The 60948-nt window shown below is 40.1% G+C and overlaps 1 non-coding gene across 1 annotated transcript; it reads left to right on the top strand.

Moving 5' to 3' along the window:
* The first annotated feature begins 19727 nt into the window (after positions 1–19727).
* Positions 19728–19800, top strand: TRNAG-UCC. The gene has a single exon. It is a non-coding gene; the product is annotated as a tRNA-Gly (tRNA).
* Positions 19801–60948: the final 41148 nt, after the last annotated feature.

Raw genomic sequence — 60948 nt, 5'->3', positions numbered from 1 at the left:
TGGAAAACTCAGCAGTGGCCACAGGACTGGAAAAGGTCAGTTTTCATTCCAATCCCAAAGAAGGGCAATGCCAAAGAATGGTCAAACTACCATACAATTGTGCTCCTTTCACAAGGTAGCCAAGTAATGCTCAAAATCCTTCAAGCTAGGCTTCAGCAGTATGTCAACCAAGAACTTCCAGATGGACAAGTTTGGATTTAGAATAGGCAAAGAAACCAGAAATCAAATTGCCAACATCTGCTGGATCATAGAAAAAGCAAGGGAATTCAAGAAAAACATCTACTTCTGCTTCATTGTGTGGATCACAACAAACTGTAAAAAACTCTTAAAGAGATGGGACTATCAGACCACCTTATCCTCCTAAGAAATCTCTATGCAGGTCAAGAAGCAACAGTTAGAGCTGGACATTGAACTGGTTCAAAATTGGGAAAGGACTTCGTCAAGGCTGTATATTGTCACCCTGCTTGTTTAACTTATAGGCAGAGTATATCATATGAAATGCCAAGCTGGATGAATCACAAGCTGGACTCAAGATTGCTGGGAGAAATATCAACAACCTCAATGGACATGAGTTTGGGCAAACTCCTGGAGATGGTGAAGCACAGGGAAGCCTGGAGTGCTGCAGTCCATGGGGTCACAAAGAGTCTGACATGACTTAGTGACTGAACAACAGCTGTCTACCTCCAGAGCTTATAACCACTATATGATACTGTCTCCCTGGCTCATTGAAGCTTCACAACCCAGGACCATCCCGTTTACCTGAATCTTAGAACCTTCCATTCTATGGGCAACCCCAGAGTTGATCACCTATTTGGTCTACCCTAGGCTCCTGGAGTTTATTTTTAGAGATAAAGAAATGAATCAAGATTAGAAAAAAAAAGAGAATTCCCAGCATCAGGGCAGTCCAGTGGTTAAGACTCCGAGCTTCCGCTGCTGAAGATCCAGGTTCAATCCCTGGTCAGGGAACTAAGATTCTGTGAGCCACATGGCACAGTCAAAAAAAAAAAAAAAATTAGAAAAAAACCCCAAATCCCAGGAAAGAATCTCAAAAGAAAAAGGACTAGATTAAATGCAATTTTACTGTTTCCTTTTCCACTTTGACATTCCCTAATGATCACTAATGAAGGATTTCACTGCAAAGAAAGGGGAAAGCTGCCATTTTCTTGTAGTTTTCCTTCACATATCCCTGGCTTCTCCTTCTCAGCCTCCTTCTTTGGTTTCTTTTTGTCAATCTGTCCCTTAGATGTAGCTGTTTCCCAGGAATCTGTCATCAGCTACATTTTCTTCATACACTAGACTCCAAGAGTTCATCTTCCACTTGTATGTTGACAAGTCCTAAATCTGAAGTCTTCAATTGCACATCTCTCCTAAGTTCCAAACTTCACTTCTAAAAACCTACATAACTTCTTCACCAGAATATTGTGTCTCACTGGCATTTGACATTCAGCATGTCCCCAACTGAGCATACCAAACTTCTTCTCTATCTTAGCCTGTTCAAGTTGCTATAACAGAATACCATAGATTATGAGGCTTATACAACAAGCATTTCTCCCAGTTTTAACATCTGAGAAGTCCAAGATCAAAGCCAGCCTATCTTTGGGGTCTAGTAAGAGCTTACTTCCTGGCGCACTATGGCTGTCTTCTCTGTCTTCTCACCAAGTCCTCAGATGGTGGAGGGGGAGAGAGAGCCCTCTGGAGTCTCTTTTGTAAGGATGCTGATCAAATTCTTGCAGGCTCCACTTTCATGATCTACTCTCTTCCCAAAACCCATCACATTGAGGATTAGGTTTCAACATATGAATTCTGATGGGACACAAACATTTAGTCTACAGCACTCTCCTCCCACTGTCAGCCAATCTCCATACATCACACACCCATCTACTAATAACGATGATATTCTCAAAACAGATATTTTCAACCTACTCTTGCTCTCCAATCTTTGCCTATCTCTGATCCATTAGCTCTGAGCCTGGTAACCTCAGTTCTTTTGTATATACTGTTTCCTCTGTCTGGAATGCCTTTCCATCTGTCTACGTGGTGAAAAATTTTATAAGTATTCTCTAAGACTCAACATAAATAGCCCCCTTCTCAAAGCCATCCCAAGTCTTGGATTGTATTTCATATGGGACATAATTTGGACCCAGGAGACATACAGATTTTATGTCCAATATAAACTATAAATTCTTTGAAGACCATCTCTGGGCCTTATTCCCCTTGGTCCTATTCATGTTTGTAGTTCTCAGAGCACTTAGTTACAGGACCTCATACCCAGAATCCTCAACATATGTTTGCTAAAATAATCGATCAATGAATGCAGTAAAAAGGAATCATTGTGTTTTAAAGTGGTGAGTTATTTCCTCCTACACTCAATTCTTTGTCTTCAAATTTCCCATTACCTACTATCACTTTTCTGAATTGGTCACCACTCAGAAATTTTAATGTTGTAAACAGTCTACCTTGAAAAACATTTTGGAGTATATTTGGTTTATACGGCCTGACGCTATCTGGCCCCTTACAAGGACATCTATTGTAGAGTAAAAACCAAGCGAATGACTAATGTGAATTCCTTCACTTCAAACACACTATGATAAAAAGAAAAGTTTCCATTTATACCAGGTTTTGCAGGGTTGTGGTTCAGTAGGTGATCTGTATGCTTCCTTTTTACTTCCAAACACATGTGTTCCTTTGTTTCTCAGGAAGTAATCATCGTGTAGCCATGGAAATCAACGAGTGCAGAGGAAATGTTGCAGGGGAATAATGAAGCCAACTAACTCAACTCCACAAAAGCTGGTCACATCCTAAAATAATTAAAGTACAGCCATCCAAATGCTCTTAGAGGAAGTGTTAATCGGTGCTTGGTATTTTGACAATAACCTGTACAGTGTGTGAAAGCATTTCAAAAATTCTAAAGCATTTATAAAATGTAATATATTATCAAGATGAATGAACAAATATTGAGTGACTACTATGAACTAGGCCCTTTCACAATAGTCCTTCATTTACCATCTCAACAGTTCTATGGAATAGCTATTCTGGATATTATTCCATCTGTAGATTAAATAATAATAATAAAATGTAGACTCTGAGAGGTTAAACGACCTGCCCAGAGACTTGTAAGTGAGCGACAGCACTTGAAGCAGCATGCTCTTTCCACCAATCAGAATTTATCTTAGAGATGACCAATCAGAATTCACCTTAGAATGAATACTGTTCACAGCCCATGGCCTGAATCCTAAGATGGATTCAGCATGGAACAAACCACTTCCCAACTGATTTTGCACACTTGTGAGTAATATTCAACTGTTTCTTTCTCGGCTTAACGAGGCCTGGAATTCAGGCCTCAGAGGCCTTGGAGGTGGGTTGTGATTTGGAGCTTTAAGAACTTTCAATAACAGGAAAGAGCAAGACTATAAATTGTTTTCTTTTGAGGCATTTATAAGCCAACCAACATTCAGAGGGCGGCAGAGGGTGAGATGGTTAGATAGCATCACTGACTCAAAGGACATGAATTTGAGCAACCTCCAGGAGATAGTGAAGGACAGAGAAGCCTGGCGTGCTGCAGTCCATGGGGTCACAGAGTCAGACATGACTTAGCGACTGAACAACAACAAGCAGCTCCTCAGCAGTAACATTTCAACACAATGGATGATTAGTACTGCTTTTCTCATAGTAGATTGTGTAATGTCATAATCTTTTTAAAGATCCAAAGCTTGTGTTATACAGAAATTTGTCTTGAAATGATGTTTCAGAGGAAGGCATTGAGAATGCTAACAGTATTTTATTTATTTATTGCTAACAATATTTTAATCTTTATTTAGAGTCTTAAAGTAATGGAACTTATGTTAGGGAAAACTTGTGGACTCAGTCTCATAAGCCATACCTTGTAATTTATGCAAATTATATTATTAATTTAAGCCCTATACTGTATAGTATAAGTCTGTCATATTACTTAGACTTCCTAGGTGGCTCCGTGGTAAAGAATCCACTTGCTAATGCAGGAGACGCAGAAGACTTGGGTTCAGTCCCTGGGTCAGGAAGATTCCCTGGAGAAGGAAATGGCAACCCACTCCAGTATTTTTACCTAGAAAATTCTCACTCATTTTAAGACCAACCTATATAGTTCCCTGGAGAAGGAAATGGCAACCCACTCCAGTACTCTTACTTGGAGATTTCTATGGACAGAGGAGCCTGGCGGGCTATATAGTCCAAGAGATCGCAAAGAATCGGACACGAGTGTGTGACTTTCACTTTTCATATATAGCTCAACACAGAAAAAATTCCCTCAGAAGTGCTAGAGGTACAAACTCGATTCCAAAGCTTTAGTCATGTCGTTACTGATAGTGGTAGGAATGTGTTATTAAAACTTGGAGAAATTTTGCTTTATCATAAGCAGTCAATCACTGTCATTTACTGAGGGCCAGTTTTGTGCTTAGCACTGTGCTAGGTTCTGTAAAAGATACAGAAGAAATATGTGGCTGCCACTTATGACAAGGTGAATTGGTAGAAATTATGTTGTTTCAAGTCACAGAAAAAGAGCCTACAAGTGGCCTTTGTTCTCAGATAAGGACTAGGATAGTCCAGGGCTGGTGTGTGCACTTATCTGCATGAGGTTGGGAAAGACAGAACAAAAGATATTTGCTCACAGTGCCATTTTGAAGGTAGTTATGATTCATTAGAATGGAAAGAAGGAGAATGGAGAGAGAGGAAGTATCTACATTAGCAGCCACCAAAGGCAACCAGGCAGAGGGACAGTAGAGCCCAGGCAAAAAGATCAAGGTCTTCAAAATGAAAGAACAGTTGGGTTTGAATCTCCGCTTTGCTACTTACTAGATACAATAGAAGCTGCAGGGTCAACTAAAAGCTGGTTTGAACCAGCAGAGTAGTAGGGAGATGGGAGAAGTGATCAGATTTTGAATACATCTGAAGGTAGAACACGTGGGATTTGCTAATGGATTAGAATGTGACAGATTAAAAGGGAGTCAAGGGCGATGCCAAGATTATTTTTATTTAAGCATCTAGGAGAATGGAATTGGCACTTACTGAGAAGGGGAACTGGAGAAGGCAACGGCACCCCACTCCAGTACTCTTGCCTGGAAAATCCCATGGATGGAGGAGCCTGGTGGGCCGCAGTCCATGGGGTCATGAAGAGTCAGACACGACTGAACGATTTCCCTTTCACTTTTCACTTTCATGCATTGGAGAAGGAAATGGCAACCCACTCCAGTGTTCTTGCCTGGAGAATCCCAGGGACGGGGGAGCCTGGTGGGCTGCCGTCTATGGGATCACACAGAGTTGGACATGACTGAAGTGACTTAGCAGCAGTAGTAGCAGAGAAGAACACTCTGGGAGGAGCAGTTTCCTGATGGCAGCAGCAGATCAGATGCTCAGATATTTATTAGACATCCTAGTGGAGATGTTAAGCTGGAAGTTGGGCATATGACCTGGAGTACAGGGAAGGATAGTATAGACTGGAGATATAAATTTAGAAGTAATCAATATATGTGAGTGCTAAATTGCTTCAGTTGTGTCTGACTCTTTGCAACCCTGTGGACTGTAGCCCGCCAGGCTCCTCTGTCCTTGGGATTTCCCAGGCAAGAATACTGGAGTGGGTTGCCATGCCATCTTCCAGGGGATCTTCCCGACCGGGGGATCAAACCTGCATCTCCTGCATTAGCAGGCCGGTTCTTTACTGCTAGCTCCACCTAGATATAGGGAGTATTTAAAGCCCTGAGATTAGATGAGATCATCAAGGCAATAAGTGTAGATGGAAAACAGAAGAGATCCTAGGACAGAATGCCCGGGCACTTCAACACAGAATGATCAACACTGGAGATCAAGAGATCTCCAACATTCAGCGATCTAGGAAACGGAAAGAATCGGGCAAAGAGAATGAGAAACAATGAAGTAAATGGGAAACCAGGAGTGTAGTGTGAAACCCTGTGATGGTGGTATTTATTTAAGAAGGGAATGATTGATTGATTAAGATGTCGCTCTAGTTCAGTTAAGATGAGCACTGAAAAGCAACCACTGCATTTGCTGTGCTTGCCTTGTAAGAGTAGGCAGTCCCTTGCATTCATCCGTTTTTAAGGCTAAAAGTCACATGTGTTTGGGTTTAACATTGAGACTGTTACACAAGCAGCAAGGCTGCTCTTTCTTGAGTCCCACTCTTGCCTCGGGTATGGAGTGGAACAATCCATCAGTACCTCTCCAGCCAGGCTGTTTAAACAAGAGCAACGAAGAACCATGGACTGTGCAAGAAATGAAAGGAAAAAAAAAACAAAAAAGCCCCCAATCAAACTTCTCAAGAGATTCATTCTTTCCAAGTGGGATGCCAGGACCCACTTTTTCCAGCCAGTATATGACAGATATATTCCCAAGCATCTTCATATCATTGGCTAACTTCACAAAAGCATTGTAGAATCAAAAGAGCATTTACCCAAGTGCTGCTGAGATTCTCCTTTCTCTTTCCCTGCCAGCCACTGAAAACCCAAGATTTCTCTTAGTATCTAAATTGATGACTCCATAGTTAGGCATCTTCAACTTCCCTTATGCAAGTCTCTTGTCAGGAATTTAGAATTTTTAGACCTTATGCTCACTGAGCAATACAGGCCTGGAAAAGAAGAAATCATTAATCAATAGCCTTTTTTTTTTTTTTTCAATTTCTTAAAAAAAAAACCAAAACCTCCCAGGACCAAATATGGGACCAGGAACAAATATGGGACCAGGAACAGGAGTTCTGGGTAAATGTGAGTTTAGTTGATTATAACAAAACCAGCAAATACTGTGTTTTTCTTTCTTGAAACTTTTTTAAAGTCAACGAAAAAGTTTAATCACCAAATGCTACTCCTTTTCTTTTAAGTCAAATCCTACAATACTTACAACACTTGCCACCCTTCACAAATCTCAGATCCTATAAAAGCTTGAACTTAGATTATAAGGTAAAGATTTGCCATCAGAGAATGGAACTAAAATCAGAATGTCCCACTTCTGTGAGTTTAAGAAAAAGCCTTTAATGGTTCTTTTTAGTGCGGAGTTTGGGGCTGAGGAGTATTTAAAGCACTAAACTGTCTCTCCAGTATTTGAGGGGATTAGGTTTAGAGTTCATTGTGTTGACTGTCTTTTGAAAGATTAGATAGTTTAGTTAGACTCCTACAGACCGTGTAAATGTCTCAGTGTTTATTGACTGTCTGCAGTCATTATCAAAGACTCTGAACACAATCGACACCTTGTAAACAGAAATCCCATTATTTTTGTGGTCCTGATAAGATTTACTGAGGATTTAATTTTTTTTATGATTGACTGACCAGTTAAAGATATTAATACAGTACAGGAGACTATGATAAATGAGTATGAATTCAGTCAACAGGTTTGCCCGTCTGTTTTGTTTGGAAACTACAATCTCCTCTTACTTGTATATCGTAGAAATAGTTTTCTGTATAGTGTTATGTTTAAAACTACTTAGGTAGAAAAACTACTTAGGTAGATTTGAATATGTTATATGTATTTCTACTAGTGCTTCAGTGATCTACAAGTGGATTTATGTTTTTAGAAAGATGACCCAAATCTTCCAGTATGTAGAAGAATTCCATGGATAGTGTATTAATTTAGTTTGGGAACATCATAAGGGCTTATGTGTTGGAAGGTTTGGACCTGCATTTTAAAATGCTTTAATCAGAGACTTCTCTGGTGTTCCAGTGGTTAAGAATCTGCCTTGCAATTAGGGGATATGAGTTTGATTTGAGATCTCACATGCAAGGAAGCAACTAAATCAGTCTGCCGCAACTAGACAGAAGCCCAAGTGCCCCAGTGAAGATCCTGCATGCTACAACTAAGACCCAAGGCAGAGAAAAAAATTTTAGTAAATAAATATTTTTAAAAAGTGTTTTAATCCAACTAAAATGTGAAAAGTCAGGCAATATACATGTTGCATTTGACCACAGGTAAAAATCCATGGGATCAGCATTATTTTGATCTCTGATGGGTGAGGGGAGAACTCCTGTTAAAGCTTCCCTCCCCACCTTCCAGTAAGATATGTGCAAGATGGGAAAGGGTAAGAGAAGTTGGGTCTTCCTGGGGACTCATATGCAAGACTTCAAGAAAAGATGACTTCTACAACATTCAGCATTTAATGAAAGCAAGAAGGAGGCCAGCTGCAGGAAGTATTGGAAGAAGGGTAAAGTTCAAGAAGAAAGCAAAAAGACAACTGTGATTAGACAGTTTTGCCTGGGAGCAGTGGAAAGTGTTCCCCGCCCCCCACCACCTTTGATTACCTCGGAATGAAACATAAATTACTTAACGCAGGACACAAAACCCTTGCAATGAAACCCCAACGCACCTTCACAGCCACAGCCACAGCCTTTGCTTTCACTGCACCCTGCTTCCTCACCTCTTCACCCTGAACACCCAAATGTCAGCTCTCCTGCCCTGCCTTTGCAGACTCCTGCAGACACCTCTCTCACTTGCTCCACTATATTCATGGATTTTTCATTATTCCTTTGTGTGTCCAGCTTCCCCACATCTATAAGCTGCATGGGCAGAACTCACTCTTTCTTTTCAACCCCAGAGTCCAGTGTATATAGTATATGCTTAATACATGTGTAAGGAAGGAAGAAGGAAGACCTCTGTCTATGCCTTTGCTTACACACCCGCCCCATTCTCTCTTCCAGTAGGAAGCTCACCCATCAGTCAAAAACCAACTGCTTTTTGAAGAGCCCCCTAACCAATGATCTCTCACTTCTTTAAACTCCCATAGCACCTACGTGAGAATTACACAATTGACACTTAACAAACTTGTGTCCTCAGCTTAGTTGTGTTTTTATATATACACGCCATTTCCCCAAGCATAATCAAAGAGCTCTTTGCAAGTCTTTAACCGCCTTGCATTATCCACAGCGCCTAGCGGTACTGTGCTTAGGGTCGCTTCCTACTTCGTGTTTGTTGAATAAGGAGGAGAGGGGAAAGGTCTGGAAAGTAACCCAGGAAGGTGATTTTGAGAGGCACAGTGAAGGAGAAGCATACACAGGACAGCCCAGGCCAAGACAGAGGTCAAGCATAAGAAGCAGCAGGCAGACTGCTCCCCAGTCCTCAAGGACCTCAAACAGGAGACAAAGAAAGTCTACCAAGTGTTTAAGAAGGAGTGGGGGAGGGTAGGTATGCACTTAAGCCATGGCACTGCAAATAGGAACAAATGTTCACTATTGATTGCTGGAGACAAACCAGGCAAGGAGAATGTTAGAACAATGAGAACTCATTGAGCACCAATTATGTGCTAAGTGTGTGACATAACATTTTTTTAAAACATCTTTTTTTTTTTTGGCCATCCCTCTAGGTTTGTGGGAACTTAGCTCCCTGACCAGAAATTGAACTCAGGCCACACCACTACAGTGAAATCAACAAGTCCTAAAAACTGGATGGTCAGGGAATTTCCTAAAACGTCTTTATTGAGGTAAAGTTCACATAGCATATAACCCACCAATTTAAAGTGTATGATTTAATGGTTTTTAGTGTATCCACAGAGTTGTGCAACCAACAGCAAAACCAATTTTAGAAAATACACATCACCCCCAAAAGAAACACTGTTCCTATTAGTGGTCACTTCCCATTTCTCTTATACTGTCAGCCCTCACTCCCATCCCACATCCAGCCCTTGGCAACCGCTTATCTACATTCTCTTTCTATAGATTTGTCTGTTCTGGACATTTCATGTATATGGATCATATTACATGTGGTGTTTTAAGACTGACTTCTTTCACTTAGCCTGATGTTTTCAAGGTTCATCCAGGTTGCAGAGAATATGAGAACTTCATTGTTTTTATTGCCAAATAGTATTCCATTGGGTGGATTTATGACATTTTCTTTACCCATTCATTAGTTGATGGGTAGTTCAGTTGGTTCTTGACATACATTCTTTCATTTATTCTTTCCAATGCTCGTGGGAGGTAGGTAGGTATTAATGTCCTCATTTCACAGAGGAATAAACTGAGGCTCAGAAAGGTCAAATACTCTGCCCCTTCATGTAATAATGGCACTGAGATTGACTTGAATCTGCCTGAGTCCAAAGCATCTATGCTTAATCACCACCTCAGTTCAGTTCAGTTCAGTTCAGTCGCTCAGTCGTGTCCAACTCTTTGTGACCCCATGAATCGCAGCACGCCAGGCCTCCCTGTCCATCACCAACTCCCGGAGTTCACTCAGACTCACGTCCATCGAGTCAGTGATGCCATCCAGCCATCTCATCCTCTGTCGGCCCCGTCTCCTCCTGCCCCCAGTCCCTCCCAGCATCAGAGTCTTTTCCAGTGAGTCAACTCTTCACATGAGGTGTTCAAAGTACTGGAGTTTCAGCTTTAGCATCATTCCTTCCAAAGAAATCCCAGACTGATCTCCTTCACCTAGGGCAAACATTGTCAACAGAGGCAAGTAAACCATGCCAAATTCCAAAGACTCATAGAGATCATTGATGTTCCCCACCTTTCAAGCTATATATACATATATATATATATATATATATATATATATATGTAGGTATGTATATATGTATCTAGCTATAAATTTTCAGTGTGTTAATTGGGTGAAACAGCAGAAAGAATATGAGTTCTAGAGCTAGAAAACCTTGATTTTTGAATCCCACATACTAGCTTTGTGATTTGGGACAGATTGTTTAAATTCTCTGAGCCTCAGTTTCCTCACCTCTAAAAATGCAGTTAATTTCTACTTTGTAGGGTAGTTGTGAAGATTAGATGAGCTGACAAATAAAAAGTGCCTGACATGTAGTAGATAATCAAAATATGGTAGCTATTACTATCATTACTGTTTGCAATGGTACCAAGAGCAAGTAAAATACACACCACACCATACTTGTACACACACACACTTCCTTCATAGAGAGGAATCTGAGGAGATTGAGATATTTAGTAGTGAGAAATCTAGGCAGGAGTCTCCAGTGGTAGGCACACAAAGATAAGGGGCAAGAACTCAGGTGAGAGGTCAGGGCTACAGATTTGGGGGTTATCAGCATGACGGTGAGGGTTGAAGCTGTGACAATTATTCAGGTAGAATTAGGCAGAAAATAAAGAAATGAGTCTAGTGTCTGAGACTTGAGATGTCCACAATTATCTCCAGGAAAAGGAATAAGTAGTATAGGGTATAGAAATAAGTGTTTGGAGGGGTTGTGGTTATACCAGAACTGTATTTAATTTTGAGAGCCAAAGGAGAAAATACATTCAAGGAAGAGATAAGAGGTAGAGGGTAGAAAGTTGAGAAGGTTACATTGTAGAAGGATTTGCAGTAATGAGATTAGGCAGTCAGGAGATCAGTGGTGACCTTCAATGCTGAGCATCTGTCCATTTATCCATTCCTTCGTTGAGCGTTCATTGAACACTCATAGTGCACCAGGCACTGTGCTACACCTTTAAGAAACACATGGATACACCACAATCCCTTGCTGCACTGAGTGTGCCACAAACCAGAAGGAAAGTGCAATGTTCTGGGACCCATTTTGTCCATGAGTTGGGCCCAGCAGGGGAAGCTAGGTGGACAGGGGATGAAGGTGATGGCTGGATAGAGAATTAGCAAATCAGGAGGAAACTTAAGGGCATGTTAAAGGCAGGCTGAATGAAGGAGGGGGCTTTTTAATTTTAAAGAAGGAATTTAAGAAGGCTAAAGAAGCAACCTTTGGGTTTACATAATTGACAAAAGTGTTATCTGGAGGCTTCTCCTTCTCTCATTGGCTTATAGTTGAGATATTGCTATACTGAATCATCAATTTTTGAAACTCAGAGTGAATTTTTTTAAATTGACAGCACATTTCCAGTGCATGTATTAACAATTTTCCTCCAAAGATCTTCAAGGATCTAGAATTTTTTTCATCCCTGAATTTTGAATAAAATGAATCCTTCAAAAAAATGCTCCGTGTTTATCATTCAGTTCCAGTACCTTTTATCTGTTACAGAAACTGTAGACTCCTCCCCCTCCACACCCCCCAGCGTCCAGTTCAAGTACCCTCATCTGTGGCCACACTTGTTATTTACCATTAAAACAAATAGACAAAGAACAGTGTATAAAAATCATTTCAAAAGTTATGAATAGGAAACAAAAAGCAAGCATAATAAAAACAGAAATACTCAACTTAAGAAATAGTACCAGAAACCCAAAAATCAAAAGGAGAAAATCATGACATATTTATTATTACAGTAAAACAAGTTAATATGGAAAAAGTTAAATTAAAAAGTTTAAGGGGGAACTTAAATTTTTAAAAATGGAACAAACTGATACCACAAGAGTCAAGAAGCTTAATTACTGACAAGCTAAAGTAACAATAAAACTTAAAACTGGATAAGAAAACATTAGTAACATTAAAACAAAAAGAAAGACAATAGATTTTTTAAAATATATGCAAAGAAAGGAAATAAAATTATAAAAATAAACATAGAAAATGAGTGTAAGTTAAAATAGCAAAGAAGAGAAAAAATTAAGAACCAAAATCTCAGACATAAAATCATATCAAAGGTAAAGTAGGTAAAATTAGTGTAAAGTAAACAGAACTATAAATCAGAATGAAAAAATACACTGTAACTCAAAAATACAAATATTTTTAAGGCTAAGGTGTTAAATGTTTAATAAGAATGAAACACTCTTTTAAAGGAAAAAATTGACAATAGCGTTCAATTCTAATGTAATCCTCTGGGTTAAAGGACCTTCACGCTGGTTCCTGCTGAAGGGTGAAGGCAGAATCAACAGAATAAAAGCACAACAGGGTCTCTGTCCTCCACTGATGGTAACACAAATGCCATGTTCTTGGTTCCAACTCAGCTGGAAGTGGTTAGGTCCACAGGTACTCTCTGTTGTTCAGTCACTAGATCATGTCTGACTCTTTGCAACCCCATGGACCACAGCACACAAGGCTTCCCTGTCCTTCACTATCTCTTGGAATTTGCTCAAACTTATGTCTGTTGAGTGGGTGATGCCATCCAACCATCTCATCTTCCTTTGCTCCTGCTCTCAATCTTTCCCAGCATCAGGGTCTTTTCTAATGAGTCAGATCTTCCAATCAGGTGGTCAAAGCTTCAGCTTCAGATCAGTCCTTCCGATGAATACTCAGGCTTGATTCCCTTTAGGATTGACTGCTTTGATCTCCTTGCTGTCCAAGGGACTCTCAAGAATTTTCTCCAGCACCACAGTTCAAAAGCATCCAATCTTCGATGCTCAGCCTTCCTTACGGTCCAACTCTGGCATCCATACATGACTACTGGAAAAATAATAGCTTTGACTATACAGACCTTTGTTGGCAAAATGATGTCTCTTGACTTTTAATATGCTGTCTAGGTTTGTCATAACTTTTCTTCCAAGGAGCAAGCATCTTTTAATTTCATGGTTTCTGTCACCATCTGAAGTGATTTTGGAGCCCAAGAAAATAAAATCTGTCACTGTTTCCAATTTTTTCCTCATCTATTTGCCATGAAGTGATGGGACTGGATGCCAAGATCTTAGATTTTTGACTGCTAAGCCAGCTTTTTCACTCTCCTCTTGTCACCCTCATCAAGAGGCTATTTAGTCTCTCTTCACTTTCTGCTATTAAAGTGGTATCATGTGCATATCTGAGGTTGTTGATATTCTCCCAAGAATCTTGATTCCAGCTTGTGATTCATCCAGCCCAGCATTTTGCATAATGTACTCTGCATATAAGTTAAATAAGCAGGGTGACAATATACAGCCTTGATATACTCCTTTCCCAATTTTGAACCAATCCACTGTACCATGTCCAGTTCTAATTGTTGTTTCTTGACCTGCATACAGGTTTTAGGTAAGGTGATCGGGTATTCCTTTCTCTTTAAGAAGTTTCCAGTTTGCTGTGATTCACACAGTCAAGGGCTTTGGCATAGTCAATGAATTAGAAGTAGATGTTTCTCTGGAATTCCCTTGCTTTTTCTATGATCCAGCGGATGTTGGCGATTTGATCTCTGGTTCCTTTGTCTTTTCGAAATCCAGCTTGTACATCTGGAAGTTCTCAGTTCACATACTGCTGAAGCCTAGCTTGAAGGATTTTGAGCATAACCTTGCTAGCATGTGAAATGAGCACAATTGTACAGCAGTTTGAACATTCTTTGGCACTGTCTATCTTTGGGATTGGAATGAAAACAGACCTTTTCCAGTCCTGTGGCCACTGCTGAGTTTTCCAAATTTCCTGACATATTGAGGGCAGCACTTTAACAGCATCATCTTTTAGGATTTGAAATAGCTCAGGTGGAATTCTATCACCTCCACTAGCTTTGTTCGTAGTAAAGCTTTCTAAGGCCCACTTTGTCTTCACACTCCAGGATGTCTGGCTCTAGGTGAGTAGCCACACCATCATGGTTATCCAGGTCATTAAGACCTTTTTTGTATAGTACTTCTGTGTATTCTTGCCACCTCTTCTTAATCTCTTCCGATTTTTTAGGTCCTTGCTGTTTCTGTCCGTTATTGTGCCCATCTTTCCATGAAATACTCCCTTAGTATCTTCAATTTTCTTGAAGAGATTTCTAGTCTTTGCCATTGTATTGTTTTCCTCTATTTCTTTGCATTGTTCATTTAAGAAGGTTTTGTTACCTCTCCGTGCTATTGTCTGGAACTCTGCATTCAGTTGGGTATATCTTTCCCTTTCTCCTTTGCCTTTTGCTTCTCTCAGTTATTTGTAAGGCCTCCTTCGATAACCACTTTGCCTTCCTGCATTTCTTTTTCTTTGTGATGGTTTTGGTTACCACCTCCTGTACAATGTTAGGAACCTCCATCCATAGTTTTTCAGGCACTCTATCTACCAGATCTAATCTCTTAAATCTATTTGTCACCTCCACTGTGGATCAAATCAACTCATAAGGGACTTGATTTAGGTGATATCTGAATGGTCTAGCGGTTTTCCCTACTTTCTTCAATTTAAGCCTGAATTTTTTTTTAAGCCTTCAGTTCAGTTCAGTCCAATCGCTCAGTCATGTCCGACTCTTTGTGACCCTGTGAACTGCAGCACTCCAGGCCTCCCTGTCGATCACCAACTCTGGGGGTCCACCCAAACCCATGTTCATTGTGTCGGTGATGCCATCCAACCATCTAATCTTCTGTCGTCCCCTTCTCCTCCTGCCCTCAATCTTTCCCAGCATCAGGGTCTTTTCAAATGAGTGAGCTGTCTGCATCAGGTGGCTAAAGTACTGGAGTTTCAGCTTCAACATCAGGCCCTTCAGTGAACACCCAGGACTGATCTCCTTTAGGATGGATTGGTTGGATCTCCTTGCAGACCAAGGACTCTCAAGAGTCTTCTCCAATTGATGTTCAAATACATCAATTCTTCTGCACTCAGATTTCTCTATAGTCCAACTGTCACATCCATACATGACTACTGGAAAAACCATAGTCTTGACTAGACGGACCTTTGTTGGCAAAGTAATGTCTCTGTTTTTTAATATGCTGTCTAGATTGGTCATAACATTCCTTCCAAGGAGCAAGCATCTTTTAATTTCATGGCTGCAATCACCATCTGCAGTGATTTTGGAGCCCAGAAAAATAAAGTGAGCCACTGTTTCCACTGTTTCCCCATCTATTTGCCATAAAGTGATGGGACCAGATGCCATGACCTTATTTTTTTGAATGTTGAGCTTTAGGCCAACTTTTTCACTCTCCTCTTTCACTTTCATCAAGAGGCTCTTTAGTTCCTCTTCACTTTCTGCCATAAGGGTGGTGTCATCTTTTAAGCCTTAATTTTGTAATAAAGAGTCAATGATCTGAGCCACAGTCAGCATCCGGTCTTGTTTTTGCTGACTCTATAGAGCTTCTCCATCTTTGGCTGCAAAGAATATAATCAATCTGATTTCAGTATTGACCATCTGGGGATGTCCATGTGTACAGTCATCTCTTGTGTTGTTGGAAGAGAGTGTTTGCTATGACCAGTTTTTTCTTTTGGCAAAAGTCTGTTAGCCTTTGCCCTGATTCATTTTGTACTCCATGGCCAAACTTGCCTGTTACTCCAGGTATCTTGACTTCCTTCTTTTACATTCCAATCCTCATATGATGAAAAGGACATCTTCTTTTGGTGTTAGTTCTAGAAGGTCTTGTAGGTCTTCATAGAATCATTCAACTTAATCTTCTTCAGCACTCGTGGTTGGGGCATAAACTTGGATTACTGTGATGTTGAGTGGTTTGCTTTGGAAACAAACTGAGATTATTCTGTTTTTGAGATTACATCCAAGTACTGCATTTTGGACTCTTGTTGACTATGAGGGCTGCTCCATTTCTTCTAAGGGATTCTTGCCCCATAGTAGTAGATATAATGGTCATCTGAATTAAATTGGCCCATTCCCATCCATTTTAGATCACCAATTCCTAAAATGTCAATATTAACTCTTGCCATATTTATGTTGATTATGGACCTTGAGTCATGTATGGATGTGAGAGCTGGACCACACAAAAAAACTGAGCACCAGAGAATTGATTCTTTTGGTGTTGGAGAAGACTCTTGAGAGTTCCTTGGACTGTAAGGAGACAAAACCAGTCAATCCTAAAGGAAATCAGTCCTGAATATTCATTGGAAGGACTAATGCTAAAGTTGAAGCTCCAATACTTTGGCTACCTGATGCAAAGAGCTGACTCATTGGAAAAGACCCTGATCTGGGAAAGATTGAAGGCAGGAGGAGAAGGGGACAACAGAGGGTGAGATGGTTGGCTGGCATCACTGACTTGGTGGACATGAGTTTGAGCAGGCTCTGGGAGTTGGTGATGGACAGGGAGGCCTGGCGTGCTGCAGTCCATGGGGTTGCAAAGAGTCGGACACGACTGAGCGGCTGAACTGAACTGATGCACCTGACATTCCAGGTTCCTATGCAATGTTGTTCTTTACAACATTGGACTTCACTTTCTTTATTTTTCTCTTTTTTTGGACTTCCCTTTCACCACCAGACACATCCTCAACTGAGCATCATTTCCACTTGGCCCAGCCTCTTCATTCTTTCTGAAGCTATCTCTGCTCTTCCCCAGTAGCATATTGGACACCTACCAACCCAGGGAGCTCATCTTCTGGTGTCATATTTTTTTGCCTTTTCATACTGTTCATGGGGTTCTTCTTACTAAATTATCTGTTGTTTTAGAAATATCTTTATTTTTCATGAGATACATATGTTAACATGTAATGGCATTATTATTTTTTAAAATAAATTAATAAATATTTAAATTTTTAAACAAAAAACAATCAGAATCCAAGCCTTTCAAACCTCCCACCCCACCATTACTGCCACCATCTCTACCACCAAGAATATTTCTTGTTGAGTAGGAATGAGGCTATGCCTAGGAGTGTTCATTCTTAATAATTCCCTTGGGATGATTCTGATCCAGGTAGTCCTCAGACTACACTTTGGATGGGAGCTCTCTATAGTCCTTCATACCCCAAAATATAAATAGGAAAGAAGGGAAGAGAAATACATTATTATAGGGTCAAGAAAGAGATTTCCAAATGGCATTTTGATCTCTTCTGAGTAGATTTCAGAGTCAGTTAGGTGACCTCTCCAAAGATAAGTGTTTCAAGTTAATGCCTGAAAGTGTCATGGCTTCCTCACCTGTCCTTAAACCTGCCCCTCTGGCCGGGCATTTAGCTGTGTTTGAACTCAGTGTTTCCTTTGGTAAAGCTTTCCCCCATTACAGTCACTTCTCAGAGGATTTATAACCTTCAAGGTAAAGGTCCCTGAAACAAACCCTGGAGGATGTTCCCCACCATAGACTCATTAAGAGCACTTCAGGTACCTTAATGTCCCCAGTCCCTGGATTTATTACAACATGATAAAGCCTCTTTTTAGAAAGCATACTCTTAGTTCCATTTATCCAGCAGGCTTTTTCAAAAAAGAGATTAGAAGTAAAATGATTTGAGATGGAATCAAAGAATTTTATCTTTTTAATTAGTATGTTAAACACAGGAACACCTAATACAAATATTTGACTCTGTGGTTGAGCATTCGCTCTGAGGTCACCAAGGGAAATTTATAGGGAACTCTAAAGGCCCTCACAATAATTGTCTTGGGTTATGACTTCTCGAATTGCTCTTCATTGCCAATAGCACTGCATTTGGACATAAATAAAATTTGCTGAATTAGGGCACTGTTCTGGTTACAATGTTTAATCTTCACTTGAAATGAGCTGTAGTCATTGAAGCCTTTTGTTTCATGGAAGAGGGTACCTTTACACTGGCTAAGCTCTTTTTATACAGCCTAATGACTCACTAATTCAAAATCCTTTCTGGATCAATGCCAGACTGGTCTGGTCAACATGGGGAGGGGAGGAAGCCGAAAACTTTTAAAAAAATATTTTAGGCTGGGAACTATGCTCAGTATTTTGTAATAACCTATAAGAGAAAAGAATTGAAGAATATATATATGTGTATATATATGAATCACTTTGCTATATAACTGAAACTAATACAACATTGTAAATCGACTATACTTCAATAACAAAATTTCATTTTAAAAATAAAAAACCAAGACAAAACAAAATTTTAGGTTAGTAAAATTCTACAATGCATCATTTATCATTAAACATTATGCAAATGATTCATTAACTGCTTTGGTGGGGAAGAAGAAATTACCAATCCCATACTCAAACAGTATCTGCTTTGCATGGAAATCCATGTCAAAAATGAGATTTAATATTTCATCACATTATGTGTTACACTGTGGGCTCCGGACTGTCTGTCTCTGATGTCCCAAATTTGTTCTTGCCTGAGGTGAGACGCAGCCATGCTGTAGAGAAAGCTCAGGCAAAGGAATCTCCAAAACCAGGATAGGAAAGGGGACAAAAAGGAGAGAGGGAAAATCCTAGGAAGAAGGAGTAGAGTGTATGAGTGTATGGTCCATTTTGGAACACCTTTAAATGAACTTTTGCCTCTCAGTTTTTACTTAGGGCAGTCTTTAAATCCTGAAATGGCTCCCTTTTACAACACACTCCTCCCGTATCATTCCAAAGATTACTGTCCCCCTGCACAGTATGTGAAAGTCTTTAGCTCATCTTTACATCTCCAGGCTAAAACCCAGAGCCTGGTACATGGTCTATATTCATTAAAAGTCTGTTGAATGATGGACAGATGGATGGAGAGAATACAGAATCATCAATTCAACACATATTTAAAGTATATATCTTCTTATGAAGGTATAGAGGACTGTTGGGCAATGTCATTAATGTGTAAGGATTAAGTTAATTAAATTGCTTGGAAGGAATTAACGTGACAAAGAATTTGAGCAGAAAAGAGAGGAAAAGGCAGGCCTGGCTCAGGACATCAAAGAGCAGTCAGAAGCAAAATGAGAATTTCGTACACATGGTGGACTGGAGTGAAGATGTAAAGAATCCCAGTGAATTTTCCTAACTGGAATCACACCACTCTTCTGGCTAGAGGCTTTGTCTCTCTTGAACTTTAGGGAAATAATTTCCTTTCTATTCAGCCTCCGCTCCAGTTTCAAGTCCCTGAAAAGCCTACCTATCCTCAAAGCAAATAGCCTAACTATTGTAGCAAAGAAATGTTTGTCAGACTTATTTTGAACATATGGGGAGGGAGGATATGGGACGGTGTATCTCTGAGAGAGGGATGGAAACAATCAAGACAGGCATCAGCAGTGGCCCGCAGCCGTACAATCTGAACACCTTATTTGATTTCCCAGTTTCTGCTAGACATGCCATCTTCCTCTCTGAAAACGAGGCTACTTCACCACCATAAAGGTGACCGTTGTAGGAATTCCCTGGTGGTCCAGTGGTTAGGACTCTGCATTTCCACTGCAGGGGTCACAGGTTTGATGCCTGGCTGGGGAACTAAGATCCCCATGGGCTTCCCTCAGTGCTCAGCTGGTAAAGAATCTGCCTGCAGTTCAGGAGACCTGGGTTCGATCCCTGGGTTGGGAAGATCCCCTGGAGAAAAGAATGGCTACCCACTCCTGTATTCTGGCCTGGAGAATTTCATGGACTGTCCTTGAATTTCATGGAATTTCATGGAATTCCATGGGGTCGCAAAGACTCAGACACAACTTAGCGACTTTTGCTTTCATACCGGAAGGAGCAGCCAAAAAAAAAAAAGACTTTTGTATTTATTGTTTCTCTAATAAAAACAACAGTAATTTAAAGCCTGCTCATTGATGGAGAAATGGTTAAATACATTATAGACTACTATACAACACTTTAAATGAGGTTGATAGGTCTACCGATATGAAAAGTTCTCAAAGCCATATTGTTAAATGAGAAGAGCTCATCTGGGTGGCCCCCTTACCTGGTTTTCCATTTTCAGCTTCCCTGGTTGTTCAGTTGGTAAAGTATGGGAGACTCGGGTTCAGTCCCTGGGTCAGGAAGATCCCCTGGAGAAGGAAATGGCAACCCATTCCACTAATCTTGCCTGGAGAATTCCATGGACAGAGGAGCCTGGTTGGGCTACAGTCCGTGGGGTCACAAAGAGTTGGACATGACTGAGTGACTAACACTTTCACTTTTCAATTGGGAAAAAGTATGCTGTCTTACCCATTTTTAAAAAACACACATGTCAACAATATATTTTGGATGTGTGCATATTTGTAAAATCATACAAATAGACCTAGCAGCACCTCACTGCTCCTAGTTGATCCTGGAAAGGGGATTAGGACCAATCAGAGGCAAATGGATCAAAGGTGACTTTTGCCTTATCTATATGGGTGCTGGGGGCAAAAGAAAAAAAACTCAAATTATGGCCTTCCCTTACATCTGGTGGGCCTCGCCTACTCCTGGCCTACTGGGTCATTATCTTCAAAGGCTAGAACCGGTGTATTTGCACTTTACAGAGTCTAACTCTCTGTTTTCCAATACAGTTGCTAGATGTGGTTATGAGCACCTGAAATGTGGCTAGTCCCAATTGCAATATGTTATAAGTCTAAAAATACAGGGATTGAACACAGGTCTCTTGCATTGTAGGCAGGTTCTTTACTATCTGAGCTACCAGGGAAGCCAAAAATATACACCAGGATTCAAAGACTTAGTACAGAAAAAAAAGTAAAATATCTCCTTAATAATTTTGTATATTGATTATATGTTGAAATCATATGCTAAATATATTATTTAAATTAATTTTCTTGTTTCTTTTACTTTTAAAAATGTGACTACTTAAATTATACCATATGGCTTAATGTTACATTTCTATTGGACAGTTCTAGTCTAGGTGATGAAAACTTTAAACATGCCAATTACATGAATAAATTTATATTTGAAACATTTTTTTCTATCAAAGAAAACTTAGATCTATACTTCAGCAACTTTGAATCCATTTTGACTAGTTGGCATTCAAAAAGTACAGAGTAGATATCTCCAGAACTTCATACTGAGCTTCAGTTTCTCATTCTGTAAAAGAATCTACTTGTAAGATGATAGAATTAAAAGGAACCCCCGTTTTAAGATCCTTCATCTGACAATGCCTATATGTGAAGTCACCTTTAGGAGGAGGCCTAAACCAAATTATCCTCTTACTCCCCCCAGCTATTCAATGACCCTTGTAAGACCCAATAAATGTGAGTGCTCTTCTCCTCCTTCCTCAATTCAGCACTAAAAAGGCACTCATTCAACTATCAATTGCACCTTGCAGATTTCTTAAATGATTTTTTTTTTCAAGTTAACTCCACTTAATACATGATCTTTTTCAGGTTTTTTTCCTTCTGGATTTGTTTAAGCTTTTTCATCATACTCTTTCAAAATCAGCACCTCATTCTCCAAGCAACCTCCTCCAAGTGCCCCTCTCCTCCCCTCTGCCCACCCACTGTGTTCGCTGCAAATACAGGCTTCCAAGAAAACTACTTTATGCAGCTTTAGCGATTTGGACATAGCTCTTCATATTCGAATCACCACCATTTCCTTATATGTTCCAATTTCACTTTCAAGTTCTTTTTCCTTGGTTATTTGGTTCTCAAATTACAGATCACTTTTTCCAGAACGATGGTAAAAGTAATTTTAGTGCACGCTGTAGCAGTGAAGTATTTTCCGCGTCCTTTATTATACAAGTAAGACTGCCTGCTAAGTCATTTCAGTCGTGTCGGACTCTGCAATCCTATGGACTGTAGCCCTTCTGGCTCCTCGGTCCATTCTCCAGGCAAGAATACTGGAGTGGGTTGCCATTTCCTCCTCCAGAGGATCTTCGTGACCCAGGGACTGAACCCCTGTCTCTTATGCCTCCTGCACTGGCTGCCAGGTTCTTTACCACTAGCTCCAACAGGGAAGCCCAAGTATTTATATACAAGTAGTTGAGCTTAAACTGTACATTCAAGATCTGTTCAATTCCCTTCAGGCAAATTAATCTTTTTTTTTTTTTTTTCCTAAAAAAAGTAATTGAGCCAGACTTTTTTTTTCTTCTCTCTAACATAAACAAAAGTTTCTGCCTAACTCTCAGTTGATAGGGGACCTTAACAAAATAATGAAAAGTAACATTTACTTAGTCCTTATTATAAGCCTCATCCTGTTCCATGCACTTGATATTTAATATTTTTAACAATGATTCCCCAGCCTGTTCAAGAGGAAATCGCTGGGCAAAAGTACTAGTTCATTATCTTGTCTTTCTATTTGTTCTTTTTTCTTTTGTGTACCCAGGCAAAACTCTGTCCCAGGTTTCACAATCCCTGGTTTTGAATATTCACACCCAAAGTCACTAATCTTTCTTGTTAACACCTTATAGTTTGGCCCTTGATTAATTCAATCAGTGATTAGCACTTCTACAATGAGTGTTAATCTCTCTTTTAAAATACCTCAAAGCTGGGCCCTTTGCTGAGGCTTTCTGCCCTAACCACATTATACAGGACAGGATTTCCCTATTGTGAGCGATATCTACAAAGCATTTCCCATGCACACCACCAGCTTGGGAAAGGCCTGCTTCAGAGTCTGCTGGTCCAGCTGAAGCCTGGAATTATAGGCTCAGGTTTGCATCCACCACACGCACTAAACTCCAATTATGTATGACTCTTGCTGCTGCTGCTGCTGCTAAGTCGCTTCAGTCGTGGCCGACTCTATGTGCCCCCATAGACAGCAGCCCTCTAGGCACCGCCTTCCCTGGGATTCTCCAGGCAAGAACACTGGAGTGGGTTGCCATATGACTCTTAAGTCTGTTCAAAGCAGCTGGCCAGATACTTCAACACCAAAAGTGAATAAACCTCCAGAGGGCACCCTCAGGATTCTGGGCCTGACAGAGCTCTCTGTTTCCCAGCTGCCCAGATGCTAAGCTGCTCCAGTGTGAGAAATAGAGCCTTCACAGAAGCAGCCAGCACAGCCCCAACAGCCTCAGCTGGCAGGTGTGAAGGTTTCCAGCTCCCCAAGAGCAGTTCTCTCCCTGAGTGGATGCGAACTAACAAGTAATTTGGGTGATTCACCCTATGCTGTCCTTTCTATTTCACAAGTGAGGATATAGGTTTACCTTAGAAAGTATCTGTCTGGTAAGTAGAAAGGCCTGGGAAGGCACCCCAGGTGAAGAAAGACAAACAGAACGAGCTCACTTCTTCTTTTCCATGCAAAAGACAACAGCTTTGATCTCGGTTTCCTGGTGGGTGGTCACTTTCATTGGAGCGCTGCATTTTCAACACTTCATATGAAGGTCATATGAAGGCAAACTTCTCCATGCTCCCCGCTGCTTATAGACTCGTAGGGCGTTTCTCTCAACTTGAAAGAGTGTTCTAAGAAATCTTTCCAGCTAATTTGAATATTTTCCTTTATAGCACAACAGTATTATAAAGCACAAAGATCAAGTGTAGTCTGGGGGCTTCTCAGGTGGCACAGTGGTAAAGAATCTGCCTGCTACTTCAGGAGACATAAGAGACACAGGATCGATCCCTGGGTCATGAAGATCCCCTGGAGTGGGAAATATCAACCTGCTCCAGTATTCTTGCCTGAAAAATTTGATTAACAGAGGAGACTGGTGGGCTATAGCCCATAGGGTTGCAAAGAGTTAGACACGACTGAAGACGCACCTTTAGCATACATCTGCGCATCGTTAACCCAATCTTCCTGCTCATCAACTCTTTGACATAGGTGAAGCAAATATCTTCATTCCATTTCACAGATAAGGAGGTGGAAGCCCAAAGAGATCCACTGTCTGACCTCAATCACATAGACACATTATTGAGTGGAAGGTGAAAGTGAAAGTCGCTCAGTCGTGTAGGACTCTTTGTGACCCCATGGACCATTACAGTCCAAGGAATTCTCCAGGCCAGAATACTGGAGTGGGTAGCCTTTCCCTTCTCCAGGGAATCTTCCCAACCCAGGGATCAAACCCAGGTCTCCCACATTGCAGGCAGATTCTTTACCAGCTGAGCCACAGGGTGGAGTTGAGACCTAAATGCAGGTCCGCCCAGTTTACATGACAAGAGCATAATCATTGAGTTTTACTGAGTTCTTCCTTAATCTGTGGGATCAGATTTTGGTGCGAGCTAGTTATTAACAGCAGACCAATGGTTAGAGTAAAAAAATAGGTAAGCAGTATAGCTGCTCTGGCATAAAGGGAGCGTGTACTTCTCCATGGTCAAGTCAGGGAATTGCAGGTAGCCTCCAGTAATGCAAAGACCCTTGGAACTGGGGTAGAGAGAGGTGAGAATCCCAAAGGAGCAGCCAAGGGCAATAATGAGTGAGAGTGTGTTCTCATTATGCTTTAGCCTCACATTCTTAGACCACTGAATAGTTCCTGAGCTTTAAATCTGGGGTAGTGAAGGGCTTAATAAAACACAGATTCCTTGTCCTACATATTCCTATGAATCAAAATCCATGAGAGTGAGACCAGGGGATGCACATTTGAATAAGCTTCCAAGGGATGCTGAGCACGCTTGGAGAAGCAAGGGCAGACTGAAGGGCAGATCTGCAGGTGTGTGTGGCTTCCTGCAGCAAAGACAGCTCAGAATTGAATGAGAGCAGATGGGCAATATGAAAGCTTTCTCATGAGCTGAAACAGGAAAAGACAGGAACAAGAAGTATGAAAGTTCAAGGAACAAGTGTCCTGAGTTCTCCCAGAGATGGCTCCAGCACCGCAGAGGTGCAGGCAAGGTCAGAGAGAGGACCTGGCTACCTGGGCATGGTACCAAACTGAGATGGTGGACCAACTAACAGAGTCCTGCTGTGGTGGGCAGAGGAAGTGGACAAGAGAGGGCAACATCAAGGAAGAGAGTTTTTTATATATTTTGTACCAAGCCTTTCATTGGTACTACCTACAAAGACACACAGAACATCAAAAAATATTTTCTTAAACAGGAGCAATAGAAGTCTTTATACTTTAGGAAAAGGCAACTTCAGAAAGGATGTACATATATGATCATTTGTTGAGACAGGAAAGAGATGACAAGGCTCAGTCTTATGCACTAAAGGAAGACATTTGTCAGAGGCAGACTGGAGACCCTGGGGGTTATTTTGGAGGGCTATTAGGAAGACAAGACTACAGTTGATATCTTATATGCCCTTACTAAATCTCAGACCCCTCATCTGTAAAATGGGGATAATACATTACTTTTGACATGGGACTATTGAGAGAATTAAATGAGATAATGTATATAATAATGTGTATGATGAGTTTAACAGGTTAACAGGCATATAGTAAGTGCTACTATTACAGCTCATGTCATAGGATTGTCAAATAAACTAAGTGAAACAATGATTGCAAAACTCTTGACATAGCACCAGCACCTAGTAAATACTCCATTAATGGTAACTAAAAACAGTATTTTAAATTTTAAAATAACATTAGATAGTATAAGACAAAAATAGGAACAAAGAAAAGAGCAAGGACTAGAAAACAGTAACAAAGTAATCCAACTATATCAATAATCACTTTATTTTTTTTTCTTTTCTTATTTTTTTAATCGGTAATTAACATTTTTATAGATCTTTTCTGATTCTTCCAAGTATATGAACACATAATTATTTTGTAAAAATCAGATCAGCAAAATCTACTTCAGTAAAAAAATAAGCTAAATAAATAAAATAAAAATGCCTACCATGTTAAAAAAAAAGTTTATTTGACTTCTGGGCAAATGTTAAAAATGATGGTTTGAAAATATATTTTGCTGATCAATAATCACTTTAAAATGTCATTGGTATAAATACACCAATGAAAGGACAGAGATTGTCAGTGCAGATCAAAAAACAAGACCCAACTATATGCTTGTCTACAAGAAATACACTTTAAAGACACAAATAGAATTAAAGTAAATGGATGGAGGAGGAACATATCACACTAATACTAATCATAAGAAAGAGTAGGTGTATTAATTTCAGACAGAGCAAACTTCAAATTGAATCCGCTGGCAGTGCAGGAGACTTGGGTTTGATCCCTGGGTCAGGAAGATCCTCTAGATAAGGAAATGGCAGTCCACTCCAGTAATCTTGCCTGGAAAATCCCATGGACGGAAGAGCCTGGCAGGCTGCAGGCCACGAGGTCACAAAAGAGTTGGCACAACTGAGCGATTAAACAACAGACTTCAAAGCAAGGACAGTTACGTGAGATAAAGAAAGGTATTACATAATGATAAAGGGGTCAATTCTCCAAGGAAACATAACAATCTTTAATGTGTGTGCACCTAACAATAGAACATCCATCTACAAGAGGCAAAGACTAACAGAACTGCAAGGAGAAATGGATGAATCCACAGTGATAGTTGGAAAGCTGAACGCCTCTATCAGAAATGGACAGATCCAGCAGGCAGAAAATCAATGAGCACATTCTGAACTCAACAATGCCATCAACCAACTGGATATAGTCAACATCTATAGACAACTTCACCCAGCAGTAACAGAACATACATTCTTCTCAAGCTCACATGTAATATTTACCAAGATAGACCACATTCTGGGCCATAAAACAGACTTTAAAAAATTTAAAAGAAGGACTTCCCTGGTGATCCAGTGGCTAAGACTCCACACTCTCCATGCAGAGGGCCCAGGTTTGATCCCTGGTCAGGGAACTAGATCCCACATGCCAAAACTTAGATCCTGCATGTGGCAACATAGATTGAAGGGTCTGTGTGCCACAACGGAGACTTGGCAGTTGTGAGTCTTTATTTTAAAAAATAAATGTTTTATTTTTAATTTAAAAGGAGAAAAATCATACAATGTCTGCTCTTAGACACAACGGAAAGGAATTAAATTAAAAATAAAATAACAAAAAGATAACTGGAAAATCCCCAAATACCTGCAGATTAAACAACACAATTATAAATTACACATGGGTCAAGGAAGAAATCTTAGTTAGAAGAAATTAATTTTTGAACTGAAAATTAAAATACAACTTATCACAATTTGTGAGACGCAGTGAAAGCAGTGCTTAGTGGGAAACTTATTGCATTAAATATACTAGAAAAGAAAATCTAAAATCAATAATCTAAGCTACCACCTTACAAAACTAGAAAAAGAAGAGCAAATTAAATCCAAATTAACTAGAAGAATAAGAATAAGAGAAGAAATCAATTAAATTGAAAATAGGAAATCAATAGAGAAAATCAATAAACCCCAAAGCTAGTTCTTTAAAAAGATCAATAAAATCCATAAATCATTAGCCAGGCTAAAAAAAAAAAAAGACACAAATTGTTAATCTAGAAATGAAATCGAGGATGTCAATACAAATCTCATGGGCATTAAAAGGATAATAAATGAATATTATGAACAACTCTTTGCCCACAAATTTTAGCCCATGTGCCACAACTAAGACCCAACACACCCAAAGAAAGAAAGAACCTGATTTTAAAATGGGTAAAAGATCTAGTGATACCTCACTATAGAAGATATGGCAAATAACCATATCTATGAAAAGATGCTCAAAAGAATTTATCACTTGGGAGCTGCAAATTAAAACAATGAGATGCTACTACAAACCTATTTGAAAGGTCATAATCTAAAACTCTAATGACACTAAATGCTGGTGAGGCTATGAAGCAACAAAAACTCTCATTCACTGCTGGTGGGAATGAAAAACGGTACGGCCTCTCTAGAGGACAGTTTGGCAGTTTCTTAACAAAACTAAATATATTCTTACCATATGATCAAGCAGTTGTGCTCTTTGGTATTTACCCAAATGAAATGAAAATTTATGTCCACACAAAAACCTGCCCATGAATGTTTATAGCAGCTTTATTCATAATTGCCAAAATGGAAGCCACCGGATTACCTTCACTAGGTGAATGGATAAACTGTGGTACATGCAGATAATGAAATAGTATTCAGCCCTAAAAAGAAATGAGCAGCTGAGGAGGCTATGCTTGTGTAGGGGCAGAGGGTATAAGAGAGATCTCCATACTTGCCACTTAGTGTTTTTGCGAACCTAAAACTGCTCTAAAATATAAAGTCTATTTTCTTTTAAAAATAACAACATTAGATAAACAAAATGTCATAGCACTTGGTCTTCTAAAGTGGTTTCAAATTCCTACTGAAGATTTTTAAAAATCCACGAGGACTTCCCTAGTGGTCCAGTGGTTAAGAATCTGCCTGCCAATACAAGGGACACAGGTTCCATTCCTGGTCCAGGAAGATCTTACATGCCGCAGAGCAGCTGAGCCCGTGCACCACAGCTGCTGAGTCCTCGCCTTCTAGAGCCTGTGCTCTGCAACAAGAGAAGCCGCTGCAACGCGAACACCACAACAAAGAGTAGCCACGAGTAGCCACCACTCAGTGCAACTAGAGCAACTAGAGAAAGCCCATGCGCAGTACCAATAAAGACCGAGCACAGCCAAAACTAAAAAAATAAAGACAGAAACTTCTTTTAAAAAATTAAATAAAAAGATCCACATGGCGACCATGTTATAAAAGGAAAAATTTAAAGACCAATATTCTTAACTTTCGTGTCCAAAGAAATACTGGGGGGTAAAAACTAAAAGAAACAACTTTCAAAGCCCACAAGAGAACAGAGCACGTGACTCTGATTTTATTGAGAAAACGCTGGTCAGGCTAAGAAGAGAGATGATAAAGAGCAGCAGCAGTGGAGCACAATCAACCTAATTACAGTGAGACTGAGACTTTGCCCCGCGTCTTTGATTTTTCTAACAGGTCAAGAAACAGCAGTTCAGTAACACTGTTCTTGGTTGGAAAGGCAAAGAGTCTCATAAAGTTAAGGAACGGAAGAGAGCTTTGAGAGGTCAGTCCTGAGTCTGGTGATATTCAAAGAGTCTGCTGGGGAAGTCTTCAATACAGAAAGAAAGAAGGGTTCTACCAAGGCTGTGGAGAGGTCAGAGGGGAGAGGAAGTTCCCCGAGAACTTCTCTTGGAAGAAGTTTTATTTTAATCTCTCTGGGAAGAAGAGAATATTTCTCCTCTCCCAGCTGGAGAAATATTGGTCTGAATGTTCTGACCTTGTTGAAGTAAGAGGCAGGAGAAGCAGAAACAAAGAATTAGATGGGCACTTCTCCTCTCGTTTCCCTGAATATACTGTGATTCTCTCTTTTCTTCAGCAATTTATATTATAGAGTGCCTACCATGAGCTGGGGTTTCCCTGGTGGCTCAGACAGTAAAGAATCCACGTGCAGTGCAGAAGACCCAGACTTGATCCCCAAGTCAGGAAGATCCCCTGCAGAAGGCAATGGCAATCCACTCCAGTATTCTTGCCTGGAGAATCTCATGGACAGAGCGGCCTGGCAGGCTACAGTCCATGGGACACAACTGAGCAACCAACACTTTCACTTCTTTACCACGAGCTAGGCTGTGTGGGCTAGGTGCTGGGAATGCAGCAATAAATGAAGTCCTTGCTCTCACAGAGGAAAACAATCATATAATAAATAGAAATGTATCATATATCAGGATATGAGAGGTGCTGTGAAGGAAAACTGGCAATGGAAATGGCAACCTATTCCAGTATCCTTGCCAGGATAATCCCATGGATAGAGGAGCCTGGCGGGCTACAGCGCATGGGGTCGCAGAGTCAGACACAACTGAGTGACTGAGCACGTGAAGGAAAATAAGGTAGGTAAGTGATGGTGACTGCAGCCGTGAAATTAAAAGCCACTTGCTCCTTGGAAGCAAAGCTATGGCAAACCCAGACAGCATATTGAGAGACATTGCCAACAAAGGTCTGTATAATCAAAGTTATGATTTTTCCAGTAGCTGTGTATGGATGTGAGAGGTGGACCATAAAGAAGGCTGAGCGCAGAAGAATTGATGCTTTTGAACTGTGGTGTTGGAGAAGACTCTTGAGAGTCCCTTGGACTGCAAGGAGATCAAACCAGTCAGTCCTAAAGAAATCAACCTGAATATTCATTGGAAGGACTGATGATGAAGCTGAGGCTCCAATACTTTGGAGCTGAAGCTCCAATACTACCTGATGCGAAGAGCTGACTCACTAGAAATGACCTTGATGCTGGGAAAGATTGAAGATTATATTAAACCACCAGCACTATAATATAAATTGCTGAAGAAAAGAGAGAATGAAAGTATATTCAGGGAAACAAGAGAAGTACCCATCTAGTCTTTGTTTCTGCTTCTCCTGCCTCTTCAACAAGGTCAGAACATTCAGACCAATATTTCTCCAGCTGGGAGAGGAGAAATATTCTCTTCTTCCCAGAGAGATTAAAATAAAACTTCCGAGAGAAGTTCTCGGGGAACTTCCTCTCCCCTCTGACCTCTCCACAGCCTTGGTAGTACCCTTCTTTCTTTCTGTATTGAAGACTCTTCCCCAGTAGACTCTTTGAATACCACCAGACTCTTTGAATACCACCTTCTTCGCTGGGAAAGGCAAAGAAGGGGACGACAGATGACGGAATGGTTGGATGGCATCACCAACTCAATGGACGTGAGTTTGAGCAAGCTATAAGAAATGGTGAAGGACAGGGAAGCCTTGTATGCTGTGGTCCATGGAGTCCCAAAGAGTCAGACACAACTGAGTGACTGAACAAGAACAACAACAAATGACAGACAGTGATAAAGTAAGGGGGTGCTGTTTTATATGAGGGAAGGTTTCTGTGAGGGGGTGAAGTCTGAGCAGAGCCTGACTGAGGGGTTCTCAAATAGACTCAGCCATATCATTAATAGGCATGTGTTAAAATGTTTCTTGTGGTGCTGAGTCTTCAAACATTATTGCACTGAAAAAGTGAAAATGTGGTACCCAACTGGAAAAAAAAACTGGGGACAGGGAGACCAGGAAATGACAAGCAGAAGAGGATGGTGAGTTTTGGAATCAGAAAAACATGGGTTTGAATCCCTACCCTGCGGTGTGACCTTTATGAAGTTTTTAAACCTTTTTAAGTCAGCCTCACTTTCCTCAATCTGGAAAACAGGACAACTAAGGTGTCAACTTTACTGGGTCATTATAAGAATCATAAGAATTCAATGAGATGATATATATGTATGTATGTATATATATATGAATATATATTGACTATTAAACCCAATGCCTTGTCATGTTGTAAAAGTTTTTTAAATGATAGCTATTATTATTGACCAGATGTTACAAATTGGTTAGTGTCATTTTCTTACTCAAAATAATTCTGGAACAAAGATTGACATACCTAAAAGGAAAGAAGGGTTTTAATCTAGGATCCATGGGTCTCTATGTCAAAAGTGTCCATGGATTGGCTTTTAAGAGGTCTGTGAATCCCTAAAACTGTGTAAACTTTGGGGAATGTAAGTGTATTTTTCTGAAAAGAGTGTAGCTAGCTTTCATTACATTCTCACAGTAGACCAGTTTGATGAACCACCATTTCCCTGTCTCTGTTGTTTGCCAGCTTTTTCTGTTTCAGATTATTCTAATTTTCTGATTACAGAGTGATTTTTTTTTTCAGAATAATAGGAGTTTGTAAAATGAACAAAAATACTTGAAGGTCTCTTTCCTTATTTTCTTATTAATTTAAAAACATTGTCTATTGGTGATAACATTCTCTTTCATTCTACATTTTACTTGTTAGAGCTGGAAAGTGAGTTCTTATTCACTCTGAAATTTCTTAAAAGCTGCACTTTCTCCTTGGTTTGATCTTCTGATTCTGTGCTTAAAAGTCAGTGCTGCTTTGTCATATTCCTTATTATCTATACAATCTAATTTCCATTTTTTCAGTGGAATTTTCTCTTATTTATCATTTGCTAGTATAGCTGAAACCCAGGTTATCTGAGTAATACAACCTTTGGAAAAAAAGAAAGGAAATGAAACTATGTAATGTGAGCCTAGTAACTGAAAGCTTCACAATTGCAGGTAAGATTTAGCACTTACAAAATATTACTCTAAAATTTACATATTTATCAAACACTGGTACACGTCAATTGCAACTTGAGGGGACGACATACTGTATTTATATCTGCACACTGTTGGTTAGCTCATTTGCTACATTGTCCACGTAATGGACTGTCACTGGCTCCCTCAGATTGTCTTCAAAGAGATGATGACAATATTTGCTGTCTGATCCTTCTAAGAAGAGTGACTTAGTCAATATGTGCGCATGCGTGCTGAGTTGCTTTAAGTGTGTCTCTTTGCAACCCTATGGACTATAGCCCTTCAGGCTCCTCTGTCCATGGGATTCTGGAGTGGGTTGCCATTTCCTTCTCCAAGGGATCTTCTCAACCCAGGGTCTGAACCCACATCTCTTACATCTCCTGCGTTGGCAGGTGGGTTCTTTACCACTAGCGCCACCTTAAGACTCTTGATAGCAAAACCCACATCCACCTTTCACTGGACTATGTGCAGAGAGAGAATTCATAAGCTCAAGCAACTAAAAAGTCTAGGAATCAATCTCTAGATTTAGACCCAGTTGAACCAGGGTCCCGTACTATCAGGCCCTCTCTCCATCTGACCATTGCATCTCAGCAAGCCCCACATATGTGGGGGTCCTGGTAGAGCAAGACTTGTGTTTCTGTATAGCCAGAACTCCCAGGCAAGGTTTCACTTCCTCAATAAGTCCAACGGAAGCTCTTGCAGGAATTAAGGGTGTCTTGTCCATCCTGCCTACACATGGCTTGTGAATGGGGATCCTCTAACCAATCTGCATGGACAGAATGTGGCAGAGTCTGGATTTCCCTTGCCACTCAACATACATGTTCCCCAACTGCCCACATAGAATTCTAATTACTCAGAAAGAACAGAGACCCTTTGATCTTAGGAACAGCTTCCTCTTCTCCTGACCCCTGGGGTTAATTATGATTAAAAATGTCATTCCTTTAGCCCTATTATTGGTCTAGGAGTAGCCATGTTATCCAGTTCCAACCAATGAGAAATAAGCAGAAGCCAGCTGGGCGGAGCATTATGGAAAGATTTGCTTTTCTGGAAAAAAGAGCTGGCATGATTTTTTTGCTCCTTTGCCCTTTACCCTTCTTTCTTCTTGGATTATGGATGCAATGCCAGGGAGGCAGCAACCATTTTGTGACTGTGAGAACAGCAGTATGAGAATGTATACAAATACCCACTAAAGGGTGATAAGCCAGAAAAATAGAAATTTCCTGAGTCCTTGGTAACTCCAGTGAACCCATACACTAGCCCTGACTGTCAATCTCCAGACTTACTGTATGACACAAGAAACCCTTGTTTGTTTAAACTACTATTAGCTATATTTCCAATTACTTGTAATCAAACACAATTCTAACTGTTGCAGACGCTATGACCAGAAAAAATAAGGAACAGATGCTGGGCAGATAAGAACAATGAGTTTTCACCAGAGATACTGAGACAGTGTTAACCCAAGGCTGGACTTTTCCCTTTCTCCAAACAGGTAACAGGAAATCACTTCCTAAATGAAACAAAGAGCAAGAAGAGGTAGAAAGACAATGCAGAAAGGAATATGGAAGGACCTCTCAGACTAATTTAGTCTTCCTTCCTTCTTCACTGAGAGCAGATAGGGTGACCTAGAGCGAATTATAGTCAACTAGGCCTCAGTCTCCTCCTATGAAAAATGGGGACAATGACTTCTACTTTTAGAACTGGGTTGTTTTTTTTTTAACTTCCATACTTACTTTTCAAAAGAGTTTATTAAAGCATAATATAATATACATCACTAGTTAAAGAGGTGGTTCTTGTACCCAGGAATCAGAGCAACTTGAACTTTTACACCTAGAAACCACACTCTTGATCACCAGTTAACAGTAGGAAACCTACAAGATATTTCATAACCACTATGCATACTCAATAGATAACACCTACCAGATGCTAAGTGCCAGCTTCCCACATGATATCATTTTCATTCCAGGTTGGGATTTTTGTTGTTTTTTTTTTCTTCCAATTTGTCCCCAGCATATATAATAATTCTTAGCGTATACTGAGCTCTCAATAAATATTTGTTGACTAGTCGAATGAATCTCTTACCTCATTAGGTTCTAGACTTGCTTCCTATTTGACCTTCCTATTTCCCTAAGCATGCTGAAATCTGTTCATTCCCTGAGGTTCACAGGAGGCTTGAAATTATGAAATAAAGGGAAGGATGCCTGCTGAGTTTAGTCACCTCAAGAGAAGTGGTGACACACTGAAGTGACACAAATGAGAGGTCAGCCTAGGTCATGTCAAGTGGACACAAGCCAAAGATGTAGTCATTCTGAATTGCCACATCTTTTTAAAACAGCACAATAATAATAGCCTGCACTGTGCTCACGGCATTAAAGATATGGTCTCATTTACTCTTTCCAACAATCCTCAAGGACAAGTATAGTGCATCCAGGAGTCCTCAGTTGTGTCCGACACTTCGCGACCCCATGGACTGTAGCTCACCAGGCTCCTCTGTCCATGGGATTTCCCAGGCAAGAATACTAGAGTAGGTTGTCAATTCCTCCTCCAGGGGAGCTTCGCAACCCAGGAATCAAACCCCTGTCTCCTGAGTCTCCTGCATTAGCAGGCGGATTTTTTTTTACCACTGTGCCACCTGGGAAGCCAAGTGCTAAATTGCTTCAGTCGTGTCCAACTGTGTGCGATCCCATGGACTGCAGCCTACCAGGCTGTTCTTCCATAGGATTCTCCAGGCAAGAATACTGGAGTGGGTTGCCGCGTCCTCCTCCGGGAGATCTTCCCGATCCAGGGATCAAACTCGCATCTCTTACATCTACCTGCATTGCAGGCAGGCTCTTAACCACTAGTGCCACCTGGGAAGCCAAGGACAGGTACAACTACTCCCATTTACAGATGAATAAATTGGAATTTAGAGAAGATCCATCACCCAGATAGTGAGTAATGGAGCCAGCATTTAAATTCAGATCTGTCCAACTCCCAGAAAAATACTCTGAATCATTTTGCCACATGACATTATCTGAAAGCCAAAGTCCCTGAATAAGAAATATGTCTGTACAGATGGGTCATGAAGTGCAAAACCAGCCAAATCTTCTAATCTTAGAGGAATCTTGATGTGTAGGAGATAGCCAAGTCCCAAAGTTCATACCATTATTCATAGATGTCCAATACCATTGGTAACAGGCCTAAGGGACAGATGTTCCCCACTGACCTGCTGATATTTAAACATCACCCATGTGAATAGCTTTTAGTTGAAATCAATAACATTCTACTTGGTTTTGGTTTATCCAAACATGGCAGGCAATTCAAATTTATTTCATATGATGTTCTTTGAAGAGAAAATGTTATTGAGTAAATTGGTGAGTGTGTCTTTGCCCAAAACCATAATGTTGAAAAAGCACTTCTTATGGTGTATTTGGGCTTCCCAGCTGGTGCAGTGGTAAAGAATCCACCTGTCAATGCAGGAGATGGAGCCTCGATCTCTGGGTTAGGAAGATCCCCTAGAGAAGGAAATGGCAACCCTCTCCAGTATTCTTGCCTGGGAAATCCCATGGACAGAGGAGCCTGGTGGGTTACAAGTCCATGGGGTCTCAAAAGAGTCAGACACAACTCAAGGACTAAACGACAACATGGTGTACTTATTTAGAGTATGTTGGAATGATGAGCCATTATACCAAAAGAAAAAGAGTTATTGTCCATAAAGTGGTTTAACTTTTCAAGAGCTTTTATGATGAAAAGTCACTAGTTGGGTAGTCATTTTAGAATTCTGTACAACAAGCCTGCATGCCTCAAGTTCCTGGTTCAGTTATGGACCCATGGTCAATCTTGTTTCATCTATCCTCTCTCCCAGTTTTCCCCAGATTATTTTTGAAGCAAGTCTAGATCATATTTCATTTATAAGCCAGAATTATTGTTAGAAAAGAAAAATCCTAAGCTTTTAATACGTTATATGCAAATCATGGTGGACTGAAGTTCCACAAGTATTCCCCAATATTACATAAATGTCCTGATTTTAAAAAAAAGCTTTTCAAAAAAAACAAAACAAAACAAAATCTTTCATAATAAGCATTCATAATTTAGACACAGTTTCAAAATTCAACTCTTTCATATTAGCTTTGTGACTTTTGGCAAATTATATAACTTTTCTATTAGCCTCTGTTCCTTCATTCAAAAAATGGGGGCTGCAGACTTCCCTGGAAGTCCAGTGGTTAAGACTCTGTATTTCCACTTCAGGGGGCACAGGTTTGATCCCTGTTTGGGGAACTAAGATCCTATATGCTGCATGGTACAGCCAAAGAAAGAAAGTGGGAAGGGCTGGTAAAGGTATTTCATAATGTTGTACTGAGCAAATAATACATAACGCACTTGGTGCAGGCATAGCCTCATAAATACATAATAAAGAAAGCTCTTTTCTGCTTTCAATGTCTGGCATAGAGCAAATGCTCAATAAAGTATTGCTTACCATACAGTTATTCATCACTTTGAGGGACTCCTGTGACATCTGATGGGCTTGCTGGTTTGGTTACCCATGCTTGGTACTACTGATGAGATTGTCTGACTCTAAGTCTAGAAGTTTTTCCCAGGGATGGAACTTCCCTGGGCACAGCTCAGATGAACAATCCATTTCCTTCCCCTCACACCTTCAAGCTAGTTAAAAGTAGATAGAGCACAAAACCTAGGATAGAAAAATAGATTGAAGAAGAAAGAAGAACTCACCCTACTATATTCAAGCAAATGGAAGATCTAGAAATAGCTTCACATATTAAGCCTGAGCAAGATTTTCAGAATCAGTATGGCAGCTATGCAAATATGTTGCAACAAAGAAATGAGGAAAAGAGCTCAATGACAAGATCATTAAAAAAAAAAAAAAAAGATAATGAGATTAAAAGGGAGGTGGAAGTTAAGGAAACAAATCAAAGGCTAAAATAATGCTACTGAAGAACTATTAAGTAAATATAAACCATAGGGGAAATAATAGGCATTTGCTGAAAACTGAATCATTAATGCAATAAATAGGCTTCAGTTTTGCTTCTTAATAACTATGGTTAATAATTCAAAGACACTAAAGTAAATAGAAAGAAGATAATAAAAATGGAAGACAGATGAAACTGTCCAAATTAAAGATAACAGATGTCCCTGAAGTAAACCTAACAAATCACACAGACATATTGTTTCAAGTTCTCGAAGAAAAAAATTTCCCCTAAATGAAGGAAAAATTAAATCTGCATATTAAAGGAACACACAAGTCACAAGGGGAAAAGTCCATATAGTACAAACAACACTGAGAACTGAACTTTAAGGATGAACAATTCTTAAGGAAAATAAGCAAGAAAAACAAGTCATTTGTAAGATTTTTGTTTTGTTTCCGTAAGCCAAACAAGCTTCAAACCTTCCCTGGTCTTATTTCATGCAAGGACTACTGGAACATGCTTATAAAGATAAATTGTAATGCACCAGTAAAGGGAACAAGTTAACATCTCAAATGTGAAAATAAGTCCAGGGAAAGTAATACACATAAATCCTTTTTGAAAAAAAAAAAAAATTCCAATGATGATTCAAATCAAAGGAGATAAACAGAGAAACCATGTCAAAGACCTTATATCAAAAGACAAGGGAGCAATATCTCTCAAATTATGAGAAAAAGAAACTGTACCTCAAAAATTTTATATCAAGCAGGCTATTTTTCAAGGTAACAGAAAGGCAAGGTAACTACAAACGTTCAAGAGTTACTATACAGTCTTCTTGACAGAGAGCGACAGTGGCAGGGAGGCTCCTTGGTGATGAAATACATACAAGCCAGAGAGGAATTAAAATAAGGAACTCAAGGATGGAGAAGATATGGTCAAAGACTGGTGCAGAGCACTGAAGTCACTCACACACAGAACAAAGATTAAACAACTGTGGAAATTATGGTTACAAAACAAAATAAATACTAAAAACCTTAACCACTAAAAAATGAAATGAATTAACTAAATTCAGCAGAGGAAAGGCGAGATAGAGGAATTTTTCCTGTATTAATGTCCTCAGTTTTTCTGGGAGTACACCAAAGATGCTCTCAAAAATTGCAACATGAAAGTGAAAAAAAAAACCAAAAAACCCATAATGACGCAAAACTCAATGCTCATTTTAATCTTAGGAGTATCTTTAAAAACCTAATGTTCCTTGTGATAAACATTTATTTAAAGTTCAGCAATTCCTTCAGTTTATTTTTCTTTTGTCAAATTGAAATAGGATTGGACTTAATATTGTTATCTAAAAATAGCTGAGCGCCAAAGAATTGAGGCTTTTGAACTGTGGTGTTGGAGAAGACTCTTGAGAGTCCCTTGGACTGCAAGGAGATCCAACCAGTCCATTCTGAAGGAGATCAATTCTGGGATTTCTTTGGAAGGAATGATGCTGAAGCTGAAACTCCAGTACTTTGGCCACCTCACGCGAAGAGTTGACTCATTGGAAAAGACTTTGATGCTGGGAGGGATTGGGGGCAGGAGGAAAAGGGGATGACCGAGGATGAGATGGCTGGATGGCATCACGGACTCGATGGACATGAATGTGAGTGAACTCCGGGAGTTGGTGATGGACAGGGAGGCCTGGAGTGCTGCGATTCATGGGGTCGCAAAGAGTCGGACACAACTGAGGGACTGAACTGAACTGAAAAATAGCACATCGAGAATAATCCCATTCCTAACTAGCAGTCTTTTTCTCGACCTGTACATAAGATGTCTGAAGTAATATTCTTTTATAACAAGGGTTAATGTCAAGTTTGCTGGTAATTTTTTACTTTTACCCTGTTCTTTGCTATCTCCATCTCCTTCCTCCTCCTCCTCCTTCTTCTTTTTGGAAATGAACTTGAATTCTCTTTACAAAAAAGCGATCAGTATTCTAAATAGTAAAAGTGAACAGGGAAGACAGCTGGTCAATGCACAGCCTCTCTGTCATGGTTCACCTGCTTATGAGCCCATAGATATGACCTTAACAAACTCTGGTCACATTACACCTTGTAAATGGGAAACACCAATTCCAGAGAAAATGCCAAGCAAGCAAACGGTAGCAAAGATGATGATGGACAAGGACACGAGAAGGCAACTTGAGGAAGTGGACAAGCTTTGGTTTGGAATCAGAAGACCTGAGTTCTTTCTGTGGTTCAGACACTTTTGTGTTACTTTGGATAATCTCCATGCCACCTTGGATATATTACTGAACTTTTCTAAGCATCAGGCCTAATATTACAATATATTCCCATTTTTCATGAAAAGGTGGGAATATGTGTTTTGAAGTACAATATCATAATATTTAAACACTGAAAACTAACCAAAATATTTTAAACACTTTTAGATTAAACAGAGTATATCTGAGGCCATATTTCACCCTGTGGGCTTACCAGTTGGTGACTAACAGTCACTGTTTACATACTCGTCAGTGGACAAAGCTGGCCCTAATGGAAGTCGTCCAGCAGTGTTTTGGACCTACACACTTATAAGAGCCAACTGTGTGATTCTTCCCAACTCTGTCAAGCTACCAATGACATCACATTGGAAGCCTGAAATCAGCCATGGTTGCAGTATTTACACCATGAAAATAATAAAATGCTATAAATTTGTCCCCTTGCCCCTCACCATAGCTGGTTTTGAAACAGAATACCACTGTAGCTATCTGTCCAGCTGATCCCATGGTTATTGTACTGTACATTAGAACTAGAAGAGATTGAAGATAGCCTGCAGGAAAGGAAAAGTTAATCAAACTAGTTAAAGCTAACAGGAAGAATTTAATTTTTTTTAAAAAGGGTTAGGATTGAACTACCACACCTTAGGGAAGCAAGGGTATGGTCTCCTGATTAAGAAAAGAGGAAACACAGACTTCCCTGGTGGTTAAGACCTCATGCTCCCAATTCAGGGGGCCTAGGTTTGATCCTGGCCAGGGAACTGGATCCCACATGCACAACTAAGAGTTTGCATGCTGCAATGAAGATTGAAGATCTGGCATGCTTCAATAAGATCCGGCACAGCCAAAGAAATAAAAATTCTTAAAAAGAGCAAACAGGACTGGATGCCACAGAGTCCCTCTCTTTCCATCACTAGCTTTGGCCTCTATCTTAGTGTTAGTTTCATTGTCTCTTAAAGCTTCTCCTTTCTGGCAAGGATCAAGGCTAGGGGTGGAAAACAGAAGCACTTGCTCCCCAAAGGGCACAGGTCTGCTACTGGCACATGGGGCACCTTCTTCCCCTAGGATGAGGGAGACCTATACCAGGGGGCACAGCAGCTGAGTAGGGAACAGAGGGTGGCTTATAATCTTTGTTGGCCCTGGTCTAGGTGCTTGTGTGCAGTGAACAACTTACACAGCTGTACATAATGGCCCCGTATGAGCACATTCTCCCAAAGTGGTGCCTTTCAATAAACTTTAGCAAAGATGTTGATGTAATGGTGTTAAGTATGTGATGAAAAGGCAACAGGGAAGCAAGGATCATTTGGTTCAAAATAAAGTTAAAACCATTCATAATTAAACTTGGGAATCCATGAGAAGGAGGCTCCCCTCTCCTTCCCCCCTTTTTAAAATAAACTTTCTCTTTGGGGATAATTTTAGATTTTAAAAAAATTGCAAAGATAGAGAGTTACCTTCCCAAGAAATAGGTGACCCAGATGAAATGATTTTGTAAATTTTCTGAAACTTACAAAAGTATAAACATATGATATTTACTTTCTATTTATTCCATTAGTTTTTTCTTAAAGGGTGGAAGTTAGCTTTAAAGTTCAGAATCTTATGCTGTTTGTTCAAAATTAATTTTGAAATACTTACCAAGCGTGGATGTCTCCACTCGTATCTCTACATAGGATCTTATATTGAAAATAAAGCCAAAGAAATAAAAAAAACTTGATTATGACAAAGACAGTTCAGGCATGGTCTTCTTTCATTTGACAAGGATTTCTTGATATGTCCCAAGCATATTAAGACAGAAAACATACAGTGATATGGAAGACAAGCTCCATCCTTACCCTAATGGACCTTCTAGTTTAGTGGAGGAGACAGACAAAAGAAACAAAGGTCTAGAGGACACAGGAAAGGGACATCAGTTTGTGGAATGGCATGAATTGGTAGGACCTGTGACAAACTAAAAAGAGGGTGCACTGACTAAAAGTTTTTCAAGTTTAATTGGTTTTTTCTTTTTAAGTCAAAGCCAAAAAATCTACATGGGCCATTGAATGCATGTGTAGGTATATTAGGCTTATAGAGCATCTGAAACACTAAATGAGTATTTACACAAATAATTAAGAAGTGGAAGTAAAGAATATTTTTTAAAAATCTACAAAGGCCACGAGGAAGCATAGTAATGGCCCTTGACTACAATTCCTGAGGAAGTGTAACTTCCTGAAAGTTTAATAGGCGTTAGCTAGGCAGTAAGTACTGGGGGAAAATGATCTGTGATAAATGGAACAATAGTAAGAGGGCACAGGATATTTGAGACTTAGGTGTGATTGAAGGCCAGAAAATGAGTGAGGGAAGTAGCAAGAGAGGAGCTGAAGTTTCAGGGGTCAGATAATGAAAGACTGAATAGCCTCTGTTGGAAATTTTGAACTTATTCTAAAACTAACAGATCACTTATATGTGGAATCTAATAAAAAAAAAAAAAAAGGAGGGGTACAAATGAACTTATTTACAAAACAGAAGTAGAGTCACAGATGAAGAAAACAAACTTATGGTTACCAAGGAGTAAGGTGAGGAGGTATAAATTGGAAGATTGGGATTGACATACACACACTACCATATATAAAATAGATAACTAATAAGGACCTGCTGTATCATACAGGGAAATCTACTCAGTACTCTGTAATGGCCTATATGGGAAAAGAATCTAACAAATAAAAAAGGAATGTGTATATGTATGCTACTGCTAAGTCGCTTCAGTCGTGTCCGACTCTGTGCGATCCCATAGACGGCAGCCCATCAGGCTCTGCCGTCCCTGGGATTCTCCAGGCAAGAACACTGGAGTGGGTTGCCATTTCCTTCTCCAATGCATGAAAGTGAAAAGTGAAAGGGAAGTCGCTCAGTCGTGGCCGACTCTTCACGACCCCATGGACTGCAGCCCACCAGGCTCCTCTGCCCATGGGATTTTCCAGGCAAGAGTACTGGAGTGGGGTGCCATTGCCTTCTCCAAATTAGATTGGTGGCTCCACAATTAACAAGGACCAGATTCCTTCTATCCTGCTTCTCAACATGATTTTCATCTCCTGATTCAAGACTGCTGCTACTGCTACTGCTAAGTCGCTTCAGTCGTGTCCGACTCTGTGCGACCCCGTAGACGGAAGCCCACCAGGCTCCCCCGTCCCTGGGATTCTCCAGGCAAGAACACTGGAGTGGGTTGCCATTTCCTTCTCCAGTGCATGAAAGTGAAAAGTGAAAGGGAAGTCGCTCAGTCGTGTCCGACTCTTAGCGACCCCATGGACTGCAGCCTACCAGACTCCTCCGTACATGGGATTTTCCAGGCAAGAGTACTGGAGTGGGGTGCCATTGCCTCTCTCTGTAATTCCAGCCATTTTGCTATCATTCCAGCCAACATAAATGAATAAGGGAGGAAAAATGGCATGTCCCCTCCCTTTAAGATCATTTCTAAAAATGACGTGACACTTTTAGTTACAACTCAACATAGAACTTAGTCACATGGCCCCATCAGGTTGCAAAGAGGTACTAGAAATAAAATTGTTATGCTAGAGACTACAGCCCATCTGAAAATCAAGTGTTCTACGACCAAGGATGAAAGGATCAACAAGCACTGGGGGATATTCAACATCGTCTGCAATAAAAATAGGTAAAGGTGAGATATATTTTAGAAATAAAATTAACAGGGTTTAAAGATAGATTTAATGGAGGGAGGTGAGGGAAAGAGAAGAAACAAACCTAATTCCCACCTTTCTGACATAATCAACTGGATAAGTGGCAGCACCTTTCTGGAAGGAGAGAAATGAAAAAAGTAGCAGATTTGAAATAAAAAACAAGAATTAGCTGCTGTGACCATTACCACTCAGCCCTCAAAATTATTAAAGAGACAACCTGTTACCTTGTATACCCTTTCAGAGATGTTCTATGCCCATATAGCTGCATGCATGTATAAGTGTGTATAATCTGTTTACTAACACACACAGGTATGTTTACACATACCGTTTCCCCCCAAAATGATAGTTTGCAATCACACCATATATATATTTTGAATTTTTTGTTTCATGCACCAACATACATTTACAAATTTTTTTTTGCATTTATCTTAAGTATGAAACTAAAAGTAGACTTAGAAGTTAAAACATACAATAATATTGAATTTTGTATTTGCCTGTGTAGTTACCTTTACTGAAGATCTTTATCTCTTGGAAGGGCTTCAAGGTGCACCTGAGGACTCCCTTTAACATTTCATGTAAGGCAGGTGTTCTGTTAACAAATTCCCTCCGCCTTTGTTTTCCAGAACATCTTAATTTCTCCTCTAATCTTTAGGAGTAGTTTTGCCAGACACAGAATTCTTGATTGACAGGTTTTTTTCCCCCAGCATTTCAAATATCACCTCCCATTGCCTCTGTCTGAGATATCTGGCTATTAGTCTTTTCGAGAACCCCTTAAACATAATGAGTTTCTTTTCTCTCACTGCTTCCAAATTCTCTTTGTCTTTTGAAGTCTGATTATAGTGTATTTTGGTATGGACTTCTTTGGGTTTATCATACTTGGATTTAGTTGAGATTCTTGGATGTGTAGAGTCATCAAATTTGGAAAGTTTGTGGTCATTATTTCTTTAAGTAATATCTCTGCCCCCTTTCTCTCATCTCCTTCTGGGACTCTCAAAATGCTTATGTTGGTTGGCTTGATTTTACCCACAGATACCTTAGGCTCTGTTCACTTTTCTCTTTTTTCCTTTCTGTTCCTCAGTATGGATAATTTTAATTGTCTTATCTTTAGGTTCATGATTCTTTCTTCTCTCTGCTCAAATCTTCTATTGACTCCTCTAGGGAATTTTTCATTTTAGTTATTGTACTTTTCAGGTCCAGAATCCCTAGTCCATTCCTTTTTATTGTTTCTACCTATTGGTGTTTTCATTGTGTTTGCATATCATTTTCCTGGTTTCTTTTAATTCTTTGTGCATGATTTTCTTTAGCTTTGAACACGCTTAAGACTGTCAGTTTAAAGTCTTTGTCTAGGAACTCCTATGCCTGGTCTTCTTCATGGATAGTTTCTGTCAATTTATTTTTATCCTTTGAATGGGCCAGATTTCCTGTATCTTTGTATAATTTGTGATTTTTGTTGACAATTATACATTTAAAATTTATAAATTGAGAAATCATATATTCTTTCTTCCCCAGGGTTTGCTGTTCTGATTGCTGAAGGCTGCAGTTGTCCATTTATTTTCTGACTTTTCAGTTTATTGAAAAGTCCATTTATTTACTGACAAGTAAATAAATTTCACTTTGTTGACAAGTCCCTTTCTTTACTGATTTTTGTAGAGGCCATATTTCTTGTTGTGTATAGTTACTGAAATCTCAGTTCCTTTGGCCATGTTCAGTTAGTGCCTTGAAGAGATTTCCTTGATTCCAGGAGCTAAAACAAACAAACAAAAAATAAACACCTCTCCCCTTCTTCATAGACTGGCTGTGTTGGGGAACTATTTTAATACTCACTCAGGCTTCAGACAACTTTGCCATAGCTTTCACTTGCCACTTGCACTGAGCCTAAAGATATCCAGAAGTGAAAGCTGAGGGTTTTCCAGGTCTTTGCTGAGGATGTGCCCTGCCTTGTACATATGTTGGCCTTCTAAATTTCTCAGTATATATGAGCTTCTTTGAATGTCCTAATTTCCCACAATAAGTCTCTCCTCAGCTTTTTCTCCCAGGCTTTAGGCAGTCTATTGTATGTCTCCATCACAGACTTTTGTCTTAGGTAGCTGAGGGGTTTTGTTCACCTTACATTGTTTATAAGCAATATCCACCACCTTTCTGCCCTGAGTACGTTCTGAGTTAGGTGAAACAGACGTACCTTGTGTTGGTCCTTCAGGTAGCCTCCAGACAAGTTAGAACACACGAACATGATGATTTGAGTAAGGTCTGCTCTGCCTTCTTCAGAAGCAGGGCCAAGTCTCCCACTGGAAGCTCAGGTTGTAATCTTCAAGACTGCCCCCCTATGAAGGAGGGAATGGGGCAGGGGCAAGTAAAAATGCCACAAAAGTTTTCTGCCACTTTTAAGTTAACTTTCTCTTGATTCAGCATTTATTTGGTTGCTCTGAAATTTTTTTTACTATTTTCCAGAGTTCTGAAAAGGTTGGTTTTTAGTTTCTAAATGTTTTTGCTTCTGTGGAGGGATGGGTATTTGGAGCCTACACCATTTTGATGTTGTCATCTTTTAGTAAGCTTTTAAATTTGGAAATAATTTTAGACTTTAAAAAATGTTGCAAAAATAATGCAAAGAATTTCTCTCTATAAGAGTGCTCTCATAGCTTCCCCAAATGTTAATATTGTTTATGATCACTGAACAATGATCAAAACCAAACCAAATTAATATTAATACAATATTAGCAAATCTATAAATCTTATACAAAGGTTTCCAATACCTCACTAATGATCTTTTCTAGATCCAGGATGGACTCCAGGATCATACATTATACTTCATTTTCATGTCTTCTAAGTTTCCCCAGGCTAGGAGAGTTCCTTAATCTTTCTTTGTCTTTTATGACCTTGATATTTTTGAAAGGCACTTTCTAGTCACTCATAGACTGTCTCTCAGTGATGCTTCCCCCTGGCTAAATGTAGGTATCATCAGCCCTCTTTACCCTCAGGTTCTGTAACCATGGATTCAACCAATTATGGATCAAAAATATTTGAAAAAAATTCCAGAAAGTTCTGAAAAGTAATTTTACCATACACCAGCAATTGTTTAAATTGTATTACATATTATAAGTAATCTAGAGATGATTTATAGAATAGAGGAGGATGTGTGTAGGTACTATGCAAATATCACATCATTTTATATAAGGGGCTTAAGCATCCAAGGATTTTTATAACTATGGGAGATTTCCAGAACCAATCTCAAGCAGATACCAAGGGATGGCTGTATGTACTTTTTAAAAGAACAACACAGAAGTGATGCTGTGCTCTTTTCATCACATGATATCAGGAAACACACGATGTTGATATTGCAAAAATAGTTACAGAGTTTAGAGAGTTCACCAGCTTCCCTTAATGTTAACATCTTACATAGCCAGGATATCTTTGTTAAATCTAAAATATTAACCTTGGTGCAATACTATTAACCACTATTTACTTGGATTACCAGTTTTTCTACTGTCCTCTTTCTGTTCTAGGATATAATCCAGGAAACCACACTGCATTTAAAGGTAGCTCCTTTTTTATGTGATTATGCCCACACTAACTCATAGCACAAGAGTCCCACCCCTTCATTCGCCACATTAGAACCTTGATACACTAACAACATATGGTTACCAATAGCTACCAAGTTTCACTTCCCACATTCCCTCACCACAAGAGAGGAACTGCCCACATTTCTGTGGTTCAGATTCAAAAAACCTAAAGAAGAATTTTGATTGGATTGACTTATGATAAATGGCTTCCACTAATAGAGATGACTGAGAGGAAGGTCTCATAACACAACACAAGGTTGCTAGAGGCCTACCCTCGTGAAGCAGAGCTGTTCTTGCAGAATGGGAATCATGGTAAACTGGGAAGTGACCTCAACTAGAATCCACCACATTAATTCATTAACTGGTTCTAGTGACTAAATAGACTAACTAGAGACTAACTCGGAGAAGGCAATGGCACCCCACTCCAGTGCTCTTGCCGGGAAAATCCCATGGACGGAGGAACCTGGTGGGCTGCAGTCCATGGGGTCACGAAGAGTCGGACACGACTGAGCGACTTCACTTTCACTTTTCACTTTCATGCACTGGAGAAGGAAATGGCCACCCACTCCAGTGTTCTTGCCTGGAGAATCCCAGGGACGGGGGAGCCTGGTGGGCTGCCATCTATGGGGTCGCACAGAGTCGGACACGACTGAAGCGACTTAGCAGCAGCAGCAGCAGTGACTAACTAGTTCATTCAACTTGTTTCACAGATGAGGAAACTTAAGTCTGAAAAGGTAAGTAATTTTCAGAGTCCCAGAGCTAGTCCTTAGTAAAAGGAGGGCTAATCCCAGGCCTCCTAACTCCTAGTTCTAGACTTAGTTTCTGTGTCTGTACAATTACCATGATTTGGGTATTAATACCAAGAATCAAAGAATCTAAAATTAGAAGCAACCTCAAAGTTTATAAAACTCTTACTGATGCACCCATTTTCCAGTGGATCCAAGCAGATCCCAGGGAAACAAAAGCCTTTCCTATTTATTTTTCTCCAGTATTGGAATTTCAAAGTAATACACATTCAGCAGCTTAGGATATAAACTGTTTTACTTATCAAAGAATTGAGTGGGAAAGAGTACAAGGGAGAAAGTTCATCAGGAGGCTTTGTTAAAAAACATGGGCTAAAACCATATAATGAAACACCATACAATCCATAAAAGAAAACGAAGGGCTCTCTATATGTCAACACAGGAAGCTGTTTCATATACAGCATAAAGTGGAAAACCAAATTCAAGTAAAAGGTGTGAATAGTGCAAACCTCTTTATGCAGGAGACACTGGGAACAGCAACTGTCAGCATATTGTTAGCAGTTTCACCAATGATGGTGGGATTACAGAACATTTTTTAATTTTCTTCACTATACTTTCTTATAGGTTTGAATTTCTGAACAATGAGCATGAACTTTCTCAGTTCTGAAAATATTATGCTAAGTGAAAGAAGTCAGACACCAAAAGTCATGTGGTGTACTCTTTCATTTACATGAAATATCCAGAATAGACAAATCCACAGAGGCAGAAAGCAGATTAGTGGTTTCCAGAGGCTAGCGTGAAGGAAGATGGGAAGTGGTTGCTTAATGAATATGGGGTGATGGAAATGTTTTGGAACTAGATAAAAGTTGTGTTACTAACTGCTACTGATTTGTAAACTTTTAAATGATTATGTTATGTGAATTTTGCCTCAACTTTTTTTTTTTTTAATTCATTTTCTGAAGTGAGGAAATCTCAGTATTCATGTATTCTCCACTATGGGCTTTAGGCAAATAGCTTATCTATGCTATATCACTTCTGCATGCATGCTGCATGCTAGATCCCGAAGTTTTGTCCAACTCTTTGCCACCCCGTGGACTGTAGCCCACCAAGCTCCTCTGTCCACAGGACTCTCCAGGCAGGAATACTGGAGTGGGTTGCCATTTTCTTCTCCATGGGATCTTTCCAACCCAGGGATCGAATCCAAGTCTGCTGCATTGGGAGGCGGATTCTTTACCACTGAGCCAACTGGGAAGCCACTATATCACTTAGTTATCTGTTAAATAAGAAGAGTTTATTCCTAGCTCCTTAAAAAACTAGGAATAAAAACACCATATGACCCAGAAATCCCACTCCCAGACATATACCCTGAGGAAACCAAAACTGAAAAAGCCACGTGTGTCCCATTGTTCATTGCAGCACTATTTACAATAGCTAGAACATGGAAGCAACCTAGATGTCCATCGACAGATGAATGGATAAAGAAGTTGTGGTACATATACACAATGGAATCAGTCCTAATGAGGTGGATGAACCTAGAACCTATTATACAGAGTGAATTAAGTCAGAAAGAGAAAGACAAATATCATATTCTAACACATATATACAGAATCTAGAAAAATGGTACTGAAAAATTTATTTACAGGGCAGCAATGGAGAAACAGACATAGAGAGTAGACTTACGGACATGCGGAGAGGGGAGGAGAGGGTGAGATGTATGGAGAGAGTAACATGGAAACTTACATTACCGTATGTAAAATAGAAGTCAATGGGAATTTGCTGTATGTCTCAGGAAACTCAAACAGGGGCTCTGTATCAACCTAGAGGGGTGGGATGGGGAGGGAGATGGGAGGGAGGTTCAAAAGGGAGGGGATATATGTATACCTATGGCTGATTCATGTTGAGGTTTGACAGAAAACAACAGAAGTCTGTAAAGCAATTATCCTTCAATAAAAAATAAACAAATGTTTTTAAAAAGAGAGTTGAAGCAGCTGGTCTCTAAAACCCACTTAGGCTCTAACATGATGACTCTGGACACATCTAACTTACATGCATTCTCTTATAATTCAGGCTAAGACTGCACAAGATGTTTTTTGGCAGATACATCACATTGCTGACCTAATATTAAGAGGAAATAAGAGGCAAGCCACTACTTTCAAAGACTGTAAATGTAGAGATAATCCAGGTCTAATCATGACTAGCAAGAGATTACAGGAGGAGTGAGGGGGAAAGAAAGCCAGGGTGTAAAGGTAAGACCTTTACCTTCACATGTGTTAAGCATGTTTCATGAACCAGACACTATGCTAGATGCCTTATGAATATGTTTATGTTTTCAAAGGCAATCCTCAGAAGAAAAAATGGAAGCTCAGAAAGGATAAATAACTCACCCAGACCCACAACTAGTAACGGGCAGTGCTGTGCTAAAACTCAGGTCTATTTATACTCCAAAGTCTGTTTTCCTTGCACTTATTCATGCTGTTTTACAAAAAGAAAAAGGACTCAAGGAAAATGGCCTAGTGCTGGAGGCAAGGAAATGCAAAAGCAGACCAGAAAGAAAAGTGAAAAGGAAACAATTAATAAAAATCAAGGATTATCCCTGCGCTTGAGAGCGAACATTTCTTGGGCCAGTTTCCATCCTGATATTTTGTACAGCTATAACAAACTATATTCTTTCATCATAATCTGCTAAAAATAAAGTTCTTCTGAATTTATTTATTTTTTTAATTTATTTATTTTTTATTTTACTTTACAATTCTGTATTGGTTTTGCCATACATCGACATGAATCCACCACGGGTGTACATGCATTCCCAAACCTGGGCCCCCCTCCCACCCCCCCTCCCCACAACATCTCTCTGGGTCATCCCCGCATACCAGCCCCAAGCGTGCCATATCCTGCATCGGACATAGACTGGCAATTCGATTCTTACATGATATTATACATGTTTCAATACCATTCTCCCAAGTCATCTCACCCTCTCCCTCTCCCACTGAGTCCAAAAGTCCGTTATACACATCTGTGTCTTTTCTGCTGTCCTGCACACAGGGTCATCATCGCCATCTTTCTAAATTCCATATATATGTGTTAGTATACTGTATTGGTGTTTTTCTTTCTGGCTTACTTCACTCTGTATAACTGAATTTAAAGAATCTTCTACCTATATTTCCATGAAGGAAGTCTAAAGATATTATGCTGGATATTATTGGTTGGATATTACTTTATCCTTTTATTTTATCAAAGAAAGGACGTAATCAGAAAAAAAAAAAAGAGGTAAGCTCCAAACAGAAAAAGGAGAGAGAAAGAAAAATCATAAGAATCAGTTGAAAGAATAAATGAAATTTGGAGCATAAAATATTTAAACAAAGCAAGTGTGCAAGTCATTAAGATAAAGAATCAAAGGCACTATCAAGTAGTTTGAAGAAGCTGAGACTGTGAGGAAGCAGTAGAGACCGACTGTGGTCTTCCCAGCATTAAGAAGTTGCTTGATAAAGGAAATTTAAAGCTTTGGGAAGTGGGAGCAAAACAAGTGTCAGACCCTCATTTGGAAAGGACACCAGACCACTTGCTGGTGGACAGTCACTTGGCAAAAATCAGGGAAGAGACAGCGGACAATCTGACTGGTGAGTATGGAGGAAATAACTGCAACAGCTTCATAGGAAACCAAAGGAAGAAATGGAAAAGCCTGTTGGGATTCCCTGGTGGCTCAGACGGTAAAGCGTCTGCCTGCAATGCAGGAGACCCGGGTTCGATCTCTGGGTCAGGAGGATCCCCTGCAGAAAGAAATGGCAATCCACTCCAGTACTCTTGCCTGGAGAATTCCATGGACGAAGGAGCCTGGTGGGCTACAATGGGGTCACAAAGAAGCAGACATGCTGAGTGACTTCACATCCAAGATACACTGTCAAAGAAAACATGTGAATTTCTGAAAAATAGGTAGGCATTCCATTCTTTCTCTCTCTTTTTTTAAAGTACAATACTTTAGATATGCACTGAAATAAATCTGAAATAGTATATAATAAAAAATATTACTAAGAGGTTGATAAAAGGGCCTTTAGTTTTAAACTTCATACATTTCTGTGTTTATAGTGTGTGTGTGTGTGTGCATTTACTGCTTTTGCAATTAGAACATTTTTTATTTTTAATCTTATCAATATACAGAAGGGGCTGGTGTCCATTTGGCATTCACAACTATCCTAAGAGGGTTGTCGCCAAACATCCCAACTCTCCTCCTGGATAAGGGGGAGCCCAAGATGCTGAATCCAGCTTGGGAAAATATCTCCTGTAGGGGGCTTGAAGATGAAGTGGAACTGGCCCTGTGGCTTCTAAGAGGAGTTCTGAGAGACAGCATCCAGGGACAAAAGCTAAAGAAACAGCCAAAGAGCTCACTCCAAGAGGCCAGACACAGAGGCAAAATCCACTGGATGGGAACCTTTGACACTTTCTCAAAGCCAGCCGCCCTGGCAACTCTGAAGTGATCCTCTAAACAACTGAGGCAAAATGTGGCTCACGGCATATTTTGCCAACTCAGGAGCCAAAGGGAGGAAGCTATGAAGATAGGGAGCCAGCTGGGAATAACCAGAGTATAAAGCAGCAATAAAGCATGCGGCTTGATTCAATTTCATATTTTAAATGGTTTCAGATTTGTTAAAAGAAAAACACTTTCTTCAAGTATAGCATTTTTTAGGTGTAAAGAAAAGAAAAGTAAGTGAAGTCGCTCAGTCGTGTCCGACTCCTTGCGGCCCCATGGACTGTAGCCTACCAGGCTCCTCTGTCCATGGGATTTTCCAGGCAAGAGTACTGGAGCAGGCTGCCATTTCCTTCTCCAGGGGATCTTCCTGACCCAGGGATCGAACCCAGGTCTCCTGCACTGTGGGCAGATGCTTTACCATCTGAGCCACCAGGGAAGTTTTAGGTGTAACTTAATTTCTTTCTAGTCATAGGCCTGTGAAAATTTGCTTACTGCCTTGATGCAAATAACTTCAACAGTGCCTCCCTATAGTCCACTGACTTGGAGAGATTTTATAGTGTCAAGGCCTGTCTCTTCCTTTGACACCTGATTTTGGTAAACGAGCATCAAATTGGAGAGTGACTACAAAATGGTACCCCAAAACTTCTGAAGCATTGAGCTGGGAAAAAGAAGTTCACTTCATCGTTTCTATCCCCCGAAAGCTGTTTGTCTGAAGCCTTTGGGGTAGTCAGCCATTTCTCAGCACAGCAGAGCCAGGTGAGAAGACCTTTTTAGGCAAGGCATTAAAAGGAGTTGGCTGAGCAGATCTCAAAAACCTTGGTCAACAGGGCGGAGCCAACTCTGGGGCAGAAGTATTACTTCACATTGCATTGGCTTCCTGTGGCTGCCAATAGAGGCAGCATCTGGCAGCCAGCCCACCGCAGAGAAGAGGGAACTCCACGGAGAAGAAAATAGCAACGAGGCCCCAAAGGTGGAAGTGCAGCCTGAGAAACTTCAGCCAGCCTGGAACAGCTCTGCCAGTCCTGGCCATTCAGCAGGGCATGGCATACCCCTCCAGCTTTAAAATATGCACATCCTTCCTATGAGGACTCATCCTGCAAGTACATTTCACATATTATTTAAATCAGGTCATTTATTCCATACCGAAAGGCTATTATTATCTGCATTTTTCAGATGGGAAAACCAAGGCTCAGAGAGGTAAAATAACTTGCCACAGGATGCACAACCAGGAAGTGGAGGAGACAGGATTCAAACTCCCCACGTGGCGCAACCAAAGCCCAGACTCTGATGGTCACGATTTTAGAACTCAAGTGAAAATTGAGATGGTAAGGTTAGTGCTGCCTCCAGCTGAATGGGAGCTATCTTGTCCTCCCTGGTGGGTAATATTTTGGGTTTTCCTTCCTTGCATACAACCAGGCAAATGACTGCAATTCTAAAAAGAGATAAATATAAAAACAAGAAGTGAAACCCTGCAGACACCTGAAACTCAACCATTTCTGCAAGCTTGAGCTAGGGGAGCTGCCACACAACAGAAATAGTTCTGGCCTGTTAGATAGGCTTTGTTTTGCTACATGGCTGCGTATGCAGTGAAGTGATATCAAGTCCTGAGGGTCCACTCCTTTGATGAGTTAAACACACAAAGGCCTACATTTTGATGTAATCTGATAGCATGTAGTTAAGTCCTAGACAAACTGCAACTGTGAGGAAGTGATAAACTCAACTTCCTGCACAAAGCTGCCTGAGATAACACTTTCCATGGACTAGAAGAAAAAAAGAGAGAGAGAGAGGCATGATTGCTACAGAATTTTAAAGGAACTCGTCCGTTCTTAACAAATAACCCCTTTTTCATATGGTCCCAGCAACATCTAAGCAAAACTGATTGCATTCAGGTGACTGTGTAGTAATTTCACATATGACTTAACTCTGACTATTATTCATAGGCAAAAATCAATCACTAAAAATTCATTTGATTTTCTCTCTTAAGGATACTTTCGTTCGAACTCGAAATCTCAGGTATTTTCTTGGCCAGGAGAATTTCCCTGCAGTTTAGCAAGAACTCAGATTGAGAGAATTGAGGTTGCATTAACCGGCTGGATGGTGTTCCCACTGAGTCATTAAAGAGGCCGATTCAGCTTGAATAAACACACACTGGAACAGTTGCCAACTTAGAAGGACCAATAACTAGTTCCACAATGCCAAAACAGGGTCAAAGTGACAGTTTTGCTAAGTGTTCTCATAGTGTTGTGTCATATACAAACAACCAGAAAGAGCTGACGGTGCTGGGAATTTTCTGTGAATGTGTTCTTTCATTCACTAATTTTGCAAATATTTATTGAGTGCCTACCAGGTGCTAGGGAATACAACAGTGAACAACAACAACAACAAGAAATAGCCCCTGCCTTCAAGGACTTTCCAGTCTAGTTAGGGAAGCAGATACTGAAGAAAACACACAAGTACAGACAAGTCACAAATTATACTGAGTGCTCTGAAGAAAAATAGGGCACATTGATTTCAAGTCAGATGATGAGGTCAGCAAAGACCTCCCTGGTGATGGGACAGCTAGTCTTGAATCATCCAAGCAGACCAAGAGTGAAGGAAGAGAGTTGGGCTGGAAGAAAACAGCCTTCCTGAGCTGGGAAACAGGCTGGTGTCTCTGGGGAACTAGGGGAAGACCTGTATGACCAGAATAAATCAAATGAGAGAGAAGCCGTGATACAACCTGGGAAATTAAAGAGGACCCAGATCAGGTGGAGTGTTGTAGGCCATGTGAAAAAAATTGGCTTTATTCTGAATATGTTGGGGAACACTGCAGTAACACTTCTGGCCTCTAATAGTTGTCTGCTTCCATACTGTTTTGTTGGCAAGGATCTCAAAGAGAATGTAGCAGTACCATCCTTTAGGAAAAAAAAATCATGAGATAAAACTCTTACAAGTAATTTGGGGCATCAAAGCTATTCCTGCAGGTTCATGCTGTTCACCAAGCCACAAACTGGGATGGAAAAAAAATCAAGATGATAAAAAAAATTAACAAGCTATTGAATCACCTTTTGCTTTTTTTAAATGATTTTAATATGACTGTATAGTCACAGAGTTCTTACATATAGATAGGACCTTGGCAGTCATGTGGATCAGATCTCTTGTTTCACAAGGGAAGAAGCTAAAGCCTAAAAACTGACTTCGGAGAAAGTCCTATGTTAAAGTCCTTGGGGTGGGAACACTCAAGGACTCTAGAGAACCTCACCAGCCTTTTACCAAGATTGTTGGATCTGAAATCCTCAGCTTCCAAAATGTAAAATGACTTTCAAGTTTTCCTTCTTGAAGTCTTCTCTTTTTTAAAAAGGTAATTACTTTATGTTTGGTTGCTGCTGCTGCTAAGTCGCGTCAGTCGTGTCCGACTCTGTGCGACCCCATAGATGGCAGCCCACCAGGCTCCCCCGTCCCTGGGATGTCTTTATTGCTGCTCACGGGCTTTTTCTAGCTGTGACGAGCAGGGGCTAGTTTTGGCGTGTGGGCTTCCCGCGTTGGTGGCTCCTCTTGTTGTGGGGAACAGGCTCTAGGCACGTGGGCTTTGGGAGCTGTAGCACACAGGCTTAGCTGCTCCACAGCACGTGGAATCTTCCTGGACCAGGGATCACGTCCCCTGCATTGGCAGGTGGATGCTTACCCACTGTACCACCAGGGAAGCTGAAGTCTTCTTAATGTGTTGGCCCTCTCCTACAATCAAGTGACTTTTAAGGCACAGATTAATAAAAGTACTGTTTCCTCCTCTTGTATGTATTTCCAAACCCTAACTCCTTGTGTCTTTAAGCCCTTGGCTACCTGACCCTCACCACCAGGGTTTTTGAAGTGCTGGATATGGTTAGAGATTTTCTTTTCATTGTGAGGCTCCCGGTGAAGGATCCTGGTCTCCTTCAGGGGAAGGGGAAGAATTTGCTGATTTGCGATTGAATTAAGTAATTAAGAAAAGGATGTTCTCCCCACCCCACCCTCCAGACAAGCAGACATTGTCTTTGTTCTTCTGACAGCTTTCCAGGTTGGGGTTGATTGGACTCCTGCTACGTAGAATCTTGGGTTTCCCAGATGGCTCAGTGGTAAAGAATCCACTTATTAATGCAGGAGGCACAGAAGGCACTGGTTTGATCCCTGGGCCAGGAAGATCCCCTAGAGGAGGAAAAGGCAACCCACTCCAGTATTCTTGCCTGGAAAATCCCATGGACAGAGAAGTCTGGCAGGCTACAGTCCATGGGGTCGCAAAGAGTCAGACACAACTGAGCATACATCATGAAGCAGCTTTCTGACCTCGGTAGAATTTCACTTAGTTGATCTCAGATAAAATCCTCTACCTCTCTGGGCCTCTACTTCCCTTCTGATGACCCCTGAGGCCCTTGTATTTTCAATATTCTACACATTCAAGATAAAAAGAGTTTGGACTCTTGACAGAAAATGTCCTTAACACCTCACTTTCTATAATAGGGTAGAAGGAAGGAAGGAAGGGGCAGGGAGCAGGGAGAGATGAGGGGCAATGAAGGAAGAGAGGAGGAAAAGAGGAAGGAAGAGAGGGATGAAATCATCAGTGAACAATTAAGGAAGGAAACAATATTCTGTTATGAACTATATGAGAAAAGAACCTTGAATGAACATATGTATAACAATCACTTTGCTGTCCACCTGAAACTACCACAACATTGTAAATCAACTATACTCCAACAAAATTTAAAAATAAACTTTTAAAAAGCTGTGCTTTCCAAACCTCTCTGCATTCTTAATAGAAACATATTGGGCTTGAGTTGTGACTAGCTGTCAAAACATAGCCCACTGGAGTTTACTAGGGGGTCTCAGGCAGACTTTGACTCTGGATGTGGAGAATGTTTTGTGCGGCAGCAACTTCTGCTTAAGAAAGCAAATGAAGTTTCAGGAAAAAAATATCATTAGAGGAGAACGATGGTTTTTTTCTTTTAAATGTGTAATATTTTACACTGTAAGGATTTTATGAACTGTTGACATTTATTTTATTTATTTTTAATTTTTTACTTTATTTTGCTTTACAATACTGTATTGGTTGACATTTATGAAAAGCATTTAGGCCAGAACCTGCTGTTGTTGCTCAGTTGCTTGTGTCTGATACTTTGCAACCCCATGGACTGCAGCACACCAGGCTTCTTTGTCCTTCACTGTCTCCTGGAGTTTGCTTAAATGCATGTTCATTGAGTTGGTGATGCCATCCTCTGTCGTTCCCTTCTCCTCCTGCCCTCAATCTTTTCCAGCATCAGAGTCTTTTCTAATGAGCCGGCTCTTTGCATCAGGTGGACAAAGTATTAGAGCTTCAGCTTCAGCATCAGTCCTTCCAGTGAATATTTAGGATTGATTGGTTTTATCTCCTTGGTGTCCAAGGGACTCTCAAGAGTCTTCTCCAACACCACAGTTCGAAAGCATCAACTCTTTGGCCTTCAGTCATCTTTATGATCCAACTCTCATATCCATACGTGACTACTGGAAAAACCATTCGTTTGATTATACAGACATTTGTCAGTAAAGTGATGTCTCTGATTTTTAATATGCTGTCTAGGTTTTCATAGCTTTTCTTCCAAGGAGAAAGGATCTTTTAATTTCATGGCTGCAGTCACCATTTGCAGTGATTTTGGAGCCCAGGAAGATAAAACCTGCCACTGTTTCCATTGTTTCCTCATCTATTTGCCATGAAGTGATGGGACTGGATGCCATGATCTTAGTTTTCTGAATGCTGAGTTTTAAGACAGCTTTTTCACTCTCCTCTTTCACCCTCATTAAGAGGATCTTTAGTTTCTTTTCACTTTCTGCCATTAGAGTGGTATCATCTGCATATCTGAGGTTATTGATATTTCTCTTGGCAATCTTGATTCCAGCTTGTGAATCATCCAGCTTGGCATTTTGCATGATGTACTCTACATATAGGTTAGATAAACAGGGTGACAATATATAGCCTTGACGTACTTCTTTCCCAATTTTGAACCAGTATGTTGTTCCATGTCTGATTCTAACTGTTGCTTCTTGTCCTGCATACAGGTTTCTCAGGAGACAGGTGAGATGGTCTAGTATTCCCATTTCTTTAAGAATATTTTTTTAAAAAGAATTTTCCAGTTTGTTGTAATCCACAGAGTCAAAGTCTTTAGCATAGTCAATGAAGCAGAAGTAGATCTTTTCTTTCGAAATTCCCTCGCTTTTACTATGATCCAGTGGATGTTGGCAATTTGATCTCTGGTCCCTCTGTCTTTTCTAAATCCAGCTTGTACAACTGGAAGTTCTCAATTTACATATTGCTGAAGCCTAGCTTGAAGGATTTGAAGCATTACCTTGCTAGTGTGTGAAATGATCACAATTGTTTGAACATTCTTTGGCATTGCCCTTCTTTGGCAATGGAATGAAAACTGACCTTTTCCTGTCCTGTGGCCACTTCTGAGTTTTCCAAATTTGCTGACATATTGAGGGTAGCACTTTAACAGCATCATCTTTTAGGATTTGAAATAGCTCAGCTAGAATTCCATCACCTCCACTAGCTTTGTTCATAGTAATGCTTCCTAAGGCCCACTTGACTTCACACTCCAGGATGTCTGACTCTGGTGAGTGATCACACCATTGTGGTTATCCAGGACAGTAAGAGCTTTTTTGTGTAATTCTTCTGTGTGTTCTTCTTAATCTCTTCTCCTTTTTTAGATGCTTGCCATTTCTGTCCTTTATTGTGCCCATCTTTGCATGAAATGTTCCCTTGGTATCTCCAATTTTCTTGAAGAGATCTCTAGTCTTTGCCATTCTATTGTTTTCCTCTATTTATTCACATTGTTCACTTAAGAAGGCTTTCTTATCTCTCCTTGTCTGGAACTCTGCATTCGGTTGGATATATTTTTCCCTTTCTCCTTTGCCTTTTGCTTCTCAGCTATTTGTAAGACCTCCTTAGACAACCAGTTTGCCTTCTTGCATTTCTTTTTCTTTGAGATGGTTTTGATCACCAACTTCTGTACAAAGTTAGGAACCTTCATCCATAGTTCTTCAGGCACTCAGTCTACCAGATCTAGTTCAGATCCCAGTTCTGATGGCTGGTCCAGCCATCAGAAAGTCATAGTCATGTGACCTTAAGGAAGTATCTTTGCCTCTCTAAGTTTGCTTTCTAACTTGTGAGACAAGCGGATAGGATTGAATTCAGTGGTTTATTGGGCTTCTCCAACTGGTATTCTCTAATTCCACTTTTAATGTCTCCCAGTCTGAATAGGGCATTAGAAACATTTTAATAAAAAGAACTTTTTTCTCACATTGTATTATAAAGTACTTACATAACTTCACAGAACACTTCTCTTTCCTTCCCTAAGTTGGTGTTTTGGAGCATTAAAATTAGAGAAGTAAATGAGATTAATATTTGCCTAAAGCAGCAGTCCCCAGCCTTTTCAGCATCAGGGACCAGTTTCATAGAAGACAATTTTTCCCATGGACTAAGCATGGACAGGGTGGCGGGGGTTGTTTTGTGATCATTCAAGTACATTACATTTATTGTGTACTTTATTTCTATTATTATTACATCAGCACCACCTCAGGTCATCAGGCATTAGATCCCGGAGGTTGGGGACTCTTGGCCTAAAGGACCATCAGGACCAAATTTTAAGCAAATAATTAAAATATAAATCCTCTTAAGAAATGTCAAGTTAGGGAGACTGCTCCTAATACTGCACTGTGATATTTGGAGGACTGTCAGTTTGCCCAAACTCTGTTGGCTTTTAACCCAATTATAATGTTCACTAAAGACTCAGTATTTCCTAAAACTGGATTCAACCACCCCTGGGAGGCTGTCATTTCCCTGAGGGCTTCTCTTCAAGTAAAACTGTTTTTGCCTTTCCAAACTGAGTCAACACATCTGTTCTTACCTATCTTAAAAGCTTCATCAACTCAACAATTGTCCAAAAGGAAGACAGAAAAAAAACCTATTGTGTGATGAAAATTTTTGGCAAATATTATGAAAACACATTCTTCAAACATCTCTCATTTCTGAGAAACAAAGTGAAACATATGAATTGGGTTTTTTTTGTTTGTTTCATGACTAATAAAATGATTCATTGCTACAATGAGGTATTTCAACCATATCTACATAGAACAAGTGTGAATGTTCAATTGAAAAAATAAAAATAACTCAATTAGAAAAATAAACTTTGAGTACCTCCTCTCTAAAAGGCATTGCACTTGGTCCCCCCAAATTAGGCAAGTTGGTCATATGCAATTTTAAGCTATTCAAGTGTCACTTGTAGATGCTGAACACTGGAAGTGTCTTTACAACACTTATCTATACTGTCCAATACAGTAGTCACTAGCTATTTGTGGCTATTGAACACTTAAAGCACGGCTAGTCTTGGGATGGGCTTCCCTGGTGGCTCAGCTGGTAAAGAACCCATCTGCCAACACAGGAGGCAAAAGAGATGAGGGTTCCATGGAAACGGCAACACACTCCACTATTCTTGCCTGGAAAATCCCATGGACAGAGGAGCCTGGCTGGCTACAGTCCTGGGGTTGCAAAGAGTTGGACACGACTGAACACGCACACATGTAGTCTTAAGATGTGCTGTAAGTATAAAATTTACTGATTTAGAAGACTTAGGACAGAAGCTTCCATGGTAGTCCAGTGGTTGAGTCAGTTGCCAATGTAGGGAACGTGGGTTCAGTCCCTGGTCCAGGAAGATCCTGAATGTCATCGAGCAACTAAAAGCTCACAGGCCCCAGTTACTCAGCCACAACTACTAGAGCCTGCCTGCCTAGAGCCCGTGCTCCGCAGCAAGAGAAGTCAGCACAGTGAGAAGCCTGCACACCACAAGGAAGAGTAGCCCCCACTCGCCACAGCTAGAGAAAGCCCAGGCAGCAGTGAAGACCCAGTGCAGCCCAAATAACAATAAATAAGTATAAATTAAAAACTTAGAACAAAAAAACTTTTTACTGATTACTTATATAACAATTTTATACTGATGACATTGAAATGATACTATTTCGCATATATTAGGTGAAAATAACATTGAATTAATCTCACCTGTTTCTTTTTACCTATTAGAAAAATCTAAAATTATGTATAGAACATGCATTTTTAGTTAACATTATATTTCTCTTAGTTGCTGCTGGCTTAGACCCTTGGCTTATTGTTTATTCTGAGGCTTAGAATCCACCTAAGAATTCTTAGTCATCAACATTTCATTTTTATCCCAAGAACGACTCTATCTAGT

Source organism: Oryx dammah, unplaced genomic scaffold, assembly GCF_014754425.2.
Source record: "Oryx dammah isolate SB20612 unplaced genomic scaffold, SCBI_Odam_1.1 HiC_scaffold_14, whole genome shotgun sequence".
Classification (NCBI taxonomy): domain Eukaryota; kingdom Metazoa; phylum Chordata; class Mammalia; order Artiodactyla; family Bovidae; genus Oryx; species Oryx dammah.
Note: the sequence above shows the minus strand (reverse complement) of the source record. Positions and strands in the feature narration are given on the sequence as shown.